The sequence below is a fragment of the Poecilia latipinna genome, unplaced genomic scaffold, assembly GCF_001443285.1.
Source record: "Poecilia latipinna isolate Pla-1442-1.1 unplaced genomic scaffold, P_latipinna-1.0 Scaffold296, whole genome shotgun sequence".
NCBI classification, from domain to species: domain Eukaryota; kingdom Metazoa; phylum Chordata; class Actinopteri; order Cyprinodontiformes; family Poeciliidae; genus Poecilia; species Poecilia latipinna.
This window is the reverse complement of record NW_015112912.1, coordinates 1-72,089: the sequence shown is the minus strand read 5'-3', so window position 1 is coordinate 72,089 and position 72,089 is coordinate 1. Positions and strand designations below refer to the sequence as shown.

The following is a 72,089-nucleotide window of genomic DNA, read 5'->3' as shown; positions in this document are numbered from 1 at the left end:
CTAGTAAACTTTACACTGAATTGACACAAATGGATCTTTAAAAACCTCTAAAGAGAGTTTTTAAAACCAACAGGTTTTTTTTCTATAGGAGGATTAGTCAGTGTAGGGTTATAATATTGATGCAAACTAACCATAAAATCACTGTAAATATTTCTGTAAATTAAAGTGTGTATCCAAGTAATTTTTCACTCAGGAAGCAAATGAATACCTATAGATTTATGTGACAGAAGATACATACAACCACAGTAATACGCCATTATTTTATGTGCATACTGCAGGAAAAGCCCTGCAAGACACAACTAAAGAAATATTACTCCATTTTTTTCACTCATCAAATTGAAAGAATCATGAATAGCAAAACTTATGACTGCACTTATTTTGCAAAAGAAGCATCTGTGAAATCATTAATCAGACAACTCTGTAGTTTTGGCTTTTCTCACTGAAATGTTGCAGCATTTTCACATACATGATTTTGACTTAAATCTTTAGTTTATCAAATGAAAACTAATGAAACAAAGATGATGTGAAAATAAAACGACTTCAACTGCTGCTGATGGATCCTGTAGAGCTGAGACTGTAAAATCATAAATTCAATATAAAGAAGGTAAACAAGACTTTAATCACGGGAAAGTGCTAAATGAAGGCAACTGGACCTGCTCGATTTCCTTGATATTTCACCCCTCATCTGAAAGGCTTTCTTAGTTGTCGGAAAAACCTGTTGGCTTTTCTATCTAAAAAGAAATTCAAGCAAGTGCAAATGCCTTCATTAAATCCGTGCTGATAATTTGTGTCCAGTTCAAAGCGCTCGCTGATGCTTTCAGAACTCCTGCTTTTGACCTCTTAATATTTGCGTATTAATACGTTTTGAATCATCAGCTATATGGGTAATTTTGGTTAAAAGGGATCTAATATAAGCTGCCAGAATTGCTGTTCAGTGATATCTCTATCCTCACTCTTCTCTTATAGTAGAGAAATTAAAATGTCCCAGAAACAAATAGTTTCATTACATTTTCAGAATGGAAAATTTAATATTCTGTAAAATATTAAATCCCAATGTCAAATTAAAAACATTGGTGTTTGCAATTGAGCAAAAATAAAGGACCGTTAGGACCCAATATTTGGTAAATTATTGCATGCATTTCTAGATAACTATGTATGAGATTTGTTTTTTTACACATTACAAGAGCCACACTTTAAGTGACTATTTTAAGAAAATTGCTACTTTTTCTAAAATCAGTTTAAACAGAAGAAATTATAACAAAAACCTTAACTGGTTTTGACACCACAACGTTTTCCAACATTAGTTTACCTTAATCCCTGTATGTATATGAATTCATGGTAAAATCTTTTTGTATATCTCTTAAAAGTAACACAAAATACCCTTTTGGTATCCATATGAATTGGGGGAACAAAAATTACTCAATTTTCAGCTTGTAAAATGTAAAATTTTAACCAACACATCCATTACTTTACTATCCAACGTTTTGTTTTTTTGTTTTTCCATTATTTAAATTTACAAACGCAATCAATACCAGTCAGCTAAATATGCTTTTTTTCCAGCCCTGGTCCTCAAGCCACACTGCCCTGCATGTCTCATGTTTTCCTGCTTTAACACACATCGCAGTTCAGCAAATACTGTTAATCAGCAATCAATTCAAGTCAGGTGTACAGAGCCAGGGAAACATTTAAAACATGGAGCCAACGACACAGACTCCACACTGAGAAGGAAATTCAGCAGTTTTATTCAGGGACACATTTAAAAGTTTCAGGACACTTTGAAGACCCTAATTCTATCCTGTCCAAAGCCCAGCTTTTCTTAGCATTAAAATTCATCAAACCTGCAGCAACAAGGTAGTTGCACGAAAGCAGTGCTGTGAGCCGACAGGCGTTTTGCTTCTGCGCACCATCTCTCGGTGCGCTAAGCTACACCTGTTCACAACATTAGCTAGCAGCCGGTAAAATCCTCAGTGGAAAGCAAAAAAAAAAAAAAAAAAAATAACACCGCATCTGTTCTGTGAAACCCCGAGAAGCATTTCAATACACAAACAGTTTTACAGCAACACTTACCAGAATGTTGAGCATATGTTTTAAAACTTTTAAGAGTTTTTGTTGTTGTTGTTATTGCTGATTTACTTTATCCTCTTTCCAAAGTCAGGGTTCAATTGGAAACAAAGATGGTCGCCGGAAATGACATTCACCAAACATCGCGATATCTGATAGGTCGCTTTCGAAAATAAGGATGTTTATTTTAAGAATATAGATGACCATAATACAACTCGAACCTGACAAGTCATTTTAGCTGATTAATAAATATTGCCTTGTGTATTATCAAAAATATGCATATTATGTTAATTTTTCTAGTTTAATTCGACATTCATGAATCAAAATAGCTTGTCTCTAAATCATTGTGAAGTTTGTCACGTAAAAGATTAAAAACTACAACCTATAGTTATATATATATAGTTATAGTATCTAATAATTTGTTGTGATGCCTTTTTTTAACCTGTTGACCATAAATTATATAATTTTAGGTGTGTTAGGAAAAAAAATAACTGTGTGTTATCGTCTTTTTTGTTTTCAGTGGTAATTGAAAAGTTCAAGATCAAATTTATGAGGAATTTATAGAATTTTTATCTTCAATGAGCCGCATTTTTTTAACAACACAGACTCCAAAAAAGTAAAACTGTATCATTTGGCTGCACCATATTAGGAGAAATATCATATTTGACAATATTGATGAAAGTCACAATGGTATGACAATGGGACTTGAATGAATAAACAAATAATTAAAAACAGTAAGCTCATTTTGTTTTGTGACAAAAGAAAACACCCCAAATAGAGAGCAGCTTAGAAATTTAATTTAATTAATTTAATCTTTTCTAGCCCATTAGGAGTCAGCACAGCAAACACCTGTCAGAATGTTTTCTGTTTCATTATGTTAATAAAAACATTACAATATTGCCTTTTTCAGGAAGGTTCTCAAAACAAAACAAGATTAATGTTCCATTTAAAGGATCAGTACCTATTAAAAATATCCATATTCCTTGAACCCATCCACATTTTTGACAAATTACAACCACAGGTGTTATTGAATTTTATTCTGCTATAAGATTTATTTAGATTTTATGTAAAAGACCAACACAAATTATTTTAAAGTGGTAGGTATATTTCAAAATCCTTTACAGACAAATTATACATGTGCTGCCCATGCCCCTTTACTCTAAACCCACTAAATAAAGTAATTATCTTAAAACATTCCCTTATTAGCAAAACAGTCTACTTGTGATTAGTTCAATCCAAGCACAAGCCTCAGGGTTGTGTTGGATAACATTAGAGAACAAACAGCATCATAAAGACCAGGAAACCGTCTTCAACACACCTTGCGATGGGAAAAACTAGTAGCATGCTGTGGGGATGCTTTAAAAGTCCTAAAAGTTAAGCAGACAGTATAAAACTCAATAAACATAACTTGGCTGAATTGCAAGCATCATGATTTCTACATGTTGTACTGTGGTGCTTTTGTCAGTAGGGTTTAATTGGTAGGGAAATGAAGAGCAGTGTGCTCAGCATAACACACTAAGTGCATCAAGAATTCATTTTCTGCTCCGTCTTTTGGGAAGAGAGTTATTTTCCAAACACCTGGCGCATGATTTACTGTATTGTAAGTAGGTACACAAGTATTGACCAGGCTTGGATGGATATGATATTCACTCAGGGTTCTTTTACTGATTACCTCTCTCTCTCTCTCTCTCTCTCTCTCTGGGAGTGAAGGTATGCTAATCAGTGAAATCACCTGCAGTGATCCCCATTGATTCAGCATCATTCCTCTTTTTCACAGTGACATGGGCTCCTTGCTGGGAGCACTGTTTAGCTGAATAGCTGCAGAAATGAGAGAAGCTGTTCTTGGAAAAGCCCAAAGAAAACACAGGTGTATCCCTACAAGGGAGCTCAGCCAGTATGTCCTCACTGGGAACAGACTTCACACATGAAAACACTTGCAAAACATAGGTAATCAGACACCGATGTCGTGCAGAATCAGAAATCAAAGAACAGAATACCCTCAGACACAATGTCACCTTATAAGATTAATTGGTAAATATGAAAATTGTTTGCTTACACGTTTCAAGTGGACAGCCACAGTATGTTGAACCTCCAGCCATGAAGTAGTGAATACAACGGGCTGGTATGACAACTGTTGAGGTTTGGGAAGTGCAACATTTAATCAGAGATGACATCAGTTTGGAAAACAGTTTTTTCCAAAAAGCACTCTCAACCAAATTTGCTACAGACATTTCCTGTGTTCAAATATCCAAAAATATCAGAAAGTGCATTTTTTGCCATAAGCTGTTTTTCCATCATGAGGTCTGAAAAGTGCTTTCCTGTTTTCATTAAATAACATAAATAAAAAAACCTATGAGTGAATTTATAGAAATGGACCAGTACCCTCCTTTTGCTGAGTCATCTGCTATCATTATGAATCAGCAGGTTTTTGGCGAGCCGCTCATGGAACAGGTGGTGCTGTAAGCTAGATGCAGAGAGAGTAAAATTAATAATAATCACAATGGTCTCCATCGTGTTGTTCAAGTTCTCCACTGAGCTTTGCAAACTGCATGGACTGGTGGATGATAGAAAATAAAAAAAAACTGCATATGTGGAGCAATACCTGGAAGTCTGTTAATTAGCTGATGGACCTTAAAGAACAAAGATGCAAAGCTAAGCTGTGTTGGTGCAGTTTGTCCATTCATCCACAGCAAATGGCGCTTTTAATGGATGATGCTCATCCTAAATCTTTTGTCAACCACAACTTCATAGAGGAGAGTGACCATGCATTCTGTCATAACTTTAGCCTAAGTAAAAAGTTGCTTCTGCTGTGTTAAAGTCAAAGCTATGCTGATGTCCTCATTGCTGTCTCCTGTTCTGTGGAAATGTGTCCAATAGCTAGTTGAATTCACTGGAAGCATGCAAGCAGGCTCTGTGCTTTACATCTCTGCTCCTCAGATTCAAACAGCTATTGATTTGTACTGTGGTGTTTTTTCTTTATTGTACAACTTATAACTTTTGGTGTTAACAGAATAAGCAAACTCATCAATGTACTTTTATTCTAGAATAGTTTCCATCTTTTTGTCTTTGAAAGAGACGTTTTGAAGCTATTTGACTTTGTTAACTTTCACACTGTTCTTCTGTACTGCCTTTGGTCAAGTAAATCAGGTAAAAAGTGTTACACATGTTGGTGCCATGGTTTCCTTTACAAATGATCTACTGAACTGATGTGCACTCCGTTGAATCATAGCAGCTGACGTGTATTTTATAATATTAGATCCACAAACTGGCAGGAGTTCCAGGCATTTTTCATGGGGGCACAAGGAGTTTTAAAAGTATTTGGGCCTCGGGTCACTAAATGGATAGGTCTGATTTAGGCTCCCCCTTAAGTCAAATGCTGGCACCATGGTGTGGAGAATGGATACTAAATCTTCTTTACAGTTATGCCAACTTTTTGTTGCTCTATTACATATAAAGTCCACAAAATGTAATAAAATTACTGAGTGAAAAGTGATGTGAAAATCTTTAAGGGGTAGGACTACTGCAGGGACTACATGTCTAGTTTTGGTTGTGCTGCTTTTGACAATGCCACGCATTACAGAAGCAGTTTATTTAATGGCTTGACAAACACATTTAACAATGCCTTCCACTTAACCTGTCTCCTCCTTATTTCCATTTTTTAATAATCTTCTTCTGTGCAGCTTTAGGTGTTAAAAAGGCAAGAGACGTGGTGCAAAGTGACAGCGCACAGCAAAGCCCTTGTCAAGTTTAACAGCTCCCTATCTGGGAAGCGGTGACGAAGAATAAAATCTTTACAGAGAAAGAAAAAAGAGCCATATGCTCCTGGTTAATTATGGATTTTTTAATAACATATTTATTGTAGGCATGAAAAATTCATAGTTTTTTTGAGCCAAGTGCGTCTCTCAGCTTGATCAACCGTGGAGATGCATTACCGGCTGACTCACCATATATGCTTTGAATATCTTTAATTGCTATCTGTTCCATGTAGGCGTTCCTCTGCTCTTTATCCAGAGGGCACGTTCAGACAAGCAGAAGATTTGGGTGATTATAGGGATAGACCCACTTTGAACTGTATATAAATTACACATTTTAACCAGACTGATATATTGGGTATTTCTAAGACTTTTCAGCATGTATCAATGCAATAATTGCCCTAGGCGCCACAAGAATCGCATATGTGCCCAAGAAAAGTTTGAGAGGAACATTTAGCTTTAAGAGATGCTGAACATGTTTTGTATTCAGTCAAGCTGATATAGAACTCAGTATGCATCTCTGCGCTCACTGGATGGGTTGTCTGCTGGTGAAAGGCCCTGCAAACTTACTTTAGCCTCTAAGAGAGTATTTAACATTCAGAAATGCGCGCAAGTTTAAGTGCAAAGTGTAAAAGTCACCCTGCCTTGAGCACTGACAGACCCCGACTTCCTGTTAGCCCCGTGTCATGATTCATTTTTGTTCTTTCTGACACCCGACAGGCACGGTGCACAATTTAGGGAATTTTGCTTCTGTCAATCAGAAGCGCCAATGCCAATCAAATTACTCTGTTCTCTCTTGGCTCCCCTCTTGTCTTTAATCACGCAGTCAGCTGCTTTTGTCATCTGGCGTGCAGTGACAACCACAGGAGGCGATCTGTATTCAACAATCATACATTGCAACACTCCCGCCGCCTCCATGCACTATATTGAAATAAGAGTGTGAGAAGTCTCGAAGAGGAAGAGAATAAGAGCGCACACATGCACATAAAGGCTCCTGGATATAAGAGCCACGCTCTCCATTTGGCTGTGCTTTTACAGATATGAAACTCTCAGAGGAACATTCTGGCATTATTGTCCTCAAGTGGCACAGAAATGTAAACACAAAAAGTTTGCTTAAGTTAATTATTCCATTTCCACTTGGTTGTCTATTTGCATAAATTCCAGCAGCTCTATGAATACATTATAGACTTGAAAAACAAATCCATCATTTGCATTCAGGTTCTAAGTTTACATGCACACATCATCGGTGTGAATGTCTTAATAATTTGGGAGATTTTTAGTGATACATCTGAGCCATTCTTTTCTCAGGTTGGAATGATGCTACAGTATGTATCTTCAATAATTAATAGTGATAAAAAAAAACAAACTAGACAAATACGTTTGAATTCTCACAGGATGAACATTTTTGGATGCAGGCTCCAATGTATTCATACACGCCCAAAACATTTTGAACACGTGTTCCTTCGCAAGCTGCAGACATCATCATACTTTTTGGACCTTTGCAGGATCCAGACTTTTGACAGAGTTTATGGAGTTTATTTAATTTGGTCGGGCTGTAGGCAGAGAACTGGTCTTGAAGAATGGTTAATACATTTTCAATAGACTCAATGTTAGTCTATTTTTTCTATTCCCAAATCAGTTCTGATGTATGTTTGGGGTTTCTGTCCCATTGAAACATCAGCTTATGTCCCCCAAGAAAAGTCCGTCTAAAAGAACTCTTTGAAGAATTTTAATTAATATGAGTTTAATTTCCATTTGGGATCAATAAAGTATTTTTGAATTTTTATTTGAATCTGAACCTGTTGATTTGAGGTAAAGTTAAAGAAGCTAGATGTGAGGATCTTGGTTCTTATCAGTTGGTTTGCAAACAACATTTGGTGTCAGATGGAGATGATAGACACTCAAGTAATAGAGAGTAACAGCTTTTATGTGTTTACATTGCTCGCTTATGGTCCCCAGGCAGGTTCAAATAGCATTAAAATACACTGCTCTGTTAATTCATGGTTGACGCCATTAATTTCTTTAAATTAGGTTCAACTAGTAAAGCGTGTGCCTGTTCTGAGAGAAAAATATCAGTACAACATTTTTCCTTTTACTGAGAAGAACCTAGGTTGCATTTTCTAAATTTCTCTTGGATTAGGATTAGCATATAGGAGCAAGTATTGTCTTGAATCCATTTTTTATTCAAAAAAAGCATGTAGACTTTTTAAATAGTTTCCACATTTCATATTAAAATCATAACTCTCAAGGGATTTCTTTGGTGTTTTCCGTGACGGATCAGCACACAGTTGTGTATATGAAGCAGAAGGAAAGGGTACGTGGGTCTCACCATTATTCAGAGAAGCATCAAGAATCCCACACTAGCAGGGTGCTGCAGTGGTACAGGGGCGGGGCATCCATTGAGGGCTTGGTCCTCGTGCCAGTGGTCATGGGTTCAATTCCCAGCCTGGCAGCATTTGCCGCATGTCTTCTCCCTCTTTCCTGACAGGATGGCAGCCAACAAAACCTTTAAATATAAAAAAAAAGAATCCCACACTAGCTATTAGGAAGAGCAGCCATTGCCACAGCAACAGTTAATGGGGATCCAGATAACCAAACAAGGAGGTATACACTACAATGAATACATTCAAAACAAAACACAGAACATAATCAATTGTTGTGACAATGAAATTGATTAACATGTGGACTAGGACAAACCTTTTTTTTTTAACCTTGGCAGTTATTTTCTAATTTTCTGTTCTCTAATTGGAGGAGCTGCAGAGATCCACAGCTCAGATTGGAGAATCACTTGACAGGAAGCTAATAGTCAAGAAATTTGTCACAAGTCATAAAGGAAAATATGGGCAAATATGTAGAAGAAAATGATTTGCTCGGATGAGACCAAGATTTAACCATTTAGTGTAAGATGCTGTATGTGTTACGATGAACACAGGACACAACATGATGCTGCAACTGCTGTGTTTTCTTCCAGAGACGGTGCAGCTGGTCACAGTTGAGGTAAATATGGAAACCCTGGGATAAAAACTTATCAGAGGACTTCACACTGTAGGAGAGGGACGCTTTTCAAAAGTGGTGGAACAAAGTTTTGATTCATGAAAGTAAATAAAATTGCATACTGTGCTATCAGATTTGTAAAACTTTAAAAACCATGTATCACTTTGGCTTCAGTTACCTGATAATGCAATATTTTACTTGTTTATTACATAAAATCCCATTGAAATACATTGAGGTTGCGGTTTTAAGATCTCAAAATGTGGAAAGCTTACATTTTCCAGGCACTGTGTATACCATACTGTATTCTGTACTTAATTGGTTAAATGTCGACAAAGTATACCTCTGACATAAATGTTTTTATAAAGCAGATGGACTAAAAATACCTATCTTGCAGCAGAATCTATTAAATGACAAAGTAGTTATCTAGTGACAGTCCATGTCTCTGCTGTGCAGTAAAGTGCTTCAGGGAAAATCACATCAATGTTTTGTAAAATGGCTTTGACATTTGACATTAACCATTACCAAATGACTGGCATGGGAACAATGTTTGTGTGCTTTAGCATCCTGGAATAAGCTCTGCTGTGATTCTGCTTCTAAGCACTTCCTACATTTCACAGCGATGCTTGTTGAAAATGTCTGACTTAAAGATCTCATTGTTTTCTTAACCGTCTCTGCAGAATATAGAAAGAGAGCAAGAGTTTCCTCTCTCCACTCACACATTCCCACTTTAATGTTTAAGAGAGTAATATTTTCCATAATAAAAATTGAAGCATTTCCATATTGTAAAATGCCCACGGAAGTGAAGCTGCTTCATCTTCAAAACACATTCTAGCGTTTTTTTTTTTTTTTTTTTCAGAAAATGCATAATAATTTAAATGGTAATAACACAATATTCTGATCTGCCAGCACATTGCTACCCACACATGAGTGCATGTGCGGGTTGAGAGCTGAACGAGTCGAGAGACATCAGAACGCTGTGTTAACACAGTCTGCACTCCTTAATATCTTCGTCTGCTGCCCTCGTTCTTTGCTCTCTGAGGAATAAATACCTACTGATATAAAACAAAACAAAAGCTCTGAAAAAAACAAAAGAATTAGCATAAAACAAACGAGAACTGAAGTCACGTGGAGCTCTTCGTCCGCTTCTGTAATGAGAAGCCAGCCACTGAAATTAGCCGTATTAGAGCTTCAGAGCGGAGCGATGATGCTGGAAGTCTAAGGTCAGCAACCTCATTTCAGAAACTGTGTTACAGGTAAATTTCCTCTAATGTAATTTTGCAAATAAAACCCCAACAACCAGACGGTTTTATTGCTGTGAATTTTACATGGAGAGAAAAAAATGTTGGAAAATTCATATGAGCTCAAGTGAATTTGTTACAGCAGGAGAGTGAGTGATTCACATGTTTACACATAATCTGTTTAAATTAGGGTGGCGAGGAGAAACGGTCCTATAATTACAAACACAGCTGGTCCAAAACAAAAAAATATTCAGATGTTTTTTTTGCAATTTGACTGAATTCTGTTGCAGTGACTCCTCAAGGCAAGGATGCCATAAGGGATGTTATAAGAATAAAAAAGTCTGCAACAAAGAAGTGAGTTTCCTCTGTAATGCTCATGTTCATGTCCTCTTAGAGTTCAGAAATGAAGAATGTTCTCTTTACTTTGCCAAAAGCAGAAATACATGCCTGTTTTGTTCTGATGAGTTGTGTAGAGTAGGTTAATAAGGTACTGGCATTAGAAGAGCTTGGATGTGATCCTCATATTCGTCTTCCACAACCTTAAATTAGCAAAAGTTTGGACTTCCTAAAATTGTGAATAGCTAATATTCTCCTATGTTTATAATTTATTTAATTGCTTCATTTTTACCGTGCTGTAGAAGACATAAACAGAAAACAGTTCTAACGGGAGCAACATAGAAAATGTGATTGGAAATAAAATTAAAAATGTTAATTTCTAAAGGAATTCAAATATTAGTGAGGACAGTTTGAGCATGCTAACTGGTCACGATGTGTCTGTGATCCCTCCAGGAGCTCCTAAAAAAGAATCACCATTCATCCAGAGAAGGTTTGCAGAGTGAGTCGGACCCAAAGGCAGGAAGGCAACAGGCGTCAGGCAGAACACAACAATTGAATGTGACACAACTCTGGACCTACAAAAGCTGAGGAGTCCAAAAGCCAACACAGAAGAACACGGGATTCAAGCTGGTATGAAGCAAACAGGAAAATCTGACAGTGAGAGGATGAAAATCAAATGCTTATGTATACTTGGATTGTGTTACTGCTTTTGGATGAAATACAGGGGAATCATTTCTAACAGGCAGCAGATTTTAAAAGCACTAAACGTCTCAGGGGAAGGTGGAGAAATGACTGATGAGTCAAACAATTATTTAAATTAATAAATTAAATGTCGAACTTTAAAAAATGTGCTGAAACATAACATGACACAAAGCTGAAAACAAGAGGAATAAACATGAAAAAAGGCATAGAAAGGAGATTTTTTTTTTCCTTTTTTTGCGACTATACTATTAAACTGCAGTTTCTCAGATGTGTCGAGTCACTGTTATCAGCACCTACTGTCTGTAGTGGTATTAGTATTGCTTTTGGCAGCTAACTCTAATTAGTTGGCTGCATTCATGCAAAATTGTATTTTGGTGATTACTTCAGGAGGTATATTTAAAAACCACAGAGACATAATAAAGGCTCCCTCAATATCACTGCTCAGTAATTCAGTTAAAATCAAAGTAGCATCTTGAATTAAATCCCAATAAATATGCAGTTTAGATTCGTTTTGAAATAGTGAAATAGTATTTTTTTCAAGCACTGAATTGCAGTCATATTCAGTTAGTGAGAATACACATACTGGTGAGTTTACACATACTGTTTGTCAGGTTAAAATCAGCTTTTCAAAATAATACTCAAGCTGGTATTAAACACTTTTTCAAAACTACATTACTGCTTTGGAAGCTTGTGTTTTTTATTGATCAGGTGTAATTTCCTCATTGTAAAAGTCATGTTTTTGTTAGCTGTAGGTGGAAAATCCTCATAGATAATAGAAATAAAGGCTTTCAAACATGACTCTGTGTGTAATTAATCTGATATAAAGTGTTTCACTTTGTAATAAATATGCATTTCAGTAATATTAAAATTTATGGAATTTTTGTAGATATTATGACTTAAAAACTGCTATTAGCCAGTCAGTTTTCATATTTTCTTACAGTCCCAGAACCATTTCTAATGTAGGGCAGTTTCTGATCTTCATTGACATGATGTGGAAATAAGCGGTTGTCGCCAAAATCCTGTTCTGTGCGCCATCCCTAAATCTGTGCCACCCTGGACAGAGAGCCCATGTCAGGTCAGTCTAGGTGTGTGTAGCACAACTCAACTATTTTACACCCATTTAGACGTATTTGTAGAAATAAAATATGACATAATCCACAATCTACGTAAAACTGAGTATATTTGTAAGCTAGTTGAGCAGATGTGACACCTATATTGTGATACTGGGAGGATTTATGAGCTAAAACCTTAAAAAACAATGGATGTGTTCAGAGCTAATGCCACCCACAGCCCAGTTCCGCCGTTGGTTACCGTGGTGACAGAATGGAGGTTGATGGAGAGTCACTGGTAACTGAGGAGATGCATAGATTTCATCCTGTAGCTCTGGAGTCGAGAGACATAAACAGATGCTGTTTGATCTCTGCTTTGTCAAAATCCTTTTTTTTATTTTTAAAAATCGATTTTATTTATATCAACAATTTTTAAATGAAAAACAAATAAATTATCTGTGTGCAAAGAAATAAAACTTAAAGTTTAGTAGTTTTTTTCGTTTTTATAGTTATTCCTTTCCTGTTTTTTATCCAGCCCAATTCAATTAAATCAAGAAAGTCAGAGGAAGTCACAGCTGTGAGAACTGCACAAAAATACCAAACGTAAAAACAATGGCGAACTGATTGCACACTTAATATCAGTACACAAAGTAAACTTGACAGTATTACAAAGAATAACAACAAATATCAGTCTAATTATGAAACTGGTAGTTCTAAACAATGAAAAGCAACCCAGCACAGCAAGCACCACCCTCACATCTCAGCAGCTGAAACGCTCTGCAGCTGCAGCAGCATGGAGTCGACCCACTCCTCTGAGCTTCATAGGTGGGAAATAAGAGGTGAGGCGGTAATGCTGATGAAATACCAAGAGAATCTAATTTGAAAATTGAGCTTACTTTTATCTTTTACAATTGAGAGGTGCCTATGGAATATTTATGACTTACTGACTTACTTACTGACATGAGCACAAATTCAATTGCAGCTTCAAAAGCCGGCGATAAAGTGGGTTTGAAGTGGGCCGATATGTTTAAATCAGCACTTCATTATGGGCAGAGTTTCATTGTGTATTTTTAAGGTATGTTAAGCAAACAAAATATATTATGTCAGTAAGTGATCACCTGGGATGCAGGCTGGCCAATTATTTAACGTACAAAAACAGATTTCCCACCCAGCTGGTTTCTCAGTGCTAAACTAACCTTCTTAGCTGCCAGCTGTAACTTTATCATTTTAAGACAGAACAAAAGAGTTGTGCTAATCCTCCTACGCTTAATCCTATCCCTAGGATTTGCATCATCTGCTGAAAAATAGATATGTTTGCTTCTGATAAATTGTTCCAAAGGATTTTCTTTATTTATCTAAACTCCCATCTGTCTTATCTGTATGTATAAACAGTTTACTTTAGTTTCAAGTATTTAAGATTCTTTTTCACTTCCTCCTCTGTGTTTTATTTCATTGTAACAGATTCAATAATTACGTCTGTGGGTGAAGAATTGCACAGCGCCCTCCATAAGTAGATGTGTACCGATGCCATAAAACACACGGTTGTTGTGCAGACTTGGTGACCCAGAGACGCCGCTCTTTACTCTGGTTCTACACCAGGAGATCTTTTATTATACAGCTTCTGTTGTTTAAAACGTTTTAACTCTTCATCTGCCCACAGAAATGGACAAGTTTAGGGAAACAGCTATTTTCTCAAAGGCATCTGAAGATCTGTTGAGAAGTTACATTTGTTGGGCTGAAAATAAAATGTCTTAAAGTTTTTGCTTAAAGTTCACCAACAAGCTTCAGCAATGAAAGTTGCATTTGCACTTGTGCAGGTTTTCTACCGATAAGCATCACACATAACCTCAGGAGACCTGATTTTTCCAGACCATATCAGGATGTGTATTTTTAGCACCGTCCACATTTATTGGCACTTCTGGTGAAGATCCATAAAAAGACTTAAAATAAGGTAACCTTTTATTACAGTTGCACAGTTTCACTCAGTGTGGTGCAGTTCTCCAGCTGTGAGTTTGGAGTTGTTTTTGCCTGAACCTCATCCTTACTTACATCAGTTGTTGATGATTAAGCTTGGGTCCTTGTCAAGCCTTTCTTGCTAAAGTCCCAGCTGTCATAAACTTTCTTTCTTTCTTTTTTTTTGTTGCTCTGACTATAGATATGGGCAGATTTAGAGAAAATATCTAGTTGTACTCCTGTTTCCTGACTCAACAAGACCTGCATGCACGGGATTCCCACCAGTCACAACTCCAAATTCAATTGACCAAAGGTAGATAAAGTGAAAAACAAACTTTTGGAGTTGTGGATTACATGATTAAATGTTCGCAGACAATCTGATCTATTTCCTCACACATTTCTTACATTTATCTTACAGGATGTCTGGTGTGGTAGCAGTGGAGCATTGATGATTCTGATAAAAACATCGCTTCTTAACAAGGCTTTTTGTTTTCATCTTTACCAGGGTTGCCAATGAAAATGTATGTCATTCTGGAGAAGCTCCCAGATGACAGGCTGTGAAAACAGCTGCGTTATATAAAATAATTTTATAACAATTAATTACTGCAGACTATTGATGGAAACTGTTGACTCAGTGTGATATACACTGCACCAAGGCTACTGTACCACCGTATATTTTGGGGAGGACACGACACTTTCACATCCAAACAGAACATCCTGTCCCGCTTCCTGCGCCAAAAGTGACACACAAACACAGATATGACACACATACCGACTCGCAAATAATACAGAACATGCATCTCTGCAGACATCCTGCTTGTCACATTCTCCTCGTTCTTTTTATTCTCCTTTTTTTTAATTATTGTAATATGCCACTGTCCCGAGAGTAAACTTTGAAGGTCTCACCGAATTGCAAAGTGAAAAAGAGGAAGTCAACCTAAATAATGTGGAAACACCTCGTTTATTTTCTTTTTAGTGCCCTTATTGTTTAGGTTGTTGCTCTCTGTGGTTCAGGTGTGTGTGAAAGTATGTGAAGGGAGTGTAAAATTAAAAAAGTGTGTGTTTTGTTATACAAGGGAGGCCTGGTCATCTGTTTCTCTATTTTAGGCTCAAGTTGTTTCTCCCTCTATCTCCCTGACTGGGTTTTGTTTTAGCGTGTGACTGCATGTGTTCTGGCTTCAGCGTGTTTGTGTTTATCTTAGCGTGTGTGTACATATGTGCACGTTGCAATGAAATTTGTGACCTTTGCATGATGGTCCGGCTAAATAAAGACGCACACATCTTTCTCCCCCTCTTCATGTTTGGCAGCTTCGCTCCGCCGTCTCAAGCAACCTCAGGAGTCGAGGTTTCGGTTGCACGTCGATCTGCAGGATTTCACAGCCTGTGATGGTGGTTTTCACTCTGGAGATTCGGTTTTGACTCGTCCTCTGAGTTCAGACGAGGCCACGGTCTTTCTCAACAGCTCTAATGGAGTTATTAAACTGATGCCATGCTGCCCATGACAATCATGTGACAGCTTTGCCTCTCAACTCTTTCTTTATCAACACCAGGAGGCACAATAATGCGTCAGTGTTTATGAAGCTGTGAAAAACACGGGAGTAATTGTGTCCACGGGGAAAACGAAAATGAGTCTCATGCTTAAATCTTTTTTTTTTTTTTCTCGAAGTGTCACACATCCAGTCAGACAGCAGCCTTATTTAGGATGTGATTTATTCAAACTCACATACAGGAGCCCCAACCTGTTTACATAATGCTTTATCAAACCCCTGAACCTCGAACCTTGCTCAGCCCAACACTGGTGCAATAAAAATAAATAGTACCTTTACAGTCGTATCTCATTGGAAATACGTGAGCTGAATTATAAGTCAAAGATCAAGCAGAAAACCTTCATAGAAGCAAGAAATCATATGCAGCAGGGGTGCTAAACTTTATGTTTATTCAGCCTCTCTTTGGCCAGTACTCTGTGCAGGACCGAAAAATGTATCTGATTTCATGTAAATGTGCTTCATTTTGTTGCTTATTATTAGTTACTGATTAAAGCTCTTATGACCTACTTCAGTGTGGAAGTTTCTGCACAAATGCTATTTATTCAAGTTTATTTTTCAAATTATGTTAATCTACTGTATGATGGAAAGTTATGTATACTGTTGTCAACAGTGTGGGGAATAAATGATCATGGTTGGTGTCCGTTTCAGTAAATATGTGCATAGTTATAAAAAAAAAACGAGGACAAATCAGACTCAAGGTTTGGAAAAGCTTAATTATTCAAATATTACAACCTTCATATTTGTTGGCACCTCTTGGAAATCTTATTTTCAACAAAAAATAACAATTTTCTGTCTTCAACATCAGGAATATGCTTCAAGATGTCCACCCACAAAACCCTTAATATTTTCATATCATATGTAAATATTTAGATTCTTTTATTTAGTATATTTATTAAATGGGGGCAAAAAAGGCCAATAAAAAAAGCAGTTTTAAACAAAATGAACAAACTCTATTTGGGGTACCTGACAAATTCTATGAAATAAATATAACTGATGCACTCTTGTCTACTGTTTATTAGGTTCATATATTTGAAAAAAATCTTTCCCTTAGGTGAAAGTAAGATTTGGCACAAATCATATTTGATGTTACAATTGTGGTGGGATTATTGGCGATGAGTTGCAAAGCTAAAAATTGTGGAAGATGAGAAGATGGTGCTTTAATATGCATGAGCTGGAATACATAATCAGTTGGTTACCAAAAGTAAAAAGTATTTTTTTTTTAAATCACTGCAAGTTAAACTGAAATTTGTCCTTCAATAAGGAGAGAAAATTTGTCTTTTGTGCCCAATTATGTACAACTATACTTGACATTTTTTAATCTACAAAATATAGCAGAAAACTCAAATGTCTAAGGTACAGTTTGAGTCAAGTTTGTCAAATGAGATGTTTGGTGAACAATTGTCCAGTTCCTCTGGGTCAAAGCTGAACATACAGACTTTATGTCTCCAAATCATCCTGAAGTTTCAGTAAAACCTTGGCGAATAGTTTGGCCACTTTATGAATCCCTGGAGCTAAACAAAGGCTTTCTGCAAAAAACTGGGCTTCAAATTATCATGGTGAGAAAATCGATGTGGGAAGTTAACTGTTTTTTTGATGCTGAAAGTCACTGATGCAGGCCTCAGGTGTGTAAAAGCAGGTAAACAAGCGTATGACACAAGGAAGCAGAAGCTTCATGTAGAAAGATCTGGGATTTGAACCCATGACCTTCTTGCTGCAAGGATTAGAAATTATTTAGAAATAAGCAGAAACAAAACATAAATCTAATATAAACTTTTTTCTACCCAAAGAAACATTTTCTAAATCTCACTTGGTATTTGCAGTGCTTTAGTATCTGAATGTTTTCTACATCTGCATAATCTTTCTGCTAATTATTGGAACTATGAAGTCAAATTGATGGTGTAGTTTTCTAAATTTGCTTCTTCTTTGTTCACTTGCAGGGGTTTTCCTGGATCGATTACACCAAGGAACACCATGTGGCACCGTTCCTAACTCAGCTTAATTGTAGATTTTTCTTCTTTGAGAAATAACAGATGTCTCCAAGGTAACAGCCGGAGGGGGAGAGGGAAGGAGGGACGGTCAAATGAATAACAAATGAATGCCCAATTAAGCTTTTAACACGTTACTTTATTCACACTTGCAAAAAATAAATAGTGAATAAGACATAAATAAAACTAGCCTCTGTTTGGTCTTTGAAAAGAAAACATGTGCTTTATAAGTTGTCTAAACTTGACCAACCAGTCCGTCTGACCGACCAGGTCAGTATTTATACTGGGGATTCTCCCAGTGAACAACAGAAGTGGTATCAACACACATTCAGAGCACCATTCTGCGACACAAGGCTGCTGAAATGATCCTAATCATAATTGCCTGTGCCCTCTTAAAAATGACATTTTTATCACAGGCTTCACAAAGCAAAAGTGCATTTTAATGCCTCCACCTCTGGTCGCCTTCCCCACGCGCCGTTTCTCGTTTCTCATCCAGCCTCTCGGGAGTTTTTCGAAGCCAAATTGCACAGAGAGAGAATTTATCTGGCCTCAGAATGGGGCTGAGATTGGAAAAGGGGAACGCTCGTTGGTGGAACGCCCTCTTGAAAACATGCATATTCATGAAGCCAAATGCCACATCCATCAGAAAATTTATAAAACGCTTGTTGCACATCCAAATCCAAGCCTGCAGTGACTCTTAAAACCAACAAAAACAAAACATGCTACATAATATGATGCATGTTGTGTAAAATTCAACTAAAACACAAACAAATCTGTTTGGAGAAGAGACGGAGAATCAGTAAAATGCTTGGAGAAATGTGCCTGCACCCTAAACTGAAACTTTGCTGATGCATTTTTTGATTTAATATAAGCATTAAGCATTCAGTCTTCTTGGGTACATATTTAACATCATTTATAGTGAACCTAGTGAACTTGAAATGAGTTTCATCTGCCCTGATAAAATCTGACATTTTACATCCGAAGAGATAATTTAGAGAAATATTACAAAGACTCCAAAGGATCCCATTGTGCAAACAAATTCTGGCATTTATCTGCAAATAACTAAATGTTCTTGGGTCAAAGTGCATTTCTGAACTGCTTGTCATTCATGAACCATGTAAACCCCTCAAGTCTTCAGACTCCTGATTACTCAGCATTCCACAAAACAAGGTGACGCAGCATTTAGTCTTTATGGTTCTCAGATCTGGTATAAACTCCATGACAATCTGAGATGTGTAGAAACTGCTGAGTCCTTTCAATCAGGACTGAGAAAAATGACTGCTTGTGATCAAAGAATCTGACTCATGAACTGTTTCTTTGAATTATGGGACTGAATGTAAGGTTTGGATTTCTGTTTCAATTTTAGATGAAACCTCAAATTAAAATAGCTTTTTAAATCTGTATTGACATTTGTTTCCTTAGTGCAATGCTATTGCCTTGATTATCGCTATATAACATAACTTGTCTTGATTTGTCTTTCCTCATGAAGGAATCAGTGAAGTTAGGGGAAACAAAAAAATCTTTAAAGGTGACTTTTTCTTTCTTGAGCAGGTTAGGAAAGGTCTATGGGCAAAACATGTTCATAACATTTTTTTGATCAAATCATAGATAATGAGATTTTAGTCTGGCCAGTTTGATCTCCTTTCACAATGAGCAATTTTAGGATGTCTTGTTACTGTAAATCCAAATAAGCCGCTGCTGGCTGCGCCCCCAACTAAATGTTTACACTGACACATAAAAATGGTCACCAACAGCTACACAGTTACACAATGGTACATCTTGGAAGAGCAGAAGTAGAGTCTCCTGCACAACCAACAAGAGTACAGTTAGTGGTTTCTGGATGCTAAGTGAACAACTAAACATGTGTCTCTTCCAGCAGCCATTGTACAGGCTATACAGCGGTAAAATCAGCTTTGGTTGAAAAGTAATGGGACTCTGCTGGCGCAGTGCCCAGCAAATGTGACTTAACAATCTGGAAGTTTTTGAAACGGCTCCCTTTCCAGACTCCAAAAATCATTAACATATTGACAAAAAAAAGTGGTTTGTTAAGCACTTGGGTTGTTTTTAAAACAAGTTGAGACAAAACGGAAGTATCAGAATGCATAGTTTCCTTTAAATTCACAGTGTAGAGACAGTCATCCTTAATATGAGAAAAATATGCAAAGTATGACATTTTCTGCAGTAACATTTTCCCAAAATTAACGAAAACATAACAGGAACTGATTAGAGAGATTTTCCAGAGTCCAGTAGTAATGTTGAAGTAACTGCTAACTACTAGATGAGGTCATCATAAACCAAACAAATGATATGTCTACTTGTCTGGTGTAGGGAGTAGAGCTTCAAAAAAGAATCCCTCTTTCCAAGAAATCATCCAGATCTGGCTAAAATATTGTGTGAGAATCTCCTGAGGTCTGAACAGATCCGAGCTGAACTTTGTGCTGTGATTCCAAAAGGTAACTTTGACACAAGAACAACTTTTCACATCTAAAAAGAACACCGTACTCTAAGTGAAACGCGGTAGTCATGGTTTTGTAGAATAGGACTAAAACATGAACACTTTCAAAATGTGGAATCGGTATTTACCCAAAATCTTCAGGTGTTTGCTAAGCAGCTGAAAATTAAAAAGGTTCAACATCATGTTGAGTCTAAGCATACTTCCAACATCAACATAGCTATTCCCTAATGAGATTAAAATTCAACCCTCCCTTATTTGAAAATGTGTTGTACCCACAACCTGATTGGTTTAGAAAGATAGAGCAGGCTGATGTAACCAAATCAAGATGAGAGAGGCTGATTTACTTCTACTAGCAAAGTCTGAAATCAAATAAAGGTGATTTGACAAGGAATTGAAGCATGTGCGTATTTATTTATTTATTTTCACAGTTTTGTTTTTAAGTTGAATTAAATAAGATCTCATTAAAGGTGGAACAGGAGGTGTGTGAACTTTTGAGAGCCACTGCAATTATGCATTTTCACTCGCAGTGCAGGCGTCCCCCTCCTCCCTGCTGAGGGTCGGCTGTGAGGACCAGGCCTGCTTTGTATTCAGTCTCAGGTCAGCGAATCAGGGGCACAGGGACGCTGTGTTTCAATGAATATACAACACGGTAAACATGAAACTGACTGCTCTCAATTCTTGGCCTTGATAAGTTATCTGTTCACCTCCTAGTGCAGCTTAAATCAAAGCTCTGCTATGAATATGGAAATGAAACTACAGGGAGATAAAGGAGGGCACATTTTGAAGGTGCATCCTCTATGACTAGTGCATGTGTGTGTGTTCATACACAGCCTAATTCCTCCTAGACTTCCTCTGTGTTTGTTGGCAGTAGCCAGCCTACATCTCATGTCCCACTGTGATAGGAGATTTCCCAGTGACATCTTGAACAGCCATCAGCCCACAATGTTATGGACTATTTCCTGAAGTTGTGCTGCCATTGAGGGCTTTTTTACGACAGCTGGAAATTGCTTTGATTTGCACTCGGCTCCGACGCGTACGCAGGAGAAACACCTCATATTTGTGAGCATATTCCAAAATGTCCTCCTGGAAATTACCATGTCGTCTCCCCCCTCCCACCTCCTATTTTTCCATGATGCTTCATTACATAAAAATGTATGAAATAAACGGACCGGAGAATGACTCATGCTTTTTTCAAGTTGCTTTATTTTCGAACTGGGAGGGTGTGTGGAGTGGGGGGGAGGGCCATGACAGATGGGAGAGATAGTAGATTGTAAAGCTTAGACCGAACAATTTGGTCCAAACACAGTTGAGGAAGAGACAAAGCAGGGAGTTTCAGAAGGATGGCAATCAGCTGCATCTGTGACCTTTTAAGTCATGAGTTTTGACTGTTTTTAAATAAACAAAGTAGGACTCTTGTCACAAGAGATTTTATTTGGTGAGTTTTGAACATCTTTGCCACTGAAAATGATAAAAAACCAACATGAACATGACCTCTGTGGCTATTTGTTTTAGTCATTTCATGGAACTGAAGCAGCATTTTTTTAAAGGAAACCAGGGAACTGTTAAACAAGTGCACAAAGCTCCCGCTCACATCGGTTTGATTAAATCATATTTAAACCTCCCAGCAGCTCCATGTGATATGGATTGTGGCCTTAGCATCCTACAAACCGTTGACATTTTCATGCTCGATTACTGTTCCGAGGAAAGTTTGACGAGGGGAGAGGTTTTCCTGCTGCAGAGTTTTAAGCTTGGTAAAAAGTGCACCCTGCTGAATGTGCTTGTATCTCCGATGAACGATTTCACGCCACTACGACTAGATGAAACGATGGCAAATTTTGCATTTTTGGATTCCGCACAAAATCCTCAAGAGTCTGAGTTAAAATAAACTGCACTCTCACCAAGCACTATCTCTGATGGCAAAAGGAAACTTTCGCTCTCGTCAAGGAACTTAAAAATTTGTACAGCGTTTTCATTCTTTGTTCAGTTGGCTTCATTCTCTGCACAAAAGCGTAGTATAATTACAAATAAATAGGTTACAGACAGAAAATGCAAAGCAAATAAATCTTCAATCTGTGCGTTCCATCATATACACCAAAACAAAAAAGAAGAAGTAATACTAGGTAAATACGTCACAGAGCCAGATGTCACTGAGTCAGGCTGGTGTTCTGTAAGGCTCTTTGGTCCCTGCAGGGTGCTCACTAGAAAGCCATGCACTCAGCTCACGTAAAGAGAAACACTGACTTTCAGCTTGGTAAGACTGTCTCAATGGAGAGATCTCTTCATTGACAGCAATATGTTGCCTGAACCTGCAAATCTGGTCTCTGCTCTGATCAATATTACAGTAGATCTGCAGCATCGCAGCCAGACGAGGCACTGACTGTTTCTACAGACGGAGAAGAGAACAATAAAGTCGTCCCACATGCAGAAACGCACACATACACATTCACACAGGTCAGCAGGATTAGGAAATTGGTGTGTCACTGCTGACAGCCCTTGTCCCATAGAGTTAATAATAAGCCTGTTGTGGCGTTCACAGTTAGACACATCTTCCTCTCTTGTTTTCATCACTGTCAATACCTCTGCCATCCATCCATCCTCTCTTGCCTCCCTGCAGCAGAGAGGTTTAGCTGCGGGTGACGCTGTGTCCCAGGTGCTGCTGAAGAGCCACTCAGACACCTTGTTCACCATGACCCCTGTAGGTGTAATTAAGGGGCACATCGCGCACCCATAATTGCATTGTTCATCCACCTTTTACAGTCGCTCTCAGTGTCTACCTGGTAAATAGTAGCAGTTTTTTTTTTTCTGAAAATAATGCTTGGAGTTTAAATAATATATTAGTGTTTTTTTTCAGTCTTCAACAGATGTAGCTCACATTAATGAGCTCTGAAGGAGGATCAAAGCAGTTCTGATGGTTACATAAATGGTCCAGTTTGTTGGAAGAGGTCCTCATGGTCCAGTCCATTCAAAGTGACAGTCCAGTTAAACACAGGAAACAAGATGTCAAAAGGCCCACACTTCAGTAACCTACACACGAGTTCAAATATATGACCCATATCTCCTCTTAGTTCTTAAAAAAAACAAAACAAAACAAAAAAAAAACAACAACGTAGGAGCCATTTTTGGGACTCCTGCAAAAGCCAGGAGCAAAGGTGGCTTTCCACATAAAAACTCTGCGAGTTGAGTTTGAAAGGGCGCTCTTGTTTGTGAAATCACATCTGAGATCGTTTGAAACCTTCTCTTGTTGTTGCTCTTTAAAATCAAGGAACACATGTTTGCCCTGCAGCGGGACGAATTAAGACTGCAGACGTAAGAAATCACCGCTAACCTTGTGTCCTCCTTGTGCTCTGTGCTGATAAATAAAAGGCCCCCAGGAGCACAGGAATCTAAGGCCACTTGCCTCTCCGTAGCCGGTACTTACAAAATATTGTATGTACATATTATAAAAGTCTTTATTCACAATGAAAACTTGGTTCTCAGGACATTTCCTGCAACATGTAGCTCTTCGTGTACATTTCTGCAGCGATGTGTCCTTGAGTCGATATAATCTGGAGACAAAACGCTGCATTCGGGATCTTATCAGCAGTCCCGAAGCGCCAAGCAGTTTAATGCAGTCAGCCCCCTTTTCATGTCCCATTTTCAACTCTTCCCCAGCTTCAATTCATGATTAAACACAGTTCAATTTGTCTGTTTGTGCACTGTGGTTGAAAAAGTGTCCCTCAGTTCCAAATTTTACACTGAAATCTCCACATTTTAACATATTTTTAAAACAGCCCTTTGAGTGTTTGGTAAAATGGAAATGATTGTTCTGCTTTGCCGGTCTGTGTGCATGTTCTGTGCAGCACATTTACATGCTAAAAGAAAGTACCCTTGGTGGTTCTGCACAGAATCTTTTTAAAAGCCTTTCTGAAGTCTTTGTTGAAGATGGTGTATATGACTGGATTGAGGGAAGAGTTGCAGTAGCCAATCCAGAAGAAGAACGTGAAGAGTGGGTCGGGAATGACGCAGGTCTCTGGGCACACTGCCCGCAGAGAGTAGGAGAAGAAGAAGGGGAACCAGCACACCACGAAGACACCAATGACCACGGCCAGGACGAAGGTGAACCGTTTCTCCCGGTTGACCATTGCCTTACGCCTCGCAGCCCCCGGATTGCTCTCTGTTTTTGACTTCCTTCCTGGCACCAGGCGAGCGCCCTTCGAAGTGGCAATCATGTCACGGTAGCGCTTGACTGAGGCTGGGGAGTGGATGCCCCCCCCAGCAGGTGACCCCGGCATGCTGGTGCTCCCCCGGCCCCCTCCCTGGCTGTGCTCTGCATCACTCTCTGTGCTTGAGCTGTCGCCATTGTTATTGTCGGCCTTCTTCCCTCTCAGCTTTTTGCCCTTCTTCACCTCCTCCTTGGTTTTGGGTGCAGGATGAGGAGCAGGGTTGGACGAGGGGGCCAAGGTGACCGGGGGAGTTGTGACGGGAGACATGGCTGGAGACTGGGCAGGGGGCTGCAGGAGGTTATTAGTGGTTGGATTCTGGGGACTCTGTGAGTCTCCTGGGGAAGGAGAAGGGGTGATAGCAAGAGTAGGGGGTCTGGTGTTTGAGGTTTTGCTTGCTGAAGGGGGAGTGCTCTCTTCGTCATCCTTTCCGTTGGCTTGTATGTGTCGTGCAGGCTGACTGGGAGTTGCACAGGCGACCCCGTCCTTCCTGGGCTCCCCAGGAGGGCAGCGTGTTCTCTGTTTGGCTATTTGGTAGATTCTCACATACACCAGGATCATGATGAGGCAGGGCGCGAAGAAGGAGCCTATGGTGGAGTACAAGATGTACCAACGCTCATCATTCAGCTGGCACTGAGGTCCTCTCTCACTCGCCTCATCACTAACCTCACTCTTGTTGAGTGAGAGCAGAGGGGGGAAGGAGATGACGGAAGAGATCAGCCACACCACCACGATGGCGCCTTTGATGCGTCTGGGAGTCCGCTGGCGCCCGTAAGTGACCCTGGAGATGGACAGGTAGCGGTCCAATGAGATGGCGCACAGGTGCACGATGGAGGAGGTGCAGAACAGCACGTCTAGCGCCAGGTAGATCTCACACCACAGAGATTTAAAGTACCAGTAGCCGAGCAGTTCGTTGGCCAGCGAGAAGGGGATAATCAGCGTAGCCACCAAGATGTCCGCAGCAGCCAGAGACACCAGGAACAGGTTCTGCGGACCTCGTAGAGACCTGCTGGTCAGCACGGCGATGATGACCATGATGTTTCCGACGATGGTGAAGACTACCATCAGCGTTATGGCAGTGGCGAAGGCCGCCGTGGCTTCGGGGGAGTAAGGGGCGAGGGATCGGACACTCTGGTTGCAGGGCGCGGAGCCTCCGGAGCCGCTCACACTGCTGTTCCAGCCGGTCAGCAGCATGGAGCAGCCGCCCTCCACCGCTGAAGCCATGCCTGGATTATTTCTCTAAATCAGAACAAAATATGCACGTAGGACACCGTGATTACTCACAGAGCGTCCACTTAACGGATGCATAAAAGTGCAAGAAACTGTGCGCCGTTTCTTCCTGCGGTCCAATGTGCATTTAAATCAAGACATCAGTCATACATTTATAATGAATTGAAAGTCATATTTACCTAACTTCTTTCAGTTCTCTTTCAGCGCCGTCAAATGATTGATTCTTTGCATCCTCCGCAACATTTTCTCTAAGTCCATTTTAGGCACAAAAACCAGTCCAAGTCAATGCGTCAGAGCGCAGACAGCGGATTCTTATCAGTTCTTGGAATCAATTTCCTCCAAAAAAGATTAAAAGTAATTTTTTTCTGATGCGGTGCGTCCGCCCTTTCGGAGTTATAAAACAACAGAAAAACCACTGACACTTCTGCTCCGCTCAGTTTGTCTTTAATGATTAAGTTGTGTCCCAATTACGAGGAAATTCAATTAAAACATGTCTAATTCAGTTTTGTTAATTGCGACAATATAAGAAATTGGATCAGGGTAAATTTGGACACTTTTGCAGTCCGTGCGTCCTCTTCTGGAGACACGCACGTATCAAATAAATAATAAGAAAGAGAAAAAAGTGAAATTTTCACGATGGCTCAATAATAAAAACTACTTGTTCTTAACTTCAAAGGACAGGCTGTGTCAGTCCCCGTGTTTCCTGTCGGTCGAGCAAAAAAGGGGGAAAAAAAAGAAAAGAAAAGGAGGAAAAGTAAACATTTGGCTCTCCAACCTGGCGCACGCAGCCAGATGTGCTCCTGAAACGTTCCCTCACATTATGAAATGATCCCCTCTTTTCGGACTAAGCTCTGTGGATCTCAGGAGTTGCGTTTTTGGTCCTCGGTGCGACAGAAGTTCGTGAAGAACCCTTGAATCAGCCGCTCCACTGGCGCACATCACCCGACTTCCTCTCCGAGGCGCAGCAGCATCTTCTCTTGCGAGCAGGACCTTCCGACGAAATCTAATAAGTGGGGGTGCCTCCCATCCGCCTCTTGCGCCTCTTTCAGACCCGGTGATGTCATTGTGGAGCGTCATGGGATCCTTACTCTCTTCATCGCTGCAACCCCCCCTCACTCTCACAACTTAAGACCTAAACTCAAGCCAACGCAGTTAGATGGGACATGGCTTGTTTCCCCTGGATGCTGAGGCGACCAGATGAGGGCTGATGCCGCCCGCTTCAGAGGAAATATTAGCTGGATTTTCAGATGCTGGGACGCTTCATCACTCTCTTTCTGCTTAAGCATTTTTAAATATCCACCGAAGTATTTTTAAAAAACTACACAAATACAAACCATGGCAGGTTAAGGGCGTCACTAAGAAGAGCATTAATTGGTTTAAAAAAATAAATCGAATTTTATATTCATTATGCGCCGAGGGGTTTACAAATAAAGACTTGTACTTTTTGATCATTTTGATAATTTGATAACAGCTAAATAAAACAATAATGTCACTGTCCACTAGAGGTGTAATCTAGAAAAAATCAAGAGTGTTGTGTCCATGCATTTTAATAAGAAGTTGAGTGGAAGAAAAAAAAAAGTGGCACACAAAGGAGCACAAGCAGAAGTCTTTAGAGAATTGTGAAGCTAACGGCATTCAAACGTTTGAGAGAAATTCACAAGGCAGTTTCCAGGATTTCGACCTGAGCAGGCCTCCTCCACTCAACTCCTTCAAACTAGCCAGCAAACATCTGGTGGAACTGTGTGTCTGCTGAACTCGTTATACCAGCTACTTCTGAGTGAAATGCTGATAAAAACGTGGTTAAATTAATAGAGGAGTGATGCTGTGATGATTTCCTGAAGGTGGAGTTTCAGAAACAGCAGGGGTTTCTTAAAGAAATAGAGGCCTAATTTCAAGGCATAAAATTACAAAGTCAAAATTCTTTTAAGTCATATTTGATATGCACAGCATTTTTATAACAGCTGAAAGCAACATAGTTACTTGATTGCGCTATAAAATGGCAAAATGTGCCTGGAAAATACATAATACCTCCCCTTTAAATCATGAAATAATTATTTAATGTGCCCCTGCAGGCTGTAAATCAAAAAGTTATGGATCATCAGCCAACCATCAGCTATATTTTCTCACAGTTTGTCCACTCACCACTCAACATAACATGCGTCTTATGTTGCGACGCAACATAAGACGCATGTTGCGTCTTATGTTGCAACATGCAACATAAGACGCATTTGGGGCACAGCTAACATAGATTTGTCCTCCTCCACTCCATTAAAGGGTGTCCCCTGGGTGGTGAGTCCCATTGTGGATGTATAGCAAAGCGGCAGAAATAAATAGATGCATATGAGAATATTTGGACGGGGAGTCTGGGGAATGTGAAGGAGTGACCGCTCTTAGGAGGGCTCGGTCAGGAACTTTTTAAATGTGATATTTTGTTGTAAGTCTAATTATTCAGTTAGACTATAGTGCACATAATGGATTGACGTTTCACTGCAAAAAACATAATGAGATTTCCTTAATAAAGTGAAATCATGACAAGTTCTGAAGTTCACATAAAATAAACGTGTTCGGTTTGGAGACCGGAGCCTCCCTGAGTGCTGCAGCGCTAATGCATTAACTGTATAAGTGGTGCTTCTGGGTTGGGAACTCAGCGCACTACATTATGAGGTTTCAGATCTCAGTTATGAAACATCGTTTTGCGAAGAACGGGGGCTATTTCAGCAAGAAGATAAGTAAATTATAACCTTCTCCTCTCTCCAGCAGCTTCAACTCCCCTGCCTGAAAACGCACCATGTCACCTTGCACCTCTGCTGATGGTGCGAGGCGCAGGGCAGCGGTAACAGCCGCTCTCTGCGATAACGCGTCTGCATCATCACTTGACTTCTGTTTAAATTTATCTGCATTAAGAATCTGTCGGCGCTTTCTTTCTCCCACGAGAAAAACAACCACGGCACATCTCCTGTGATTGGCTGGCCACTTGCGATCGAGGGTCCGATTGTTCAATTATCTTGTGAAACTTGCGTCACGCTGGAAGCTTTACTGGGCCATAGAACTAAACGGCAGCAGAGTGTTGGTTAACGCAGGGGAGGGGGTTCCTGTTGCTGCTGCAAACTCGCATGCAAAATGAACAATGTTCCAACATGCACTCTAAACTTAAATTGAACTTAAATGGGTTAATGTTACTGGGACAGAAATTGGGTGATTTAAATCAAATGGGTCAAAGTTGTGACCCAGTTTGTTAAGGAAGGAGCTTCAACAGAGAAATGCATTTTCTTTGAACAAACTCACTTTGCCTTTTGTACCAAGGTTGACACCTCAAATGTCCTTCCATACTGTGAAAAAGAACATTAGTAAAGTATTTAATATTCATTATTATTTTTGTAGAATAGTCACGGAGCAATTTATTTTGTGAAAGTCTAGCAAATTGCAACATTTCAGATAGTGACAAAGGCTTCTAAGTTTTTGAGAAGCATAAAACACAGAATTTGGAAAACAGCAAAAACAAAACAAAAATAAATAAATAAATAAATAAATAAAAGCGACAAAATGAATTTGGTACTTTAGAAACTTTGGGGCCTGAGCTGCTGATACACTCTTTTAATAGTTTGGTTAAGGCTGCAGCAGTCAGGTGATCACAGCCTGGACTTTTAAAATCCAATCAATTTATTGCAATTTCATTGTTTACTAATAACATTCAACAAAACAAGGAAGTATTTCTTATGAAAAGATACCAAAGGGAAAACAGATTAGACAATTCACAAATACACAAAAATACGACACAGAGAAGACATAAACAAGAGCAATGATTTCTCAGTGAAATTTGAATGTTTTCTCAAGGTTACTGTACAATCTCTTATTCTTATTAACATTTCCATTTTACGCTGAAGTTGGGAATCAGGAGAGAAATAATATTTTCCACAAGCAAAAATATCAAATTAGTTGATATTTCTTGACACAGATTGGTTGCCTGAAAAATCCTAATGAATGTCATTACTGTGTTTTTATTACTCATAAATTTAATGTCTCTCCTTAGTAATCTACCTGCATGAAACTCCTGAAATTCTTCTTTGTTTTGATGTTTGCTAACACAGCTGAGATTCCCCTCCTCCTGCTCATGGAGCAGGCTTCAGCGTGATGAAGCAGGCATAAAACTGGCTTCTCATTAATTTTTCATCAACATATTACCCCATAAGTTATTCTGTTTAACCCACTCTTTGGTAGCGTCACCAGTAGACATAAGTAACTTTGACCAAATCATTTGAGAGAAAAGCCGAACTAATAACCAAATCCTGCTGAATTAAATCAACCCAGTGTGCGAGCAAAGTAACCCTGTTTTTTAAACAGCGGTTTTTGGAGTGTACATTAACACCTGTCATGCACACACACACACGCATGCACGCACGCACGCATGCACGCACGCACGCACGCACGCACGCACGCACGCACAACACAAATACACACGCAGTCTTATGAATGGTGTGTGAGTGGGAGGTTGTGCTTGCTTGTTTTTGTTGTGCTAACCCCTCCCCAGCCCTCCACACACACACACACACACACACACGTATCTCAGCTTTAATGAGAGAGAAGCTCTACAAGCCACCCATGGAATTACAATTGGACGGCCCGCTTACTGATTGCGTGACCTGAAGCAGCAGCCAATAATGCTCGTACATTTTTTTTCCTGCTCCTGCTACACATTCTAAATATAAAGGGACGGAAAATAAAGCTTTTAGCGAGAGAGAACGCACTCCAATCAAGTGTGTCTGTTTTTGTAGGTGAACTGTGCTTAGTAACACGCTGAAAATGCATTCTGGGGTTGAGGGGTGTGTCACCGGAACTCATAGCGTTCAGTGTGCGGTATACACACACGGCCTCTGAAGTGCTTGTTGTGTAAGACCACGTGCACACACTCTCACGTACAGTATGCCGCACACAAAGACTCACAAGCCTGGAGGTAATTCTGCTGTCATGGATCAAGCACACTGGATCAACAGTTCTTGCTTGACATCCAGGTCTGGAAAAGATTGAGTTCCCTCCGGGGACGGAGCTGCTCTCTTTAGGAAAACTTGCTGAACTTTTTCCATTGTTGAAATCTGTTCAAAAAGATCAAAAACGTCGGGGAAAAAGTCTATAAATGCTGCATTTGAACTTCCATCTCTGCAGGTTTACTCAGGGCAGGGCTCTACTGGGAGTTTATGTGCATGTCGGGCTCAGGTCAACATCAGTCAGAGGGCACTTCCTGCCTGTTTGATTTGAAAGTTCAGATTCTTTTTTTTAAGGTCTGGACCTTGTTTCCATTGAGCTTCTATTTTTAGTGGAAATTTGATTTCTGGGAGTCAAGAGAATACACTTTGAGTGACTTATAGAGGTTTACCGTGAACTATAGAGCTGTAGAAAAGTACATATATTGGGCATCTTAAGTTTATTTTGTCACATGTAAATGTTTTCAGATCTTCTGATAAATCTTAAAATTGAACAAAGATAACATCAGCAAACAAAATGGTTGTTTTCAAATGTGCGATGTCAACCCCCATCATCATTGCAGGGTCTCGTCAAGATGGCGCCCACCTTCAGTAGCCTCTTTCCTGTTTCTGAATCATGAACTCTGACCTTGACTGAGGCAAGTGGGACCTGGGTTGTGGCCTCCTGGATGTGTTTCTGAAGCTCTCTGGGAGTAATCTGGGTAACCTGAGCACTCCTGGAAGATTCACCACTGTGCCATGTTTTCTCTGTGAATACTGCTACAGTTTGATGGAGTCCCAGAGTTCATGACTTTCTAATATTTTCTAATTGAGCTGTTCATGGTTCTTTTCCCTCTTAATCACAATTAAAAAAGTAATTGTTGCATTTACTCTGGTTATTTTTGACTGATATCAACATTTGTTGGATGATGTAAAACATTTAAGTGGGATAATAAAGCCAAAAACATAATAAATGTGTGAGAGGGCAAATACTTTCCACAATACCAAGGACTGCAAACATTGAGCGCAAAGAATCTTTATTCAGCTACTTTTTCTGGTCATTTTCCAGCAATTTCAGGGGAAAGCTCAGTGCTTGGAAGAAAATAAGAGATCATGGTTTAGTATTTCAAGCTTCTACTGGACTTATTCTTAATGTGAGTTCTGAAAGCATGCAAAGAATTAATTTTACTGCTGTCAAATGGTCAAAGAGTAATTTTCCAAACTGCATTTGTAATGAGGGACCCTTCTGCTTCTGTATGTACCAGCAGGCCTATGCAAATAAATGCACATTGTTATTCTGCAGCCTCTTATATCACAGTTGCATTTTCATCACCTGGGATTCCTCATACAAGTGACATGCACCGTCCTCATCTGTGAACAGCAAACCCAGCAAAACTCCACGTCCAAAAGGAAGCGGGATCTCTGTGCTAATCCCTAATCTGACACACTCACCCATTTGTAAATACGTTACAGAGACATACAGACGCAAACACACACGTATAAGCCATCAGTAGGTATTGCCGCAGCTTAATATAATATGATTAGAGCTGACAGTAGTTTAATCCAGGCTCAGAGTGTGACTAATAGTTTGAGTCTGTTTTCATTAGGGAGGCTGATTGATAAAGGATGAACTGAATATGACAAATTTAATGAGAGGCATTTGAACAGAGAGATGGTGGAATAGTTTTACTTCCAAGCATGATTATTTAAAAGCACAGAAGGACAACAGCACCAACTCTTTTGTGAATTAAAAAAAATGCACCGGGAAGCACCGCAGATAAAGATTGTGTGTGATTGAGATGATTCTGGGTTGAATCAATCAGGAAAAGGCAGAATAAACAGCATGCTGGCGTCATCTGCTGGATGCTCAGAAATCTCCTCATTTCCTGGTTGTTTTAAAAGCTGTCACTAGAGAGCACTGTCCTGCTGCAAACTAAACATTTTTTGACTTAATCTTTTCTCAGGTAGTCTGCATTTCCCTCTGGAGGATCACAGTAGAGTAAAAATAGCAACATATCGTGTGGACTGAAGTCAAATTTCCTGTTTCTGCACCGAATCTTGCCCAGTAGAATTGAATGATTCTGATCCATAGCTATAAGTCAAAAATCTGTCTTCAAACACTGGTACATGTATAAAGCGTGAACAATGACAGCGATAAAAGCCCTCTCAGCGAGGGGAGATAGATTAATGCAGGGCCGGAATAACAAGGATGTGGGCCCCTGGGCCAGACCCAGTTATGGTGCCCGATCCACTTACAAAAAAATATTTTACTGGTGCAAACTACAGTTGATTAATGAGCGATTCTATGCATCAGAAGGTTTGAGTTGCTGGATGGCAGGTTTAAGTTGTGCCCTGGTCAGTGGCTCCAAAATATTTTACTATAATTTCATGATTTTCAAATACTTCAGTATTGTTTGTTTTCATAGAAATCCCAAAGTGTTTATAAAACTGATATCGGCCTACGAGTTTTATACACATTCATTAAAAAAAAAAAAAAAAAGTAAAGTTGATGACCTCTTTCTAAAGTTTGACCCAGAATACATGACAGCAAACTGCATCACACGATTGTTTAAGATTGTTTATTTACCCAGCTAACTTCCTGTGTACACAACTACTATTTCCTGTAGCTACAGTAATGAATGACCTGAAACGGATTCTTTCATCTGGTTTCTGCTGACCTATATTTAATAGTGAACTTTTAACACCCTGTAAATAAATAACGTTGCACATTATCTCTGCCTCATCGCCACGTAGGACACAATTTTAAAATCAAATAATCTATTTTATAATGTTGCAACATTCAGACAGAAACACAAACAATTTGAAACAGTGTCGCTTTGCTTGACTGAACATTTTACTCATTAAATGTTATAAACATGGATGAATTTGTTATTTTTTTTGAAAAGGTCAGGGAGGATATTCCACAAGCGAGGCACAGCAGATTTATTTTTACACGTTTTTTTTATTTAGATAATCTCTGCTAGACAGAGCTCCAGTAATCAACATACCATAAAATGTGCGACTAAAAAAGTAACATGATGTAGTTACAAAACATGTTAATACAGCTTTTATTGTGACACAAACATAAATTGAAACATTTTGACAAATCCGAGCTTTACTTTGACAACAAAATGCTATAATATAGACAAGCTACGGCCGCATTCATCATAACATGGCCTTTAAAATAAATGTAATTTCTCATTGTGAATGATGATGAGAAAAAATCTGATCTTTGCACAGCCTTTTTTTTTAAACTTCTACTTTTTGAGTTGATCCTTTTAATTAGTAATCCATGACTGGTGTATAAATATGACATGACACAGAGACCCACTGTCTGGACACTTGGTTAAAAATAGATTAAAATTTAACTTGTCATCACAAACTGAGAGCAGAAAGGCAAAGAACGTAAAAATAATCTCAAAGGCTCACAGTTTTAGAAGTGCAGAGAAGAGAGTCAGGCATGATAAGATCAATAAGTCACAACTATTTTGATGGCTTAATAGATACCGAAGTAAAAAGTTTATTTTCTGTTCTACTAATCCAAACATAAACATTTAGTTTGCTAAACTCTACTGGAACATGAAAACATGTGCTTTGGTTATGGTAGAAGTTTTTTAAAATAAGCTGCCATTAAATCTTATGATGATGTCTGTACAACACAGAAATTGTTACATGCTTACATGTAATCAAATTAGAAGTCATATTTCTTCACATTTTTCAGTTGAAGACTCAAACATTTACTTTAAAACCTGTGGTGAGCTCTGCTCGTCGTGGTTTTTACATATTTGTGCCAAAGTCAAGTCAAACTAGTAATTTTCCTCTAAGGTCAGATTTATTTTGTATGTTAAAATCAGGTTATTTTACATTATAAATCAGAAAAGAAAATATATAATGTTTTCTATTTCACATCAGCACTGAAGCCAACCTGATCTGCAGAAAGATTTTATTACTTATTTCTACAAAGGTTGTTTAAGGAAAAAGAACGAGATATGGAATCCTGTCATCCTCTGAAATCTTGTTTAGATTCATAAAATGGCTTGCAGAGAACATTATGATTAAATTAAAATCAAGGCGGAGAAGTGAAAGTTTAAGTTTTATAGAAATATCTTTAAATATTCATAATTCAAACCTTTTCATGTATTTTTTTTCTAGTCTTGACTAAAGCCAATGGGCATTTTTCTGATGTGGAAAAATGTGTCAAGTGGAAGAAAGAAGTCAAATATAGTTCCACTAAAGCACGCGTTAGGGAACGGATACTTGTAAATGAGAGGAAGTTGGAGGTTTTGTTTTGGCCATGGGTAAAAATAAGTGTGGGCAGCCCGATAATAAAAAATGAGGTAGTGGATGCAGCTGATCTTTTAACAGAGGTGAGGCATTAATGTATACAGTGCTATAAAAAGCATTGGTTACATGTTACATGTTTCAAATCCTCAAACAAATTTTAAAATCACCCAACGATCATCTGAGTTTTCAAATAATGATTTTATTATAAACTAATTATTCCTAACCTTTAACAACTGGCAGCAAAATCTGGCGTTTGTGGCAGCTGGTCATGAATCTTTTTCATCACTGTAGAGGAACTTTGGCCCACTACGTTTGCAGAACATTTCAGTCACATTGGACGTTATTCAAACTTTGACTAGGCCACTTCAGAAACCTTTATTCTGTCATTTCAGCTATTAAGAGATGGATGTGCTTAATTGTTGTATATTCCAAGTGCTACTTGAGATTAAAGTCAAGTAGACTTGGAATTTTATTGTACTATTATTGTACTATTGTGATAGCAGCAAAGATCGTGATAAAAAAACTCAACAAAACTTCTTTGGGCAACTACATGGCTGTGACATCAGTAGCGCCACAAATGCAAAATATTGTTCTTGAATAACATTCCCATTACTTAAAACAGTCAAATTTATGTCATTGCATTTAATCTTATTTTTTTGTCAAATTTACTGATATTTATGGAACAAACAGTGGAAATAAAGCAAAATAACATCTTCAAATTAAATTCAAAATCCAATTCAAAACTACCTTGTTGATCCCAGAGGGAAGTTAAATTAATTTCAATCATACTGTCAGTTTTTTTTATTTGAAATGGAATGTATGATAATGAAAAATCAAAATTCTTATTAGAAATTTTTCACATTTCGAATATTTCCCTTTTTCATTCTTCAGGATATGATGATAAAGACCAGGAATCATAGATCCACTAGTTGCAAAGCAGCTGTGAAAAATTACGTGACCTCCACCTTTTTTGACTAAAGGTCTCATCTGCTTTTCCAGAAATGCTCTGTTAATTTCCCACCTGATGTAATGTGACCCACGCTTTTCAAAAAGTTCCCCATAAAGAACCATTAAAATGGGATGTAAACGAAAGGAGAAATGGCAGACATTTGCAAAGTGGAAAAATATCTTACAGAGCTAAAGCTGAATGTTTGAAATAATGCATATAAAAAGTCAGTTTGGAAGTAAACTTTAACAGGATATGCACTTTAAATATCCTGTTGAAATTTGAGAAAGACTTTCCAAACTAGGCGAGAACATTCTGCAAAACTCAAATCTCTAAAGCTGTCCGCACAACTGCAGTGTGCAGATAGAACTTTTTTATGTCTGTGTTGGGGGTGGAAGAGGACTTTAGACTGTAAAATCCACTCTCTGCAGGATAATCCTCCAAAACACGCAGCAACGAACAGCTTCAATATCCCCTGATTCAGCAGGAGCGCTGCAGGGTCAGTGTGTGAAGTTATGCATTTGCAACGTGTTCTGGGAAACCACTGCAATACTCTCGGGACTATTTTGTCTCTGCAGAGAGGTAGTTTTGAAGAAAAATGATCTGATGTACCAGAGCAGACAGGCTAAGGTGTGTTTATGGAAAAGGAAGAGGAGTACAAGAATTAAACGTGTTTTCCTGCAAGTTTTTATTCGAGTGGAAAAAAAACCCCAGAATAGATTGAAATTTGCAGGATTAAAGTGCAGTAACATATCAAAAACTGTAACACAGTCATTGCAAACCTTAAATAATTAAAAACTATTTACATAATGGAAAAAAAAAAAAAACAGCTGCCAGCCAATATATGTGTCTCATAAAACAGGCTGTAGTTAGTGCATTTTCATAATTTCAGTGGAAGAAATCTGAGAATTGTTCAGAATTGCTTTAAGTAGCTAACACAGTGCTGCCTGAAAGATGTCACAGTGGCTTCAGTATGAAAGCAAAAACAGACCTTTCAAATAAACAGGCACCTTAGTCTTAAATTAGCACACACACACACACAACAAAAACACACTACCAGAAAAGCAGGAACAACTTCCCTCACCGGTAAAAGGGGAAAGTACAAGTAGCTGCTCCAACCTGCTACTTCTGGACTGTAGTCATTTTCAAGTTCAATACTTCAGCAGGTTTCTACACTGCAACAGTTTGTTTTAACCAGTAATGCATTTGTCAGTTTCTGCTTTAAACAGAAATCCAATCATGTGATGCCAGCAACACAAGTAGCTTTTCTCCGAGTCCTTGTTAGATGTACCATTTTCTGCACAAATGGATCATTTGTCGAGTCCCGATAAGAATATGAGCTGAAGACATCACTCGTCTCAGCCCTGACAGAGGATGTCGGTCTCAAACTGCAGCAACTGTCCCATGAAAGCCAGATTGGGGGAGATGACTTGGCGCCGCTGCTTGACGAAGTCGAAGGCCTCGTCGAGGCGGACGCGCTGCGTGTGCATGAGGTAGGCCAGACAGATGGTGGCTGAGCGGGAGATGCCTGCCTGACAGTGCACCAGCACCCGACCACCGCTCTTTTTCACGGAGTCTGTGGGTAACACCGGAAAAAAACAACAAAGTTTAGAACAATCGGTACTGTTCACACTAAATGTTTACAATTGGCTACAAGGTCGAAGTTTAGGAGTGAATGAATCTCATCTGTAAGTTGTGGAAAACAATCCAGTTGTTTTGCAACTAGATTATTATATTTTGCCAATAAGCTACAAAATGATCTCTTGTACATAAGCTGCTTAAAAGTGTTATGTTGCATTTCATATCAAATTAGGTCACTTGAGTTTCTCTGCCCTCTAAAATGTGGTTGGTTAAAGTTCATACTGGGATTTGAACAAATAAATAACTTGAGGTCACTGAGCAGAAGGTGAAGGGGCTCACCGATGAACGAGATGGCTGTGTGAAAGCAGGCTCTAATGTCGGCTACCAGCGTATCCTCCACAGTGAGTCGAAGGTACTGGAGCTCTCCTTCGTAGAAGTTGGGGCAGGTGGAGGACACGTTGAGGACAGCTGTGATGCCTGCTGCTGCCAGCGTCTCTCTGCGGGACGAGTGGATGGCACTGCCCAGGAACAGGAAGGGCAGCAGCTCCACCGGACCATTCTAGAAATTATTAAAACAACAATTAATCAATACGTTTGATTTTTTTATTTTTTATTTAGGAAGATAACATTTAGATGCACCGATTAGGATTTTTTGACGTACCTGATCATATGCTGGAGTCCTCCGGCCTGTCACTATTGGCTCTGGTTCCACTGAATGGAGGGGGTTTACAGCAGCGTGGTAACAAAGATCTGGAAAGGCCTCTGAAAATCCCTCAAATCCACCTAAAATGGAGGTCAAACAGCGTTTTAGCTTAATGAAACATTTTACAAGAATGCTCCTCTTATATAATGTAGGAAGAAATAAGAACATTTGATAATTTTGTTCTGTTTTCTAACTGTAAAAGAAATAAAAGCCTTAGCAAATGATTGTTTTTCATGAATTAATGTTCAGAAATGAAAAGTGTTTTCACCTTGCAGAAAGCAGATTTGCGTCTGGACTTCGTTCTGCAGGGCGGTGAGCAACATCTGGGCCACACTCTCCGACTTGAGCTCGGCCAACGAGCCGCTCCTCTCATCCACCACCACCAGCGGGGAGAACTCTCCGCGCCGCAGCCGGCCCAGGAGCGCCTTGTCCGGGATGAGCCACTCCAGGGCCACCACCGAGCTCTTGGACCTGCGGCGCAGCATCGAGTTCCAGTTGACGTTGCGGGACTCGCAAATGTGCGTCGTGGAGAAGTCGAGGAAAGGTCTGCAGTCCAGCACCACGCACCCGCTGGAGGTGTACTGATCCCGTGGGGTCCTTAGGATGTGGACCAGCTCGTTGTTTGTTATTTCTAGTGTTACACTGCTTGAAGCCATGGCGCAAAAGTTTGAAATAGGTGAAAAGTCAACCTAAAAAAACTTTAAAAAGTACACAAAAACGAGGTGTTTACTTAAGGAAAAAAGTAAACTATTATAGTTGTAAATGCAAAATAATGCGCCTGTATGAAAACTTAAAATGAATTTGAGTAAGTGTAGAGAGAACTTGAACTTGAACTCCCTGAGGCGGATAAAACCGTCTTCAGTTTCATAGTTTCAGTTGTTCATTGATAACAGCCGCGAGAGGGGCGGGGTCGCGTGGGCTCCGCCCCGTTTTCCGCAGAGGCAGCAACGTCACAGGCGGAAAAGCCAAATATGGCTTGTCCGACAGTCCTCATATGGACACTGACGTAAAGCTCAACTTTCCTACTGCGCACGTGGTGTTTGGGGTTATACGGTGTTTTTGTGTTGAGTGACGTGATGCTGCGAGTTGAAAGCTAGGAACTGCAGCCTTCAGAGGAAATGCTGAAGGCTGTGTGTTATCATTTGGGTCAAATTAATCCCCTGGAGCTCTAAGCCACAGCAAATCTGTCCTGTTTCTCTCTCCATGTCTGTCACAAACAGATGTTACACTTTTCCTGCTCATCCCTGTTTGTTTTTTATTATGAATTCACTTTTGGGAAAGGGGAAATGTAACATTCAAAGTATGACATTATAGACTTTGTGTTAAAAAGGTTTACCAAGATTACTGGGGCATTTTACAGCATAATGCAACATTTATTATAAAAAAAAAAATTAATTACTAAGAAATGCAAGCTACTAAACATGTTAGTTAACAATTTTATCGTGAGTGTTTTTAGTATTAAAGTAAAAGAAATCTGTAAAAACATTTGTTGTCACAAAGGTCATAAAATGGTTTCACTGAAGTGTACTAAAACAGGACCTTCATTGAAGCCTATTGCGTAGGGAAGTCTAAATAAAACAGTGCCTTATTCAGCAATGAATATAGCTAATTTATTTTTATTCAATGATGGACGTCATGGGAAAGAGGAAGATATGTCACAATGACATTTCTCAGTGGGATCACAATGCTGCTTTCATGATCTAAATATGTTCATTTTTGCCAATTCACAATGAAATAAATAGAAAATATTTTAATCAGACTGAGTAAAACTGTCATGTATTATGTTTTGCAGGTGCTCTGAGGGTGAAATTTTAAATGTATAAGTATGGATGTTAAGAGATTTGGAATGTTTAGTAAAGAAATGAGAAGCCTTATCCTTATAATGGCAACAAATGTGAAGTAATGGATATTTATGACCCAAAATAAATTAACAAAACAAAAAAACAAACAGGAACAAGTTAATAAATAAAATATCAATATCAAATAAACTCAAGCCTGCTTTTTTCTATCATTAAAGAGGGTGGTGTAGTTCACACTCATAATTGGTAAATGCCATGTTGTGTTTGATCTTTTAGTTCATTTGTTGAAAAGGTGTTTTTTTCAGTGTGATTTGAGTAGACAAAGCTAGAAGTGGGCATAAAAAAACATTAGTATTTTTGTAGTTTTACACCATGATTATGAACACTGACAAACTTCAGATTTATAAATATTTTGGGCTAAAACAGGTAAAAACTGAAAAACAGATACAACAATACGAGCAGGCGAGTATTTAAAGAAAAAAGTGGTAGTAAAAGCAGTAAAATATGATTTGAATTGTAAACTTATAATCAAGTATTTTTCAAATTTGTGTAGAATGATTGTATAGTCATTTGATTATCACTTTTAGGTGTATTTCAACGTGACTTTACGGGACTGCAATGGAGTGAGTTGTTTTGAATCAGGCTGATGGTGCTGTAAAAATAATTTTCAATGCAAACTGTTTCAGCAAAACACTGAATAACAAGGAAGCTAAATGGCAGAAGTTTCTATTTTGGTGAACTAGTCATGCAGATGTCTTTCCATAACTATCGGTACGGTGTCTGTATGTCTACTGTCGTATTGCTCATATGATAGGGTGTAATCTCACATCTTTGTCCTCGTTTCCTCATAGCCCACACTGAAATTACTCTGCCTTCCCACATGATTCTCTCCCACTCAAACCTCTGACTCCAACTTTCTTCATGCTCCCACTTCCCTTTCCCTCGCCGCTGCCTGTTCCTCCTCCGGTAGCGCGACCACTTTGTCATCCCGTCTCCCTGCTGAGGCAGCACTTTCAATCCACTGCAAATGTACACACTCAAGCACACTTTACTACACACTTCATCATGGCTGTCAGGAGAGCAGCTGAGAGTGCACTTACGGTAGCCTCAGCCTGCACAGTGGGTTTAAACACAATGGGGTAAGACTGGTGAGACGTTGAAGACTGCTTGGCTGGAAGGTTGTGACGTGAGAGCCTTTGTGTGTGGGTGTCTTTAAGAGTGTTTTCTTTTTTTTATCACTCCTCTCCCCCATGTCAGCAAAGCCCCAAAGGAAGCAGCAGCAGCAGCAGCAGCAGACACACATCCTGTCACCATCAATGCAAACCTCAACCTCCACACAACGTCTGTTGTCATAGCTCATAACCCAAACTACCTACACATATTCAAGCCTTTGTCAGAAATTTTCCGAATAATTCTCAGCACCGTTTGTGATTTCGTAGGTGATTTCCTGGTGCTGGTTACTCATCTAATATGGATGAGTAATAATATCGGTTAATTTCATTTTCGGTTTTTGATATTCATTATCTTCCCCGTTACATAATGCTGAAAGATTGGGTTAAATTTGTCGTTGGTAATGACTGTTTTTACAGGAAACGTGACTTGACGCTGACATCAGGAAGCAAATTAACTCAGTAGCATACAAGATATGAAGCACTGTTGCCTGGTAAACACAGTCAAGATCAGCAGAGACACTTCTTCTGAATCAGTTACCAGTCGTGACTGGAAATCATGACACACTTAATATTCACAGTCACATTTGTTGATTTTTTTTCTCTGAATGAACACGAGTAAACAAACATCAACAGAACTTCTGACGACAACATCTGCTGCTTGGTTTTATCTCCTTTCTCCCACTAGAGGGATTATCTAGGATTATTGGGTGGCTGGGGCTATTAATCTGAAAAACACTAATCCAGGAGATTTTCCTCATCCTGATTCTCTTCTTAGATGTCCACATGGCCACACAGCTCCACTTCATCTGGCTGGGGCAGGAAGAGGAGGTGTCCATGCTGGGGTCTGAACTGTAATACGCTCTGGTGCAATTACGGCCAAAAAGTGAACTTCTACCTACTCTGGGCACAAATAGTGACTTCAGTGAATTTTAAAAACAACAATTGGGTGAACAATTTTAAAATTTATGGGGTTGTTTGTCTTCTACACGGGGTCAAAGTTATATTTACATATCAAAATAAATACATTAACCCCTAGTAATATTAGTTGAAATGACCATTTTCAAGTTGCAGCTCAACACCAAATTTGTACACTGAAATAAGAGAATCGAACTCCAATTTATAAAATATGTGTTAATTTGTCACATGTAACCAGATTAGGTTTGTCAAATTTATTTAACTTAATAAACACAGTGCAGTAAGATAGAGATCAGTATTTTGGAGACATTGGTACGATTACCTCCTAAAAAGATAGGGGTCTTTTTCTCTTTTTAGGACTACAAGTTTGCAGTGTAATCCATCTGATAAATGTACTTAGATAAACTTATTTATTTAAGGTTTTATTTGCTCTATTGACCTTTATTTGAGAGTGGGAATTCCCAAAGGTCATCAGGCTGCTACTCAAACCAATCCTCATTGAGAACTACCGTGAGTTGAGTTTTACCCCTGTGCCACCACAGCATAAACTTAATTTGATTACTTGTGACCAGTTAACTGCGTTATGGGATCACCTGTTTCCTGGTTTCAGTGTAGTCATCATCAATTTCCTGGTAAAAATCTGTCTGAATTTCCTTCTTTTGGGGAAACAGAAGGACTCATATAATTTGAATGATTTGCTTGGACGGATTTGGCTTTTATACATAGTCCATACGCTTTCTGTAGAACTGAAAGTTACTGCAGGAGCTTAATGTTGGGCTGCTTTATCAATTCTTAAGGCAGTTTTGATGTGTTTGAATGCTTTTGTACTTCTGAAACATCCAGCTGGGTCAAAGCGTCACCCTATTATTGATTTAAACTAAAGTTCATGAATTTTAGAAGTTATCCTGTCTTTATTACCAAACCCACAGCATGACGCTTCCACCACCTGCCTTGACAGATGGCATTTTGTTCTTCCGTTTGTAAGCTTCAATGTAAAATTGTAAGATTTGTAGGTTATCTTTATTATTCCATATACTTTGATCATCACAGAATTACAACTCGTAGATCCTATTAGTGTGATTTAATGCAAAACAGTCCCATAGTCCTATGCTGCCACTACTGTGCTTTGGTCACTCTTAGTGCATCGTAATGTCAAACTTGCGTAGCTCTGGACATTAACACTGGTGTCTTTAGATCTTTTAGTTTATGACAAACTTCAGCTTTGTTGGTTTCTGAGATGTTTCTGACCAAAGTCATATGGATCACTGTTCGGGTCATGTTGAAACTTGACCATAGAGCATAGAAGGTTTTTTAATTGCACAATAACCCAAAGGTGCACATCAAAAGTGGTTTTGGAGTCAATAACAGAGACTGACATTATTTCTCTGGTATAGTCCCTCAAATCACTGACCTTAGATTATTTGAAAATGTGTTTTATATGCATGTGATCCAGGGGGCCAGGAAAAAAACCAAAAACAATAAAAAAAAAAATCCCCTGAAATATGCCAGGAGTTTGTTGATGGTCGCTGTATTTAAAATTTAGACCCTCTGTGGATTAAAGAAAGTTCCTCTACAAAATCAGATTGACTCACCCAATTCTTGTTTTTAAAAATAACTTAAGTTATTTGTTGTTGACTCATACCACCTTCAAAAATAGAGTTTAAAATAAATCACCAAAGGCCCAAATTAGTATGTAATTTACGCTGATCGTATGTGAAGATAAATGTCTGAGTGCAGCTGAAATAACTCAGTGTTGACCAATTTCTGCTTTTGTTCCTCTGCCAACTTTCTGTCATATGAGCTCACACCTGATCCAAATAAAAACAAGATCTACAACTCTCGAGTGACTTATCATTTTTCCATGGCACCAAAACCCATATGAACTTTCACATCATTTCTAGACATGACTTGACAGTTCATGCTGGAAAATTTATTTGATCATGGCGTAAAATCTATAAACGGAAGTGAGGAAGTCTTTCCTGTGAAAGTGTAATTACTGTATACATCATACTGTGGCCTTTGTGTGTTTGTCCTTCTTCTTGATCCTCAAGTCTTTGACTTCTTTCTGCCGATTCATCATCATCCTACAGAAAGGATAACAGAGAAAGTCCCTTTTAAAGGAAAAAGTGTTTTTCAAAAAACATGCTTGTGGTTTTAAATAGCAATATAACTTACAGGAAGAAGTAAAGATTTTTTTTCCCCAAACAACAAAAGTCGACTGACTCAGTTCAGCTGTATTCACTCAGCCTAATAAATTGGGATTTAGTAATAAAATCTAAGATCATAGCTGGCTCTACTTCACCTTACATGATTTAGTCTGTCATACATGTTGCTTGGTATCGTTTCTTTTCACCTCCACCCTTCCTGGGAATCCCCGCCCACTCATCCACCCAAGTCTCTCACCTCAGGAGAACTATGAGGCCTACGCTCGCTGCCAGACTCAGTGTTGTAACCACAACAATGAGAACCATAAGCCGGTTCTCTGTAGGAGAGTAGACGCCATGAGCCAGTGGGGGCAGAGTGACGAAGGGTTGGCGGGTCTGAAGAGGCAAAGGCTTGACTGGGAAGGAGGAGGAGGATGAACACAGATGTGAGTCAGTGTCTGTGTTACAGGCCAGGGATTGTTAACACCAAGCATTGTTGTTCAGATTAAAGTCACTAAACAGACACATCACTAAACACCTCACTCCATCTAGAGTTAACCCCAAACCCCCAAAAGGTTTAAATTATTCTGGTTCCTCTGACTGGAAGTAATAGCAACATTTTGGATTTGTTGCCCAGTTGCCCGGCCTGAGAGATAATCTGTAGAGAGAGTAACAGATTAGGGTGATGGCAGGGAAGCCTTCCAACCTTAAATAAAAAAGATAAGTATGAGGCTGCTGTGGTAGCACAGTGGCAAAGCACAACCCACGTATGGAGGCGTTAGTATGGAGGCGTTAGTATGGAGGCGTTGGTATGGAGGCGTTGGTATGGAGGCGTTGGTTCTCGACGTCACAGGTTGGTATCCTGGCCTGATGACCTTTTGCCACATGTCTCCCTCCTCTCTCTTTACTTATTCTCCTATCTAACCACTCTCAAATATAAGCCGCCTGAGCTAAAAAAAAAAGCATTAAAAAAAGATAAATACGGGTGGAAGCATGCAAAAATCTAACCAGTACGTGATCTTAAGGAAAAGATCCTTTGTAGTTTTGTTCTGTAGTATTTGGTAGTATTTCCAATTCTGCTAAGAGTCGTAGTCATTAGCAGAGTTTGGCAGTAGTTAGATTTATTTGAGCAACTTTTTGTTTTAAAAAGACTTTTAGTTGTATTTTTACTTTTTACTTTAAGTTGAGTAATTTTACTTTGTAGTATTGCTAGTGGATACTCTACCCACTGTGAGTAACTTCACTGTCTGAACAAGCTTGTTTTAACCAAAACAAAAAAAAATACCAGACACAGATTTTTCTTAAAGTTACATAAATTTTATATAGGAAGAAATTGATTTAGAATTATTATTATTTTTTTGCCTTATTTTGTTTTTTGTAATTATATTATTCATATGAATTATTTTCATCTTGGTCTTTAAAATACCCAAATTTCCACATAACTTTTTATTTTGATCCATTTAATGATGCAATTTTTAAATATTAAATGACTGATGTTTTGATAATTTACTCAGTACTTTTGTGGCCTTTTTACCAAATACTTTTTTATGATCTTGATCTCAGTTTCTGATTTTCTGTTTCTTTGTTGGTTTTTAGTTCACCGTTTGTAATGTTGAAGTTTCTGTACTCTTATATCTCTACTATTGTCTACTACGTATTGATACATCTACCAATTAACTTCTTTCCATGTTTAAGCTGCCTGCACTCCCAAGCTGCCTGTATAACTCACCTATCCAGTAAATCAAACTGCCCAGATTAAATACTACTTCTTGGTTTCTCATTCAGTTCCTGATTGTTCTGTTTCCTTGCATATTATTTTGAATTCAACTTGATCTTAATCCAGTTGATTCATTTTAAAGACACATCTTCACCGTGGGTGCTCTCACAGTGTTAGAGCATAATACACTTCCTGCAAATACCCTGCACTGCATTGACTGTCTGCCATGTAATAAAACCTGACTTCACCTGTGAGCTGGAAAGAGGCTCGATAGTAGACGGCTCCGTTTTCATCTTGCAGAGAACAACGATATGTTCCTTGTTCATCCAAATGAAGCTGATTCAGGACTATAGACGCATCTTGTGTCACCACCAAGGGCTGGAAGTCCTTTTCAGTCAGCTGTGTATACAAATTTGGAAGTGATACAGCAAACAGAAAAAATGTGGCTTCAAAAAAGCTAAATATGGGATAAAACCAGGACATACACTTGGTTCGGGTTATGAAAAGTTATGTTAAAGTGAAACTTAAAGTTATATTAAAGTGAAACTTAAAGTTATATTAAAGTGAAACTTAAAGTGCCATGCATGCTTCCTTTTGCAATAACATGTTTCGGCTGTGAGAGACCTTTTTGGTGTCTGGCTCTCCAGTAGCCCTGGAGTAGTGGTACTCTGGTTTTCCCAGAAGGAAACGATGCCATGGAAGGAAGCAGTTCAATACCGCTTGGCCTCCCTCCTCTGCCTGCACCAGATGCACTGGGAAAAAAATGAGATGGGGGCAGAACAGGAGCTTTTTTATTCATTTGCATCCGGATTACCTCTGTAATCTTCTTCATTAGCACTGCACATGGACATGCAGCAGCATTTTGCTTAAGAACACATTTCCACACCCGTGACATGTTTTAATACACTCTCAAGAATGATTTCCCTCCTGCCTCATAGGTAGGACTCCCATCCATTCCTCAACCCTCTCACTAACATATAAATACTAAGCTACAAAAAAATAAAAGCATACCATCACAGTCCAGCTGGCCTGACACAGCTGGACAGATGTACGTCTTGTACTTGCAAGAGACACAATCCATGACTCTTCTATTGAGAAGCCCTGTAAGCCACACATGCATGCACACGTGTTCAGTTAGCATGCGCCAACTCAACCCGGTTTGCACAGGCAGGAGCAGCACAGGTGGCGGGATCAGAGAGCAAACGTACCACACTTGTTGGGGCAAAGTTCTGAAGGAAAAAGAAACAGACAAATGAACCGTAACTAATGCACAGCACTGACTTGCACAAAGTCCTTTGCTTCATACCAGGCAGAACTCGCTACTATTCAAGTTGATTACCATTAGGGATGAAAGCTTCCAAGTGTTTCTCTAAGATCTTCCTGCCTTTCTCCATGATCTGAATGGTTTCATGTCTTAGAGGCTCTTTGAAAACAGAGACAAGATGCACTGATGTTAGATTTAATGCAAAGATATGAGTAATATCTGAGTTCATCACTTTACTTTGCATCCAGGAACAGTTACTAACTAATTTTAAGTAACAGTTTCCCTCTCATTTATTTTTAAATCTCACCAATATGAGGAGCGTTCAAGAAGCGGTGAAATTCACTCTGGTACTCAGTTTTGGCTCTGTACAACGTGGTTGGATCTAAGCAGTTACCAAAACAAAAAAAAACATAAAAATCTTGGTGATGATATTTTAGAAAACACAATAATAACAAGCAATCACATAAACTGTAAATGCAAAATGAAAATAGTAAGTTGACTTATATCGGTTTCCATCAAATTGCTATCAACATTCACTTTTAGTAAGTTACTTGGAACTGTGGTTGAAAAGTCCTTCCAACTTGATAATTGTGCTTTTTTTTCTGTGTTGGAAAGTACTTTGTCTCAATACTGCCTCCAAGTACAAATGCTTTACTTGAGTTTTTAAATTTCTTTTCTGGGGCCAGTAATGCATCTCATCCAACACATGAAGAAAGACTAAAAGGAGCGCATTCACATATAGCCAAAAATCAGAACAAGTTTCAATTTATTATTTTATCATAAGCTACGCTGTTAGCACTATGCTAACTTTAGTTTCCAACAATAACAGTGTGTTGGCGTATCATAGGGATATCACCACATTTAATGCTTTTTTTTTTCTTCATTTTTTTGGACCATTAGTGCAATAAATTGCATTTTGTTTTTCTACATGCAAAAGTCCCAAGCCGGAACCTTGGTATTGTGTTTCTGGTATTCCTGTAAATCTGACACAAGAGCGACACCTGCAAACGACAGTGATGGTGATTATGAAGTAATAATTCTGTGAAGTGGGAGAGAGGCGTGCTGCAGTGCTGCAGGTGCTGTGGCTGTTCAAATCCCGGCCTGATAACCTTTGTGGCATGTCTTCCCCTCTCTCATTACCCACCTTCCTGTCTGAACACTCTCAAATAATAAAAGCCAGTAGAGCCAATAAAACTTTAATAAAACAAGAAGTGTGTGAGAGAGAGGAAGGACAAGGACTCATTCTAGAAAATTGGCCTGATTAATTTAGGTGAACCTGACAAAATGAGTAAGCAGTAAGTTGTTATAGATATTTAGTAACTCTTAGCAGGGTTAAATTTGTATCAAGCGGTCCACACAAGTAAAACAAAATAAGCTAACACGGCGCATGACAAATACGTTAGATGAGTAAGGTGAACTAAATAGATTTTACAGTGTACAGGGTTTATAGTCTCACCAATGACTCCCTTTCGACTCTGACTTGTTTCCCTGTATGTCACATAGGCTTGATCAGCAATCATTTGGAAAATAATTTGATCATCCACGGAGGGAGCAGACAGAATGAAGTCCTCATGCATGGTCTTGATGGAGCGTTCACACTGCAGACAGGCGCCAGCCGTAACGATGTATTGGACCAGAACCACCAGAATCAGAAGCATCTCCCTGCAGCTCTATGAACCAGAATGAATGTGTTCAGCAGATCTGAATATTTCATAGTAGGATTATCAAAAAATATTACTTTAAAGATGCAAACACCTTTACCGATTGCTCTTTTGGTATAACTGTCCCAATGGTGTGGGGTGGATGTGTTTTTTGCTGTTTAATAAGTTTACCTGGAATACAAAAGCACTTTAACTCTTGAAGGTCAAAATGTTGTTCACAAACAAGTATAATTTTCAACATACTATTAATGAAGACAATATAAAAAAAATAAAATAAATCAACCATATATCAAATCAAGACCATAGGAATCCTGCTCATACTGCTCTATACTAGAATATGTTGTAATAGGAAGAAGATAAAAAATATGCCTGCTTCTCTGATTTAATTTGACAACTGCTGATGACACAAGAACTAGTTGACTGTATCTGTCTCATGACTCAGTGGTTAGTTTCTATTCTGATTTGATTATTTTTTTGTTCTGTATTCTATATCTGACATTTCTTCACAATGATTCTGTAGTCCTCTGTTGATTCCCTACATCTAATTTTTTGTGTCCCATTTTAGTTTGAGTCTGTGTAGACTCCTACAATAATCGTTCCAAAATATAATATAGATATCTAAAAAAACTAATACATAAATAATAAATAATACAAATAATACAAATACTGAAAAGCATGACAGTTTTCCCTCTGTTGGTACTGCTGGTGCTGCTCCACACTTAACATAACAGAAACACCAACATGATTTCTACAGTGCCCTGCAAAAATATTTATGCTGCAGTGTGTATGTAAAGTATTTACAGCATATCACTTTTCCACATTTTATAATGTTACGACTCTATTCCAAATTGTATTCAATTCAGCTTGACCAAACATGAAAAGAACAAACAAACAAACAAACAAGATCTTCTCTAAGCATGGAAAGCTGGTTGAGAACACAAAAAAATACATTATGTGGAGAAATGTGGAAAAGTTCAACAGGTCAGACTGCTTCTGAAAAGTAGTGCAACATATTTAATCAATTAGCCAGATTTAGTCAGAGAAAAGTGACCTTATCGCTCACCTCATCTGTATGTAGCTTGTTGCTGTCACCCAGTGGCAGAAAACGACACAGCAATATATCGCCTGATCTGCTGATCTTACCTTTTTATTCATTCAGGGTAGTTGCTGTGCTTGGCTAAATTACAGAAGTGAGTGGTAACTGATTATGTTCACTCTGTTACTTTTACTTGAGTAACTTTGTAGAAAAAAAGCACTTTTAGGACTGTCACTGCATCAACATTTTTATTTTTACTTGAGTAATAATATTATGAAGCATCTCTCTTACTTTTCTGGATACTCTGGTTAACTTCAGGGAATGAAGAACAAAACATTTTAACCAAAACTTCATACGACACACATCTGCAGCTCATATTAAAGTGACATAGTGTTTGCACATATAATCTGTTGTTCTAATGTTGTTTTCTATCTGCTGAGCTGCTGAGCCATTTGGAGACAGTGAATATACTGTAAACACCATAAGTAATAAACTGAAGTACATCACTATCTTGTAACATGCAGTATTTAAAAAATATGTAATGTAATGTACTGTAATGTTTTACTTTTAATATTAAAAAAATGCCTGGAAACGTATTTCTCTTGCTTGAATTTATTATTTTGTAATTATTTGTTTTTGGTTTTTAAAATACCCGAATGTTCAAATATCTATTTTTTTTGTCAGTCTGTTATTATTTTAAAATATTACATCAAATGTTATGATTAGTATTATAATTTAATACTTTTTTACTCAAACTTGAGTAATATCTTGGACGGGTACTTTTTACTTTAACTTGAGGAAATATGAAAGTAAAGTACAAAGTAATAAGGTTTTTATAAGTTAAAGAAGGAAGTTGAGGATATTTTTAGCTACTCTACCCCCTCAAGGTGTTGTTTTTTTTTATCGTACAGAAACAACAAACTAGTTATTTTTAAAAACAGTAATAACAAAAATTAAATTAGTGTAAGCAGGAAACTAAAACGATATTAAATCCTCAATAGTCATCGCAATCTTACCAACTTACCTTTAGCCTCAAATAGATATTCAGTTTCCTATGACAACGAATATTTCAAGGTAACTGACATACATAATGCATGTCTAGGCCGTGTTAATACATGTAAAACCTGACTTGATGATCTTAATGGCTAAAGTTACTTTATAGATTTTAATTTTGTTCCGAATTTGTAATTTGAGAGCACAAAACACTATAAAAAATGGGATATTTCATTTCAAAAGCCAAAACTGTTTGCATACTACATTTCCCATGAGTCTGTCTTGCGGTGCAATGTGAGCGATGGGTTCAAGGATGAATCCCCGCATTGGCTGGGCGGGTTCAAGCCACGACGCACATGCGCAGTACGATCGATACGTTGGTTGAAATCTCGACTGTGTGGCTACGCCAAGTGACCTCGGCCACTCAACTGCAGAGATAAGGTAAATATGTCCTGATTATCAAGCTGTTGGGGTCATTTTAGATGTGTTAGGTATATCTCCCTACCTTTATTTGTTGTACTAACGTGTATTTCAACTGTCAAGGTAGCTGGCAGGACAGGTTGTAATGGGAAACCTCATATACCGAACAGAAAAGTGCTATTGTTACACTGACGTCTCGACATTTTCAGCCTCTTGTGAAAACTTACACTAGACAACAGCTTTGTAATTCTATCAAAGTAGAATTATATAGTTTTTTATTTATAAACCTGGAATTACTATGTAGAAAATATAGGTGTACGATTGTGTTTATCACGTAGGAAAGATTTGAAAACATGTTTTGTGGGTTAAAGTGCAATAGTACGCACTTCCAGAGTTACCAACAGAAACGCATTCTGTCTCAGCTGTAAAATAAAGGAGAGTTTTAGTATGTTACAAGGAAAGTCTACCTACCCTTTAAATTGGTCACATTTGGTTTTGGATTGGATTTAGAATCTGGATTTTGGCTTAGACATTGTAATACAAGAATGTAGACAGATTTTATTGTCATTCAACTGTACATTTAAAAATGTACAAATGAAAAGAAATTTCGTTCCAAGGCTCCAATAATAAATAAATAAATAAATAAATAATAAAAGGACCAATATAAATGTATATAATAAAATATTGAGCTAATGGGAGTTTAGTATCCTTATGGCGATGGCATGATGGAGGAAGTTGTTGTGGAATCTGGTTGTTCTACATTTGAAGCTGCTGAACCTTTTCCAAGAGGGCAGCAGGGACAACAAACTATGCTGCGGGTGGAAGGAGTCTTTTATAATTGCCCGAGCCCTGGACAGGCAGCGACTGTGAGCTGTGTCAAGGATGGAAAGAAGCTCAGTCGCAATGATTTTCTCAGCTGTCCTCACCTACACATTGCCAGTCTTGCAAGTATTGAATCATGCCAGTATTGAATACTCCAAACCAGATAGAGATACTGCTGGTCAGTATAGTCTCTATTTTCCCTGTGTAGAGGATGGGAGGGGGAAGGTTTGCTCTTCTCAGCCGACGTAAATTCCTGTATCCCCAGGAATTTAATGTGCCTGACCTGTTCCACTGCAGCATCATTGGTGAGGAGGGTTGTGTGACTTGGCTGATTTTTCCTGAAATACACTTTATGCTTTGTGCTAAATGTTGTCGTTCTGGCTGCATGGTAGCGCTTGTTCTCCTGCTGAAAGACGAACCTTTACCCCATTCTTAAGTCTCTTGGAGCATGTAAAAGATCACCTTACACATGCTTACCACCCCTCCTCTTTTTCAGTGTCTTTCCTCATGCCACTCTTCCATTTAGATACTATTTACATTGCTGTTCTACTAACACTCTCCTATTTGAAATGTGAATCTCTGCAATTCCTTTTCTCCTTCTCTGAATAATGCTCTCTTCTATGCGCCCGGTTAGAAACAGCTGCAAACTGACTGTGTTTTGCTAGGTTTGCATTTGTACCATATTCTTTCTGTTTTGGATGATGGGAAGAAAATGTAAGATATTAAGAACTTGGGATGTTGCTTTGTCTTAAAACTTATTACAGCTTTATCTGACCTACCTTCTAAGGGTGGGCATTTCTTAAATTGCTTATCATTTATTGTATTGCTTATCATTAGGAATGCTGTTTCGCAATGCAGCTCCATTTGTATTGCGATTAAATTACACACATGTGAAATCTAATGAATACATTAGCATGCCATTCTATCCAGATTTTTTTTAAATTGTAGATGTGTTTTACGGTTTCCTTCTGTTTCACAGTCTTGTAGTACTTTGTGTTGGTCTAAAACTACAATATATATATATTGAAATTAATGCTGCAAAATGTAGCATAGTTATGTGCACCAATGATTTTGGAAGGAAAGAAGGAAGTAAAAGTAGAACCGAAGCAGCTGCAGAGGATGATAAATTATAGACCTTTATCAGAGGGCATTATGAAAATAAGTGAAGGCAGTTTTTGCAGAATATGTCCCATTTCTTCAAAGTAACTTTAGCAAAAAAAACAAGAAAACAGAGTTGAAACTTAATCATAGTTTGCCTTATTTAAGTGATAATGATCTATCAGACGTGCAGTTTACTGAAAACCACAGGCTTGCTGCTGTGCAGATATTAGAGGGCTGCTCATCCTAAATATTATTTACTCTGACCCAGTGATAAATGAAACTGTACCTTGCTGACTTGGTGTCTGTGCCGTTCTGACTGATTGTAGCCTCTCGTTAGGCTTTCATTACTTCTGTTAGCTCTGGTGCTTATGTAACTTCATATGAACACTGAACCTGACTACCTGATGTTTATCAGATTACACCTGCTGCGCACATTATCTGCTGGACGTTAATTAGATATGCTGCTGGACACTTACAACCAATGTGAGTTACTCAGAGGGGTGAGTAACTCTATCGCAGCGTCTAGGAGCCGGACCAGAAAGCAGCTTCAGACGTTCCGCTGTCATGTTTTATTCTTCCTTTCTCCTTCTGATTGGACATTGAGGCATACCTCAGCTGATGTTTAATATCTCTCATCTTACAGGTTTCGACAAAGCAGTCGTTATCCAGATATGGAGACATTAAGAATTTGCGGGTAGGCTTCAGCTGCCAGCGAGATCATTTTCAAGAAGCACTGATACCTCCTCCACCAAACCTGCTTCTCTTCACACCTTCATACAAGCTTTCAGCATGTATCAGATTGTCCCAGGAGCTCCTGGAGAGCAGCATGTGATTGACAGAACCCACGGCTCCCCGCGGAAAAAGAAATTTGGACAGGAGAGCCGGCCGATGGTGCTGGCAGGTCTGTTGGGTGGCGTGTTGGTTCTGGCCGCTGTGGTCGCCTGGTGCTATTATTCATTGTCTCTTCGTAAAGCCCAGCTGCTGAAGGCCGAGTCACTGGAGCTGAAAAATAATGGCTACATTATACGGAACCATACAGGGGATATTATCTTCACCATGGCATTCAGGTAAGTCTGCAGTGGAAAACTGTTTAATTATTCAACAGATTTTCATCTTCATTCATGTCAATGAAGACATAACTAGTCCAAAAGTATGCTGATGTTAATAGTAAGATTAAACTCGGTTTACAAATGAAATTAATGGAGAATCTTAAATGTGACAGTATAAGAATAGTAGAGTGAGAAGATGGATAAAGAACATTACCTTCTAAGTTTATTGAATGAAAAATGTGACATCAGCTAAAAAAATCAGCAAAGAATGCCACACTCAATATAATCAGTAGTTAGGATATGGATATAATATAGTAAAATGCTCATGCTACTGGGTGAAAAATTCAGTTAGATCTAAAATCTAACAATAACAGGGTATTGTGGTTTCTGTATTATTTGCATGTAGATTTTTTTTTGATATTAACGAAATCAGAGACATTTGCTTAGGAGACTTTCTTCTCTAGTGCTGCCACCTGCTTACCCGGTTGTTATAAAGTCAACAAATTGTTGCAATCAACTAGCCTTACTTTATTAAAACCTTTTACCAATTACTTTTATGTAATCTGCGAACTTTAATTTTACTGTACTTTTAGTTTGATCTAAATCTGAATATATGCCAATCATAATACTGGCATGCGTTTTGAGTGAGTTTGACAACAGTTGAATGTGTAGTGCTTGACAATTGGGTCAGAACATTTCCAAAAGCTCATTTTGGGATTTAACCCATTGTGCAGTGGTCAGTGTTTGTCAAAAATGGTGCAAGGAAGAAACAGTGGTTAGTCAAAGAATGTTTATGGGCAGCCAAAGCTTATTGATGCACTGAGGGAAGGCCTCCCTTATTGATGGAAGGCCAGTCAATTAATCAGATTAACTACTGTAGCTCATATTATTGAAAAAAATAATATTGGGACTGATAGAAAGGTGCCAGAATAGTAAACAGTGCTCCACGATTTGTTGCATAGTGCTTAGCTTAAAGATGAGTTAGCATGCCTTTTCTTCTCATAATGTTATTCCTCATGAATGTATATGACTAAACTAAATTAATTGTCTTGGACTGAATTAGATTCTGCACATAAATTGATAGCTGGACCTTGTGAAGTTAAAGTATAGGCAGATAGACCGGGCAGTCTAAAACAAAAGTGAAAAGGGGAACTGCTATGAAATTTTAGGACTCAGCAATGAACCAAGAATAAATATTGGTAAAAGAGCCATGGTTACCTCTTGTGGAGTGACCAGATGTGTTTGCATCAGCAGAGTTGTTCAGTTGTTTTGGTTGCTCGTGCTGAGCGGCTGTCAGTCTGCGGTTTGTGAGTTAGAGATGGGAAACCAGATGAGACATGATTGTCCCCTGAGGGAAGACCGATTTAGTCATGGACCATTATCTGCAGAGGTCATATCAACAGAAATAGCCTGTAGCTGGGGCTTTGTGGTCTATCTCCAGCTAGTTTTGATTTCAGCTGCACAGAATATGACTTGCTTAATCTGTACTGTGAATAACTTCTCCTATTGTGTTGTGCATCCTCTCTGTCCAATCGTTGTTCTAGGTCTGGCACTCTGGATCTGGACTCCTGCACAAAGGAGGGACATAGTCTCAGCTGTACTCGGTCAGGAACTGGCAAGCTGAACTTTTTCATCCAGACAGTCCGAGAAAAGACTGTCATGTGCTATCGCATCCGCTGGGAGGAGCTGCTGGATGTGAGCTCTGTGGAACATGCCATGGTCTACAATGACTCTCACTGGTACGGAGGAGCAGAGATGGCATCGCAGTACTGGCCTATGAGAAACCAAGGGGAACAGGAACCGCGTCCTTTCGTCACCAGCGATGTTTACGCCAATCGAAATGCATTTGGGGGAATCCTCGAGCGTTACTGGCTGTCTTCCAATGCAACCGCAATAAAGATTAACGACTCTGTACCTTTTCATTTGGGCTGGTCAGAGAAGAACAGGACTCTCAGATTTGTGGCCCGATACCAGGGCTCTCCTTTTAAACCACCGGTGGGACATTCGGGCTTCCCTGAGCTCAGCTACAGGGTCTGTGTGGGGCTGGATGTCACATCCCTCCACAAATATATGGTAAGTATGTTTGCATACATGGAGAGAACAGAAAGTTATTTTCTGACAAAACCTTAATTGTACTTATGTACTAGGAAGAGATTTTAAAGATCATTAATGTCTTAAAGTCTAAAATATTTGCACAAATAAACTCTATAGTTGTCCTTGATGCTGCTGATGGTGGTGGACATTTATTATATCATTTATCATGTGATTCTTAAGAATCAAAATTCTTCTGTCATTGTCTTGTCAAATTCTCGTTAAGAATGTTTAAAACCCCACAAAACCGTCACTATTGTTGGGATTAATAGTTTTACTATTTTCTCCACTGTTTGTTCAATGAAAGCTGCAATAAATACCAAAACATTTGAAAATACAATTACTGTGTGCAGTTTAGTGATACAAATCTCACTACTTTCATAGTAACTGCCTTACTTTGTGGTCCATACAACCAGAGAAGACCATTCACTCCATCACTCTCTGTAATTTCACTAAAATGCCAGAGAACTGTTTAAATGGTATGGTAGAAAATTTTAGTTTGGAAACGGTTCATGTTTAAAACCTTGTTGTGCCTTGAAGCCATTAATATAGTGTATAAATATATAGAAAATTTTATCAAAAAGCTAGTTTACATTACATGTCCTCTACCAGTATACCAGATACACAAAATTAGCATTTATCTCAAACTGTTCCTTAATAACAAAAAGAAAAGAAGTTGATATTAAATGTTATTAAACTCTTTTTGTTCTGTGTGTTGTTTTGGCAGGTGCGTCGATACTTCCCAAAGCCCATCAACGTTCCATCCCAAGAAGTGTTCAGAAAGCCGGTGTGGTCCACCAGGGCTTTTCTTAAGTCTGCTGTAACTCAGGAGAAGCTGCTGCGCTACGCAGCAGACATCATTAAATATGGCTTTAAGTGGTCCCATCTGGAGCTGGATGACCGCTACACCACTGACTATGGAGAGTTTGACTTTGACCCCCAGAAGTTCCCCAATGCCAGCGGCATGTTTGAGAAACTCAGAAAAGACGGGTTTCAGGTGACGCTGTGGACACATCCTTTTATCAACTACGACTCCATAAATTTCGGAGTTGCTCTGGAGAAAGGACTGTTTGTGCAGGAGCCGAGCGGAGAGCTGCCTGCCCTGGTCCGCTGGTGGAACGGGATTGGAGGCATCTTGGACTTTACAAACCCAGAAGCTTCTGGGTGGTTCTTGTCACACCTAAATTCCCTCAAAAGGCGCTATAATGTGACGTCATTCAAGTTTGACGCAGGGGAAACGAGCTACCTTCCTCGTCAGTTTAGCACTCTGGTCCCTCTGTCTGACCCCTCCACCTTCACCCGCCGCTACTCCGAGATGGCCATACCTTTCAGTTCACACGCCGAGCTCCGTGTGGGTTACCAGAGTCAGAATATCTCCTGTTTCTTCAGGATCATTAACAGAGATTCAGTTTGGGGATATGAGCTTGGCCTCAAGTCCATCATCCCCACTGTTCTGACTATAAGCATTCTGGGATACCAGTTTGTCTTACCAGACATGATAGGAGGAAATGCGTACCCCAACCGCACTGCAGGTAGGAAACACCACAGCCTAGATGTTTTGATCTGAATTTTTAAAGATCTTGATAACTCTGCTGTATTTCAGGTGTGATAAATGAAACACAGGCTCTGCCAGACAAAGAGCTGTACATCCGATGGTTGCAGCTGTCCGCTTTTATGCCTGCCATGCAGTTCTCCATACCACCGTGGGCTTATGACGATGAGGTGAGCATGTACAAGACATATCTCACAATTGGAATAAGTTGATGATTTAATTTATTTATTGTTATTGTTATAATCACAATATTGCCCTCTCTTTTACTGTTGGAATCAATGCATATCTCAAGTAGGTTAAAAATGTAGGAATTTGTAAAAGGTTTTGTTTTGGTCTCCTCTGACCAGTGCACCGTTCTTCCACATAGTGTCCCTTACATTGCTTGTGTCAAATTGGACTTCTTTTGGATTTCTTGTAAAAATTCATTTTTGCTTATCGCCCCTTTGTGAAAACTAGATTTGTGGAGTAGAAATCTTACAGTTGTGCTGCTGCTAGATTTTTCAACATTAGCTATAGACCTGTGCAGCTTCTCTAGCGTTAGCATGGGCCTCTTGGCTCCTTCTCTGATAAATGCTCAACCTGTCAGGTCAGAAAACAATTAAACGGACATATGGTTGTATGTTTGCTGTTGTTCCGTCTTCTGTTCAATTTTTGAGTGTTAGGTTGAACTCCCAGAGAGCTTCAAAGCTTGGTATATTGTATTATACCCTAACCATGTCACACTTTGCACATTTGTGTTTGTAAAAAATTTTGAAAACCATGTAGAATTTTCCCTTGATTGTACAATTATGTGCCACTTTGTGCTGGTCTGCCATATAAAATTTGTGTAAAATGCATTGAAATTTTGGATTGTGACAGCATATTTAAAAAAATCAATGACTATGAATACTGATTGGTTTTTATGCTTAAAATAAATTAAATATATTTGACAAATGAAGAAATAGTTAGTGTATTATTCTGATTCAGAAAATAAATTATTTTCTTTGAGCAGTTTTCAGTATTACCACAAGAGGGCGCCAGCATGTTTCTTTTAAATAGGAAGATTTTTGTCTCAAAACCAAACTGCAAGCAATATTGAAACCCACAATGGTTTTAGTATTTTTATTTCTGTCTTGAATGCGATTTGCTATTGTTATAAAGTAAAAAGTAGTTGCTAGAATGCTGTGTATCTGAGGCGAATTGTTCAGGGTTTCTGTGGGTCTCTTCTCATGTCCTTCATGTCACAACCTGCTGGTTAAAAACCATCTAAGCCGAAGATTTGACTGTAATCCCAAATTGTTCCATTATTAACTGAAACCCTTCCTTCCTAGTCAGATATTAAGCTAGGATGCAACCACCAATGAAATTTCCCACGTCCATGCAAAATATAAATGTATAAATGCTTGATAATTTGTTGTTTGTGCTCTTTTGTGATGCTAAAACACAATTTATTAATCTCCAGGTGGTTCAGATTGCACGGAAGTTCTCAGAACTCCACGAAAGAGACGTGGCTCCAAGGGTTCTTGAGCTGGCAGGGAAAGTTGTTGGTACCGGAGACCCCATCATAAGGCCTTTGTGGTGGATCGCCAAAGACGACGAGGCAGCCTTCAAGATTGACTCCCAGTTTCTGATTGGGGATGATCTTTTGGTGGCTCCAGTGTTGGAGCCAGGAAAACTAGAGAGGGACATCTACCTCCCAGCAGGCCAGTGGAAAGGCAAAAAGAGAACGTACAAAGGTCCCATCCACCTCACTGACTACCCTGTGACTCTGGATGAGTTAGCTTACTTTTATTGGGTTGAGACATAAAAAATAACTTTACATATGGTTGCACTGACAAATGCACTGTATCTTCAGCAAGTAAGCCAGTAAATGACAGAGAATGTTTGCTTTCTAAAGGGAAAGTTCAAATTTTGGTGGATGCTGAGTCTACGCCTCCAACAAGCTGCTCTTTTTTTCCTTAATAAATTATTTCCCTTTTTGTAGAGATGCACCAATCAGGCCTTTACTAACCAACACAGATCTCTGATTTTCTTTGAAGTTAGACCTGCCAATTTACTTTTTTTTCCCTAAGAACTTTAAACACATAGAAAAAAACATGTCATGTTAGAAAACTTAATTCAGGTCCAGAACTCCAATGAATATCCTGTTGGTCCCTCCCAGAGCATTTACCATTAGTTAAAAATGTGTGACCAGTCGCACAAAAACCTATTCTGTATAGAACATGTGCAAAAAAGAATCTAAAACTAAAATTTTACCTGAAGAAAATAATTTCATTTTTCTTTCTTGCAACTCTGAGAGTGGAGACTAATCTCTCTGCTCTTGTGGAATATGTGAGCCTTTAATCTCATTTCCTTGCGTTACAATTGACATATGCAGCATGTAATTTCATTCACACGCTGCCAACTGATCCTGATATTTTGAAGAAAGTAAAATAAAATGCCAGTAAAAAATGACATACTTTGTCAGGAGAACTTTGAAGTCCACATTCTTAATCCCAGTATGCATACACTATTCAAACGTGGATCTTTAGCTTTTATAGGTTTAATGAATATAAAGAAAATCAGAATCTGCTTTGCAAATTACTGATCAGAGCCAATCAAGCCTGATATGGTGATTGATTGGTGCATCTCATTTTTAGTTTTCTTTATGTCTTTGTGCCAGACCCCATCCTCGTGCCTTCCATCAAGCGAATCCTTGATAGTGCCATAACTAAAGCCTCCCTGTGTCGTGCAAAAAGCTAATCCTCAATGCCTAAGACCATCAGCTTTAGATGACATGCAAACAGGGTCATGGTTGTGTCGGAGTGTTATTTCTACTCTGTGAAGGACATTGTAAGCTAAAATACAGAGTAGCTCTGATAACTGTGCCATCGGATAAAGAAAGCATCTGCTGGGGGATTTTCTGGATGCACATATGGACCCTGACTTGGGCTTTTGGACTTCTGGTAAAAGTGCTTCTCTGAACTTGCCAACTTTTCAACTGCCCAAGTTAACACACATAAACTTACATTTTTGATTTCTGCACTTTATTGTAATCTCACTTGACAATAACAAACAGTTTAAGGAGAAATCCTGTCTTTCTGGGTACTTGTAAGCAAACTGCAAATTCCTTACAGGCTGGTGATTTCTGACCTATTGTGCCATTTCACTTTCAAAATCGCACAAGCTAAATTTATTGCTCAGGGTGTCTTTAAAGTTGAGATGTTCTTTATTTACAGTAGCAGATTTATTATAAACTATTATTCTTTATGATGCCATTATTTTGCCTGTTCTTCACATTTGCCTTGTAGTTTTTCTTTCCTTATCTCTGCTTTGCGAAGTAAGTAGCAAAGTCTTGATACAATTCTGTACATGCTGAAATGCTTGAAGCCACGTCTTTGCAAATGCATGAACTACTATGCACTTACAGTGATTGCTAGCATGAGACAAAAGCACAAAGATGGTGAAATTATCTGGATGTAGCGCTCTTAATATATTGACGTGTCATGAGGTTTGTCTTTAGTCTGTTTTGCTTTATAGCAGAGCTAAAAGCAGCTGGCAGGAAGAGAAAAGATGACAGCAGAATGTAAAATGTCATCTTTGCAGAGATTTTAACCACCCAAAGGCTTTTTAAAGGGAACTCTATTCATAAATTAAATAAATACGCTGAGTTATTTCTGACATGTTTGTTGAAATTAACCCAGGGACCTCCAGCGTGACACTAGAGAGCTTTCAAGGCTTAAAGGGGGATTTTTGTAAATTTTGTTTTTATGGTAACCTTTTTGACTGCTGCACACAAACACTTGGTATTTAAAGGGTGAGTGCCAAACAATATGAACAATGCATTATTAATGCAGTGCATGTATGTTTGAAGTGTACCAGAGAACTGTGCATTCCTCACTACGATTCTGTATGGATTTTCTAACATTCTGTAGGTTTGAATGAATACAAATGCTCTGCAACATTGTGCCATATTGTAATTATAGTATTCATACATAATATTTTAACAAGGTTGAATGTGTAAAAAACTTCTTTTTTTGTTCTCACACCCCTGATAGTGTTTGGCTGATAAATCTATGCCAGCAGTGTTTCTCCTGATTTTCTTTATCTAAACTTCTTTGAGAAGTTTATCTCTTTAGCTATTATGGTAGCTAATATTGGCTGATAGTTGATAGTTTTGACAGATGCAAAACTATGACAGATTTTGCATATTTCATGCAAAAAAACAGTATGACATGAGATTCCAGCATAATCTCAGTTATCTTCCTCGTCCAGTATGAGGAAGACTTCATTTTTTAGTGTTAAATTAAAATTAATTTTAGGTTTAAGTCATGCGATATGTTAAAAATTGTCATATTTAATAACTGCCATCAGTTATTAAAATATATTTGGGCACAATCTAACCTTATTGTGTTGATTTTGACTTGATTTGTTTCACTAATAAATATAATAAATTTTAACCATTGTTTCTTGTCACTGCTACTGTTATAACTTTAAGTCAGGGGTGTCCAAACTACGGCCCGCGGACCAACTGCGGCCCGTGGTCCAGTTTTTATTGGCCCGCAGCAAATTCTGAAAATATAATTGAATATGGCCCGCACAAGAAGCTTGACGTCAACTCTGTTGCACTCCTCAGTTTCAACACTAGATGGAGGCAGCCACATATGGCCCGCACAAGAAGCTTGAGGTCAACTCTGTTGCACTTCTCAGTTTCAACACTAGATGGAGCCAGCCACATATGGCCCGCACAAGAAGCTTGAGGTCAATTCTGTTGCACTTCTCAGTTTCAACACTAGATGGAGGCAGCCACTGAAAGGAAATTAAGAGAAGAAAAACCATTACTGAGTCACCAGAAATGTCAGCACCGAAGAAACGCAAAATAGCAAGTGAGTGTAGGAGATTTCAAACACTGGGAAAAGAAATCAACGGAAAGTGTGTCTGTTTGATTTGCAATGAAGATGTTGCTGTGAGGAAAGAGTATAATGTCCGTCGGCATTATGAGACCAAACATCAGAACTACACATCGTACACTGCTGCCGAATGAACACAGAAAGTGTGAACCGCAGGTGTGACTGAGAATCTATATTATAGATATTGAGAATCTATGTAATAGATTCTCAATATCTATAATATAATAATATAGATACTGAGAATCTATACTATAGATTCTCAGTATCTATTATATAGATACTCATATAAAATAGATTATATGAGTATCTATACTCTATATTATAGATTCTCAGTCACACCTGAAGACTGTTCTTTGTACTTAAACAAGTGGCAACTGGACTCCCTCTCTTCTTTCAGGAGTTTCAATTTGTCCAAAAAGCTTCTTCAGGTCTAAACATTGGTTGGAAATATCAGGTGTACATTTGCAGTCAGAACAGTTTCTGACATCCATCAAACCGTAAATGGTTACAAAGTGAACCACAAATACAGACATTATCCACAAATGGAAAAGATCAGTAGACACACCCAAGAGTGGCAGCGTAAATAAATTATTAACCTTTACTTCACCAGGAAAATCCCACTGATATTAAAAATCTTTTTGTTTCAAGAGAATCCTGGCCAAGACTGCCAGCAGCACAGAGTTTACAGACTTATGAGATCTGGATCTCCATGGTGTTTTACCTGCTTAAATAAAGGAAATGAACAATTTTAGAACAATTCAGTTCAATTGGATTAAGTTCATCTATATAACACTAATTTTACAACAGATGTCGTCTCAAGGAAAATATTTTAACAGATTGATTGAAAAGTTTCCTATCAGAAGAAGCTTGCAGCATTCATTCCTCCTGGACCAACATGTTGCCACAAGTTGTTGCATGCATTGCATTGCTGACTTTAAAACTGTCTCTCATGAGAACCACACTTTCAGTGATAATCGAAAGGAAAACTCTTCTTTAACAGGAAGAAACCTCCTGCAGAACCTGGCTGGGTATGAGCAGCCATTTCTCAGGAACAACAAGCTTCAAGTTGCTGTTTCTTCAGGAGTGGATTCCTGTGCACAGAGGGCATTGCAGTTGAGCACATCATGAATGATTCCCATATATAACAATTCTGGTGTGATGATGGCGTGCAAGGCTCTTCTGGTTATTTAATATTGTTTCTTTGTAAGATATAAAAATATATTTCTTTCCTCCCTTTGATTGTAGCTGCTTTCAGATCTTTATCATAAATTAAGTTTCGTAAAATCATGGTGGTATTTGTTATAAATTTTTTTCTAATTTGTTGTGATTATTTTATTTTATTGTTTTACATGTGTGGATTACTTGAGTTGTAACCAACTTGTTATATGAAGGTCATGTTGGCACCCAATACAAATACATGTTATGATAAATATATTGACATGTTCAACAGTCTAAACTAATCTCTTCACAGTTCAGTGAAATACCATGTGGAATTTCAAATTGTTCTTCCTCTTCCATTATGAAAATTGTTTTGACATATTTTCAAAACATGAGAGATATGGGAGATAACTACTCAGTAGATTTGCAGTCAATGGAATAGCCTGATGTTTGTCATTTTATATTTGTTTTAAATACTGTAAAAAATATGAGAGAAACATGCTAATTATCTTTAAAGGTTTTGATATTGAGAAGATCATATAAATAAAACACTTCACTTAGTAAAATGATTACAGTCCAGCAATTTATTAATTGAGCAAATCATCAGTTTATTTTCATTGCTTACATTTGTATTGTTTTATTTTTAAAAGAGACATGTGTGTTTTACATGATGAATATAAATGCTGCATATCTGTCCTGACTGCATGTTTGCTGCCAACTCAGCGTAACTATTAATAGACAAAACAATAAACCAGAACAACATCATGATTTCAGAGCCTTAAATAAAGAGCATCATAAGGGCTGAAGACAGGAGCAGCAGGGTGACACCAGGTCCAGTTGGTATGGCACTGTTGCACAAGTCCTTGTCACAGCAATTCATGGAAGAACTGCATGCTGCGCTGGGCACACAGCTCTTCGTAATCAATCCTGTAAGAGCAAGAAAACTTCTCAATAGTATTCATAAATATGCTGTATAAAGTCCATAAAGTTCTCATACAACAAGTTAAATCTTTTTGTAAGTGATCAATTCTATCAGCAGAGATTCTCATACATATAACAGCTTACCATCCATCGTCACAGAAGCACATCGGTCGAGACCATCAGGACAAGTCAAATAATTTGTACAGCCACTGGGATCAGATGTTACACATATGTAGCATCTCAATCCGGATGCTAAATGAAGAACCAAAAGAATTAAACATGATTATCAATAACAACAAAAAACAAGCTGAGAACTTGACAGATGTGTGTCTTTCATATTAAACATCAAAGCCGCTTAAATACAAATTTTCAATTAAATGAAAAGAAAGTCTTAAAGTCTTCAACAGTAAAAACATAAGTAAATTGTTTGTACTGTTGAACACGGCATTAAGACAGTTCAATCCAAACTGTTAATACAGAACTCAGTGCATTAATGAGTTCATTTCTGTACTAATTGTTTTTACAGAAATTAGTAAATCAACCAATCTTCAATAAAAATAAGACTCAAAATTTGGATTAAAATTTTAAAAAATATAAAATCCAGTTCAAATGTTTTATTTGCTAATAATGAGAGCTTTACAGAAATATATGACTTACAGCTTTGAATCAAGTCATAGAGATAATCCTAAACTTTAATAGAAAACCTGAATTGCTTATAAAACTTAATCTTTGTTTTATTTCCTCCTTTTAAGTTAAATTCAAGAAATTCTTACCAACAGAAAAAGTTACAAAAAGGACAAGAACTCCGTAAAGCTTCATCATGAATGTAGGCTGTGCGATGGAAAAACGTTTTCTCTCAGTACTTTCTTCTTTCACTTCCTTTTTCTAAGAAAACCCGCGGTAACATGACCTGAATATAAACAGCACTCAAATTACATCTCATTTCTCCTAAAAACTCAGCATTACTTTGGTTCTGACTGGTGTTTATTCAGGATATTGGAATATGTCATTTAGAAAAGAAACTTAAAAATACCAAAGTTAGTAACTATTAACATATTTTTATTGCACTGCATTTAAAAGCAGTTTAAATAAATAAAAATATAACATATTTTTAGTATCCACTTCAATCAAACTTATAGAAAATCAATCTGAAAATGAGGCAAAATGCATCTACTTCATATGTTCACTCATGGTCTAAAAGCGAACATGTCAATGTAGTAAAACTTATACAGGTAATAATGTTATCACAATAAAGTAACTTATTAAATATAAAACCCTTATTTTCCAAACAAACTAATGTAAAACTATTTTTCATGTTGAGAGGTTTAAACAACATTTAGTTAGCTACAGGTTTTAGCCATGATATAAAGAGGTGATAAATTCTTAAATATTTCAGGTTTAGAAAAAAATCTTCTAAACCTGAAACACATGTAAAGTAAACGCTTTTACTTTACATGTGTTTTAAATTTGATCAGTTCTTGTTTAAAAAGTAAATCTAATCTTACCTGCAAAGAAAGAGAGAAACAGGATCAGAACTCCGTAAAGCTGCATTGTGAACTTGATCTGCGTATTCGACCTTCTGAATCAATCTGGGTCCTACAGACGGTTTTTAACCGTCTCTGGTTTCATGCAAGTTCCTACAGACCGCCTGTAATCTGAACAAGCAGCCCACAGATGACCTCATTTACCTGGCAGTGAATTAGTTGGTAAGTAGTAAGTACGTTTAAAACAAGAATTGCTGAGAGGACATGACCAAATAGGAGGAAATAGCACCAACACAAAAAGGGGAAGAAAGTAAAATAATTCTTTTATCACCCAAAGAACAGTGTTGCTGTGGTGTTTTTCTCATTCATGTCTCCCTTGACTTTCTGGAGGATATGAATAGTGCTGGTTGTAATAATTAGGGCTTCAAATGTCATATTAATCAATTAATAAATGCTCTGGATCATTTATGCTGACTGGATCAAACTTTTGTTGAACTTCCTGGCAACAGATAGAAAGTTAGTCTTTGGAAGGAGTCCAGCATCTTGATTTGACAATTCCATCTTGTAAGTGTTTTTGTGCACACATCTCTTCCAGATCTGCCTGAAAGGATTCATGCCACTGGCAGATCTGGGTTCAAAATAATCTCTTTGTTATATCAATATGCTTCTTCTAATTGGAAGTAATATTAAGGTTTTGCAGTGGCAGAGGCAGAGTCATGACTGGATTCTAGATGGAGCTAAAGATTAGGATCAATTCAGGGATTCCTTCTAATCTTGCTGCTCTTCTCTGTTCCCTTTCCTTCTTTGCTTACTTTTCTCCCTGTTTAAAACATTGAACTAGATGTATTCTGTTGAATTGACACAACACTAATATTCGTATACAAAGAAGGAATCCACTAGGCAGGAACAGAAGAGACTTTCTGCAGAGGCTGCAGGTGTGGCACTTTTATGGAGAACTTTAAGTCCATTTGAAAACAAAGGCTTTTTTAAACTAAAAGGTGCATAAAGGTGAAGGATGCATAGGCATTGTGCTTCAAGCTCTGACTGTGGGACATTCCACTAATAAATATCTAAATAGAGAAACCTCTACAGAAAATCATGAGAGTGCTTGTATTCTCTGAATGTTTTTCTGTGGTTTGTGATGTCAGATAAAATTGTTGGCTTCATGGGAGAAAACCCAGCAGTTGATAATTTACATATTGGATAAAAATGATATGAAATGCAAGCAGGTCCAGCTCTTGTCACTAGTCATTTTCTTTTTGGCAAACTGTAACATTTAACACTGTGGAAAAACATTTATAAACTGTAATCTCCAGAGGTGGAAAGAGTTTAAAACAGTGTACTCAAGAAAATGTAACCAGTGTAAAATGTTACTCAAATAAAAGTAACAATACTTCATTGAAAGTTTTCTTTAAGGAAAATATACTTTTTTGAAGAGAAAATCTTTCTGTCTACTACATCTACTGTCCCTCCAATTAATGGTTTTCAGTGACTGACTCCACACTAAGAATCTGATCCTCTCTTTTCAGCTTCAGCCAATACAAATTATGATCACAAGTGCCAGATAAAACTGATATTATATGTATTTGCATTTGGACAAAGGTTGGCAGAGTACCCAAAGTACTCAAGTAGAGTAGCACTACTTCAACAGCACTCAGATAAAAGTAAGAAGTATTCATCGTGACAGTTTTGTGTCTGTCCCGTTATAAATACTCAGATGCCAGAGGATTGGATGAGAATGTATTTACTGCACATGTGTGGTCATAGTAGAAACAATGCAGTTATCTCCTCTACTGGTATGTCCATGACTGTATAACACATTTAAGTTAGCTTTTGAATATATATATAATATTTCTCAGAAGAGAACCAGATCGAAAGACTTACCACAGCAGAGCACTAGACAGACTGTGGAGAATTCCCGAAATTCTGTCATATTTATAGGCAACCAATAGAGGACACTAAAAACGCCTAACAGGAAAAAAAAAAAAGGCCTAACAGGAATGAACAAACACAAGAATGGAAACGTGACAAGAAACAAGACTCAAAGTGCTAACAGACATCATGAAGGTCTGTTTGCAGAAGATTTGGATAAGCTAACTGGGAAAACAGAGTTGGGTTAAGTGGAAGCAAAGGTGAACTCTTTGGACGTTGGTAAACACGTTTGGAGGAAGAATAAGTTCTTCACACCAAAAGTGACATTTGGGTTCAGTATGAGCTGTCTAACAGGAAATAACAATGTCAAACCTCAACTGAAAGAGCAGCACAAGTTTTATCCTTCAACATCAACAAAGTGCAATGTGCAGTAGAATTGGCAGCAATAATTAAGATTTTATGTTATCAAGCATAACGATAGCCAAAGGTATTAAGGAAAGTCTATGTCTGTTGTTTCTATACTGTTGTTTTTATACTTTATACTGAAGACCTGAAAAAAGCAGCTGAAAATCATCAGAGAGAAAATGATAGATTTTCTGACTTAGTCTGAACATGACAAGTCTGCACCTATTTTCCTGCTTAGAAAGTCTGTTTTTGTGGATAAAACAACAGAATAGAATAGAATAGAATAGAATAGAATAGAATAGAATAGAATGTCACCTTAAAGTTGACATTGCAGTCACATCTTTAAAGCAACTTTAAATTCCAACTTTAAAGTTTTTTTTTTAAATTTAAATTGAAAATTATTTTTGACACACAAAGTTTTGCAACATGAAATAGTTTCAGGGCCTGTTTGCACTGTTTGAAACATAGCAACTCACTTGACACATGTGACACTTTATAACGGTCACAGCCACACTTCTGAAACTTAAACTTGTGGTTAAATGCACGTTTCCACCAAGATGTATGTCAACCTGATAAGAGAACAACTGGAGCAAAGACGACCTCTTTTCTCCTTTTCTACTCTCATTACCAGAATGGTTACACTTTTCAGTAAAGACCCCTCCCATATGTGGAAAGCAGCAGTGCAAAAGAATCAAAAATAGGCTGGTTTTGATGAGATGAGAATCTCTGTTTTACATCAGATTGTATTTTAATTGTTTCAAGAAAATAAAATAAATGCCATCAACATAAAGATGACTTTGGATTACAAGTAAAATCTATCTGGGTCCTACAGACGGTTTTTAACCGTCTTTGGTTTCATGCAAGTTCCTACAGACCGCCTGTAATCTGAACAAACAGCCCACAGATGACGTCATTTACCTGGCAGTGAATTAGTTGGAAATCATAAATTATAATATCAAGTTTGTGTTGCATTTTAGAACAAGTTAGCTGGATAAAAAAAACCAGACCAAAATAAAGCATTTAATATAAACTGCTATAAGTAACTACGTTTAAAACAAGAATTGCTAAGAGGACATGACTAAATAGGAGGAAATAGCACCAACAAAAAAAGGTGAAGAAAGTAAAATTCTCTTGTCACCCCCACAAAAAAAAAAAAAGTCATACTGCAGTTCTAGTTCCAAACTGTGGATAAAACCAGAAAGATCCAGTCACCATTTTGGCAACAATAAATCAACAATAATCAATTTTAATGGATATAAATCTAATAATTAGGGCTTCAAATGTCACATTAATCAATTAATAAATGCTCTATGCTGACTGGATCAAACTTTTGTTGAATTTCCTGGCAACAGATAGAAAGTTAATCTTTGGAAGGAGTCCAACATCTTGATTTGACAAGTTTGCAAGTGTTTTTGTGCACAAAAACACAAAGCCAAACACAAATTCAAATCCTTTCATGAAAGGATTCATGCCACTGGCAGATCTAAGTTCAAAATAATCTCTTTGTTATATCAATATGCTTCTTCTAATTGGAAGTAATATTAAGGTTTTGCAGTGTCAGAGGCAGAGTCATGACTGGATTCTAGATGGAGCTAAAGATTAGGATCAATTCAGGGATTCCTTCTAATCTTGCTGCTCTGCACTGTTCCCTTTCCTTCTTTGCTTACTTTTCTCCCTGTTTAAAACATTGAACTAGATGGATTCTGTTGAACTGACACAACACAATACATGTATACAAAGAAGGAATCCACTAGGCGGGTACAGAAGAGACTTCCTGCAGAGGCTGCAGGTGTGGCACTTTTATGGAGAACTTTAAGTCCATTTGAAAACAAAGGCTTTTTTAAACTAAAAGGTGCATAAAGGTGAAGGATGCATAGGCATTGTGCTTCAAGCTCTGACTGTGGGATATTCCACTAATAAATATCTAAATATAGAAACCTCTACAGAAAATCATGAGTGCTTGTATTCTCTGAATGTTTTTCTGTGGTTTGTGATGTCAGATAAAATTGTTGGCTTCATGGGAGAAAACCCAGTGTCATTGTATTTATTTTAAGGTTTTTCTGTGTTCAGTTTCTGTCCTGAGTCTCTGTTGTTTCTACGTCTTCCCCATCGATTGCTTCCCAGGTGTGTCTCACTCCTTGATTACCCTCCCTGTGTATTTAGTCCCACCTGTTGTCTTTGTCTCTTGTCAGATCCTTGTCATTTGTCTGCTTGCCACCACAGTCGAACTGTAAAGTCCTGTGTTGGTTCAGCTCTCGTTTTCAGTCCTCTGTCTTTCAGTTGCTACCGGTAATTAGCTGTGTGCTAACCCTCTGCCGTGCCGCCTGTGTTGGACTGTGTTTGAGCTCTCTTTATTAAATTCATCATCATTACCTGGGTCGTCAGCGTTCATTCTCACCACCACCAACCACACCCCATGGCACCCAGCAGTTAAGAGTTTTATACTGGATAAAAATGATATAAAATGCAAGCAGGACCAGCTCATCACTAGTCACTTTTTTTTTGGCAAACTGTAACATTTAACACTGTGGAAAAACATTTATAAACTAATCTCCAGAGGTGGAAAGAGTTTAAAATGGTGTAGTCAAGTAAATGCAACCAGTGTAAAATCTTACTCAAATAAAAGTAACAATACCTCATTGAAAGTTTACTTTAAGGAAAAGATACTTTTTTGAGAGCAGAAGAAAGTTCTGCTCATTGATTTCACGAACAAAATAAGAAAATATTGGTCTCAAAAAGTACGTTGAAATACAACACAAAATACAACATTTTAGTATGTAATGTCATGAATATTTGGGAGATATTCTGTGTAATTTTAAAGGGACATACATTTCTAATATCTTCCATCAGCTTTCTCAGCATCCTTCCATATACACCAAACCCTCTACATCCTTCACTATATCTATTATGTTTCTGTACAGGGCCGTGCAGAGACCACCAAAGGGGCAGGTGCTCAAAAAAAAAAAAAAAAAAGGGTACATCTACCCGCATTCTAGGACAGAATATTAAAGCCACAGTTTTCAGAGTTTAACAATTATAAATTACAAAGTTGTGAGAAAGCTAAGGAAAATCTCTAGATGGAGCATACAACTATGCATATGTAAGATTTTATTAGTAATTTCTTTCTGCAGGTCTATTTTGTTATAGGAAAGTATTGCAATATTCAAACCCACAATCTAGCAAGATATGTAAATCAGAGCTAGACCACCAGACATATTTTTGTCATGGTGGATCTTAATTTCTGAGCCCACATGCAGAAACTCACAGAGGCAGGATAAAAGTTTAGATGTTTTATTGACAAAGATAAAAGTGGTCAAAAACACCCGCAGTCGTGAAGCTGCAGTGGGAAGACTGGCACGGCTGCACACAAAAGGAGAGTGGAGGTGAGTTTAATGGTTGTAGGTGTGAAGCCGGGATTCATAAAGCACACGGAGCTTCACATAGAAGGGGTTCTTTATTCTCAAAAAGTGTGAGTGTAAGAAAAATAAAAAAAAAGAATGAGATTCAATATATGGAGAAATAAATGGCCCGTATTTCGAACGGTAGAAAGCCTTAGCTTCAGTGAAATGGCGGGCTAACAACGCGGTTAGCACTCAGAGTAGAACGCAGCTTAACATAAAAGCTGAAATCGAACAGCATATAACGGCTGAACAAACGGCTGAACAAACGGCT

The 72,089-nt window shown here is 38.2% G+C and overlaps 5 protein-coding genes across 6 annotated transcripts in view; 1 reads left to right on the top strand and 4 right to left on the bottom strand.

The window, feature by feature from the left end:
• The window catches only part of gpat2 (glycerol-3-phosphate acyltransferase 2, mitochondrial), a 160,639-nt gene extending 158,434 nt beyond the window's left edge, over positions 1-2,205 (bottom strand). For both annotated transcript variants that reach the window (XM_015034343.1, XM_015034344.1), the window contains exon 1: positions 2,068-2,205. The gene's annotated coding sequence lies outside the window, so the exon portion shown is untranslated. The remainder of the gene's footprint in view (positions 1-2,067) is intronic.
• Positions 2,206-21,255: 19,050 nt separating this feature from the next.
• Positions 21,256-26,874, bottom strand: adra2b (adrenoceptor alpha 2B). The gene is made up of 2 exons (XM_015034342.1): positions 25,681-26,874; positions 21,256-25,510 (listed from the first exon to the last, which is right to left on the bottom strand). The coding sequence occupies exon 2, from the start codon at positions 25,493-25,495 to the stop codon at positions 23,924-23,926; it is 1,572 nt and encodes a 523-aa protein (XP_014889828.1). The 5' UTR covers positions 25,496-25,510; positions 25,681-26,874; the 3' UTR covers positions 21,256-23,923.
• Positions 26,875-36,357: 9,483 nt separating this feature from the next.
• On the bottom strand, positions 36,358-39,681 carry dusp2 (dual specificity phosphatase 2). The gene is made up of 4 exons (XM_015034341.1): positions 38,242-39,681; positions 37,932-38,053; positions 37,610-37,829; positions 36,358-37,265 (listed from the first exon to the last, which is right to left on the bottom strand). Exons 1-4 carry the CDS (start codon positions 38,627-38,629, stop codon positions 37,048-37,050), a joined length of 948 nt encoding a protein of 315 aa, XP_014889827.1. The 5' UTR covers positions 38,630-39,681; the 3' UTR covers positions 36,358-37,047.
• A 3,817-nt stretch (positions 39,682-43,498) lies between these two features.
• Positions 43,499-50,924, bottom strand: izumo1 (izumo sperm-oocyte fusion 1). Its single transcript, XM_015034340.1, is given in 12 exon segments — positions 43,499-43,943; positions 44,263-44,419; positions 45,969-46,119; positions 46,345-46,472; positions 46,732-46,821; positions 46,929-46,949; positions 47,060-47,143; positions 47,292-47,366; positions 48,441-48,654; positions 48,746-48,816; positions 50,706-50,728; positions 50,730-50,924. Coding segments are annotated over 12 exon segments (1,134 nt in total). The 5' UTR covers positions 50,771-50,924; the 3' UTR covers positions 43,499-43,864.
• Positions 50,925-51,034: 110 nt separating this feature from the next.
• Positions 51,035-62,127, top strand: LOC106948587 (uncharacterized family 31 glucosidase KIAA1161-like). The gene is made up of 6 exons (XM_015034339.1): positions 51,035-51,115; positions 53,661-54,084; positions 55,611-56,139; positions 56,885-57,689; positions 57,761-57,879; positions 59,151-62,127. Exons 2-6 carry the CDS (start codon positions 53,807-53,809, stop codon positions 59,493-59,495), a joined length of 2,076 nt encoding a protein of 691 aa, XP_014889825.1. The 5' UTR covers positions 51,035-51,115; positions 53,661-53,806; the 3' UTR covers positions 59,496-62,127.
• Positions 62,128-72,089: the final 9,962 nt, after the last annotated feature.

Bases quoted from the DNA above. Each gene is read 5' to 3' on its own strand.
- adra2b (XM_015034342.1), bottom strand. From the start codon at position 25,495: ATGGCTTCAGCGGTGGAGGGCGGCTGCTCCATGCTGCTGACCGGCTGG.
- dusp2 (XM_015034341.1), bottom strand. From the start codon at position 38,629: ATGGCTTCAAGCAGTGTAACACTAGAAATAACAAACAACGAGCTGGTC. The intron at 37,830-37,931 runs GTACGTCAAAAA...AATAATTTCTAG, and splicing joins GGACTCCAGCATATGATCAG to AATGGTCCGGTGGAGCTGCT. The intron at 37,266-37,609 runs GTGAGCCCCTTC...TGTTACCCACAG, and splicing joins CACAGCCATCTCGTTCATCG to ACTCCGTGAAAAAGAGCGGT.
- LOC106948587 (XM_015034339.1), top strand. From the start codon at position 53,807: ATGTATCAGATTGTCCCAGGAGCTCCTGGAGAGCAGCATGTGATTGAC. The intron at 56,140-56,884 runs GTAAGTATGTTT...TTGTTTTGGCAG, and splicing joins CATCCCTCCACAAATATATG to GTGCGTCGATACTTCCCAAA. The intron at 57,690-57,760 runs GTAGGAAACACC...GCTGTATTTCAG, and splicing joins GTACCCCAACCGCACTGCAG to GTGTGATAAATGAAACACAG.